Source organism: Dermacentor andersoni, chromosome 6, assembly GCF_023375885.2.
Source record: "Dermacentor andersoni chromosome 6, qqDerAnde1_hic_scaffold, whole genome shotgun sequence".
Taxonomy (NCBI): domain Eukaryota; kingdom Metazoa; phylum Arthropoda; class Arachnida; order Ixodida; family Ixodidae; genus Dermacentor; species Dermacentor andersoni.
The window spans coordinates 98718523-98790611 of NC_092819.1; the positions used below are offsets into that span (position 1 = coordinate 98718523).

The 72089-nt window shown below is 44.3% G+C and overlaps 2 protein-coding genes across 2 annotated transcripts in view; one reads left to right on the plus strand and one right to left on the minus strand.

Moving 5' to 3' along the window:
- papi (tudor and KH domain containing protein papi) overlaps positions 1–3106 on the minus strand; it is an 8505-nt gene extending 5399 nt beyond the window's left edge. Inside the window, exons 1-3 of the mRNA XM_050171393.3 lie at positions 2592–3106; positions 1562–1739; positions 441–699 (exon numbers count right to left, since the gene is read on the minus strand). Coding sequence (XP_050027350.2) covers positions 441–699; positions 1562–1739; positions 2592–2850 — 696 coding nt within the window. The 5' untranslated portion in view covers positions 2851–3106. The remainder of the gene's footprint in view (positions 1–440; positions 700–1561; positions 1740–2591) is intronic.
- Positions 3107–12234: 9128 nt separating this feature from the next.
- On the plus strand, positions 12235–25872 carry LOC126522633 (uncharacterized). The gene is made up of 5 exons (XM_050171394.3): positions 12235–12281; positions 12408–12529; positions 18543–19208; positions 20410–20479; positions 25749–25872. The coding sequence occupies exons 2-4, from the start codon at positions 12493–12495 to the stop codon at positions 20412–20414; spliced, it is 708 nt and encodes a 235-aa protein (XP_050027351.1). The 5' UTR covers positions 12235–12281; positions 12408–12492; the 3' UTR covers positions 20415–20479; positions 25749–25872.
- The last annotated feature ends 46217 nt before the right edge of the window (positions 25873–72089 follow it).

Below are 72089 nucleotides of genomic sequence, written 5' to 3' on the forward strand. Positions count from 1 at the left end.
TTGATGTTTAGAAGGGGGAATGAAAGCCAAGTTTTCATTTCTTGAATTTCGTGCCAAAACTCTAGCGCCAACACGTTAGGGTGATGCCACAGATTTCAAAGCATTTTGTTGTAATTAGCCTGTGGTGGCGCAGCAAAAGTTCTTGAAAGTTGCCAAGTTCAATGTTTGGCCTCATTGGAATGCAACAGATGCACGCATTCTGCAGATAAAAAATTAACCAGGCACGAGCAGAGGCCACCAATAGTGATGACATTGTGGCAGGCTGCACAGAAACTTCAAGGTGGCGATGCCAGTGATCTTTTGCTTTTGCGCCTTTTCTGGCTCGTCAAACCTCCTCTCGTGGCAAGAGTGACTTTTTTGGTATCACAGAAGGGTAAGTTACTAACATAGCTTAGCTCAGTTTCCCCCCACGTGTCTCTTTAGCTTAATTCTGTTGTTACCTTCGACAGCGGTGTTGCGCTAGCCTTGATGGCCATGGGACGGTTACGGTAGAGTGCCGCCCGCCCTGCTGATGCGAGTGCCATCTTCTGCTGGTAGGCCTCCTCTTCGGCCAGCTTTTCGTCGATCATGGTGATGGCCATGCGGATCTGCTCACGGGTGCCTGTGATACTGACTGTTTTGAGGTTGTTGCTGCGCTCACGGTCATCGCTGCCCGCCCGGTCCACAAGGATCTTAGCCGAGGAGACTCGGCACATGTGTCTGCGAGTGGGCAATGGACACAATCTCTAAGCAGAAGCTCTGTCATACAATGCAGTGACAAATGGTGCTAACGAAAAAAAGAGAAGAAAGAAAGAAGGGGACGTACAGCACATGCAAGATGCACTCAGGTGTGCCAAGTGCTAACAAGAATACGCTATCATAGTTTCGAAAGTCAAAATTTAAACCATGGGGCTGTCCCAAAGCAACAAATGGGCTATGAGAAATCTGATGGTGTGGGACTTCAGATTAAGTTAGACTACCTAGGGTTTCTTAACGTAAACCTAAATCTAAGTACGAGTGCTTTTGCATTCTGCACCCATTGGAATGCAGCTGCAGCAGCGGAAAGCCATTGCCACTGAGCTGCCATGGCAGATAAGACTAACTTCTTCAACTTACAGTTTGAACAGTTGTAGAAATTCAGTGCGAACCTCACAGTGATATGACATACATGGAACTTGCACAATGAGAAGAATAAATGCTGTCAGACTTAGTGTAGAGAGGGTCTTCAATAAAATAAAGTGTGGTGTGACTGGACACACCTAGTTTGCATTCAAAAGGCAAGCTACTTGATCCAGTCACCTCTAGACAAGTTCTCAAGATAGTGCACAATCTATTCACGAGAATGTTGCTAACAAGTAAAGAAATTTCAGCTGCATCAATGTTGGAGCTCCTGTGAAAGGTTATCTGTCTCTTAGTCCAGCAAGGCCCGAGTTAAGGACAGGTGGACGTTTCGGCTTAATCAAGTTGGGACCCTGGACACTTTTCCATAAAATCTGGGAGAGTTGGCAAACCTACAAAAGACGGCCACAGGCATGGCAGCAACATCATGTGCAGACAGTAGGATGCAGGCGTCTGGTCTTACCGAACAGTTTCTCCATTCCTTCCAATAATGCGGCCACAAGACTTCGCAGGCACGAACACGGTCTCGGTAATTACATTTGACTGCTCCACTATGCAAGCCTTGAGCAGCTCTTCTGCCTCTTGCACATCGCTTGGCGTGCCACGAATAACAGCAATCCTGTCGCACTCTTCACTAGTACCTAGGAGGAATAAAAAAGAAAAAATCACACTGTAAGACCTGCTTGCACCAAAGCATCAAAGGGCGGTTTTCAACTACATTACACACGAGTATCACAAATAGAGAAAATAAATTAGCTATACAACTTATCTTTTATATGCGTGTTACAAAGTCAATGAGTTCCTATGGCACTTTCGACTGGTTGTTTCTGAGCGCTCAGACAAAATTTACAAGCACGTCTCATGAAGCAACCGTCACATCAAACAAGCTCCCGTAGTGTTAACAATGCCGGAATAACGAAAAGAAAATTCTTTGTGTAATACACGTTTACGGTCGCTTGCACAATCATCAGGGTTCTTCTTTAACGACAATCTCGCATGTTTATTGTCATGCGTGTGTCAATCACCTACGGATCACGGGCGCTCAGCTCCGGGTTTGCGGTGCGCGCAGTTTTAACAACAGCTTAATTTTCCTTCCATGTAATTATCAACAAAAGTGAAGTCTTATGATTTCTCAACCATCTATCGGGGGTTAGCATGTGTACTGTTATTTCTCGTGATATAATACATGACCGTAACTTCGACGTCACTCACTTCGGCAATTGTACGATTCGATTCGTCAAATTTTCCCGGTAATAAACAGTTGACAGAAAATAATGCTGCAGCTTTTAGCAAAAATACCGATGCGGACTTTCCGGGTCTTCGGCGTCGCGGAAATACACCTGCCCCATCGTCCGGCGCTGCTGTCACAACTAAACGCTTAACGACACATGATATGAGAGACAGAAATATACGAAGAAATCACGTAAGTGACATGCAGTGATACTTGAACTAAGCAGCGTCGCCGGCACGCTGAGCGCGTTTAATCCTCTTACCTTGGTTGTCGAAGCTGATCTTCGTGTTTGTCTTTTCCTGGATTCGTTTTATGTTGGCGCCTTGTCGTCCAATCACCCCGCCGACCACCTCCTTGGGGACAGTAACCTTTACGACGCAATGTTTCGTTGTTTCCACTTTCCGACGTTTTACTTCGTACTCTTCCTCCGGTTTCAGCAGTAGGTAAAGCAGGATCGACGACATCGTGACGCCTGCCCCTAAGCCAGCCCATAGTGCTATCGTCTTTAGTTTAGAGTCCATGTTATTTAGAATGGCAAAATAATGTTAGCCGCACATCCTCGAGACACTTCGATCGCTGCTCCCAGTGATCTTCTGATCCTTTCCGCGTGTTCGGTAATCAACGCACCGACTGGACACGGCGTTTCTTAGTGCTCTTTCGGATACGGACCAGAAAAAAAGAGCGACATCGAGAGTATTTTTACTGTTGCCAGACGGCCTTTAGTGATTCAACTGTAACCAGCGAAGTTTCTTTTTCACTGCCTACATGATGCGTACGGGCGTTTCATATGTGGTGGCTGGTGGTGTCCATAACCCGACGTCTAATAAGACGTGTTTACGGCACGCACAACTGATTCTACCGCATGCAACCAGCAGCCTTCAAAATTTGCATTTGTTGTTCAGAGGGCTTCATTAAGGGCGCGTGGATCTTGAGTTGTCACACCGTGAACAAGAGCTTTACAATTACCAATCGCAATGTGTCGATATTATACGCTCGAAACAATAGTTTAAATTTAATCTCGAAGGCCATACTTTTGCTTGGTGCATGCGCCAAAAGCGATTGCGTAGCCATAATAGCGTACTGGTTACGATTGACGACGACATTTATAGAGGTAATGTGTGACTCGGTGTTGCAGACTCTAGGCGTTGCGCCGTGGCAGGCGCGACTGGCACATTTTAGTAAAAATGTAATGAGGTGATACCCAGTGATTTTTACAGCGAAGCTGTATATAGCTACCCTCCGGCGGTGGTTGATGTCCATCCATCTACGCGTCGCGTCGACACACACACAAAAAAAAAAACTTTCGTCTCCAGTTTCTCGCTAATGCTCAGTAGCTCCCAATCTTATGTAGGTACCTTGGAAAAAAAATTCATACTGAATATAGCCGCTTAGACGACTCTATCATCACGCCGAGTTTCATTTGCTTGGCATAATTAATTAGTTCACGGTGAAGTTGTAAACGTTACAAAATTCCCGTCTGCTTTCAAGGCATGGCTGTCTACGGAGGGAGTATAGTTACCGAAAACGGCTGTAACTCTTGTTTTATTGAAACTATCCCGAAACAAATTATATGAAAATTAGCCACTGAGATGACTCTAACATTACGCCGAGTTTCATCTACTTTTCTCAATTGCGTAGTTCACAGTGAAGTTGTAAATATTGTGGAATTCCCGTGTGCCATGCGGTGGTACTTACATACGGCACTACTTCATAAAAGAACAAGAATAAATCACTCCACAGTCAAAAGATGTATTCATTGTCTGTGTCCTTCAACAACAACAACAACAACAACAACAACAAGAACAACAACAACAACAATAATAATAATCTTTATTGCGAGATCTTATGTACAGGTATTTCTCTCCGGGTCTGCCGACGCCTTCGAAGCTATAGGGCTTGTATGGCAGGGACCCGACAGTCACGGTAAAATCACATTGACAGGGTCTCAAGCATAACTAATGCTCCAACATATAAATTAAAGCTCTTCATCTTCAAGAGCACATACAAAACTAGTTACCAAAAACTGCAAAAATTAGAGCGACAAAGGTGCTACATGTCAACTTCAAACACGACTGGCCACACTATTACAAGAATATGGACTGAATTGGCCAATGTTTTAACAGAAAGCCGCGAAATGGACACAGGTACAACGTACAAACCATTCGCAATGCTCACATAAAGACAAATAACAGCTTCATACAAGTGACATGTTTCTTTTTTCTTCATATTCCATCTTTTAAGGCATTCTTTAAGCCTGATAAACTTCGCTATTCGAGTATTGAGGGGGGGGGGGGGGGGAAGAGTATTAAACAAATTAGGAATATCCTTTCCTTTGGAATATCCTTAGGAATATCCCTGTCCTTTGCCATAATTAGTTCTTGTTCGAGGAACAACATATCTGGAGGGATTGCGTAGATTCAGGTGCTTTATTGCGGGTACGCGAAAATCTTTGTTCCATAAATATCGCGGCACAACAACGGAGAGAAACACTGAATCGAAGTTTGGCATTTTCAGAGACTTGAATCGGTTGTCTATATCAATGTTTGTGTTATAGGCTACACTTTTTAAAATGTTCTGTAATAAACTGTTTACTTTGGATTTCCATAAGCGACTGCAATCAAGATAACGGCAGGTAACATATCTTACATGCGAATATATGCTAACGCATGCACGATGATTTTCTTTATTTTAGTAGGAGCATAGCTCCCAATGCGGTAGAGTAAGCACGCAGCTCGTCGAAGTTTAGCACGAATGGAAGGCATATGAACGTTCCGTGATAAATCATTGTCAAAGTGCACTCCTAGATATTTAACAGTGTCTACATATTCAATCGGTGTACAGTCGCAATTCAAGCAATCAGAGCCATGCAATAGGACAAGTAGTGTGGCATCAAGAACTTTTAGAGGATTTCTAAAACAGACTAATTGCGTTTTTCGGGCATTAACTTTTACTTTATTACTTTTACGCCAGTCTAAGACTTTAACTGCATCAATTTGAAGCAGAGCAACAGCCCTATCATATTCCACGTGTATTGAAACAAGCAACGTGTCGTCCGCATTCTGAAAAACGGTGCTTGTGCCAAATACCTGTCCCGTGTCACACACGTATAATTTGAATAAAAGCGGTGACAGCATTGAGCCTTGCGGCACTCCTGCTGTGAGGTACCGTATAGTGCTGTGTACATCGTTCAGACATACAATTTGAGACAGATTCATAAAATAACTACTAAGAAAATCTAGAAAATGTCCCCGAAAGCCATAGTTGTAAAGTTTGTTGCATAGAATACGATGGTTAACCGAGTCAAATGCCTTTGATATCTCTAAAAAGAATCCACAGGCCACTTGGTTTCGTTCACATGTTTCGTGTAAAGAATCTGACAAAGTCTCAAAAAGTTTCTGCGTACCGCTGCTTTGAGCAAAGCCGTACTGGGAAGATGATAATATGTCGTGCTTAAGAACAAAACTGTCCATCACTTCGAGAACGTGCCTTTTGCAACAGTTGTGATAAGAAAGGAGCTACAGATATGGGGCGGTAGTTTTCAGGTTTTGACGCATCTCCACTCTTAAATATCACAATAACACGTGCTCTCTTCATTCCATCGGGTACAACACCCGTGGCTAGAATACAGTTCAAAATAAAAAGAGTCGGCCCTGCTAACACTCTGATATTACGTATTATATCTTCAGTTGGTATTCCGTCTAAACCTTCAGCGCGGTTCTTAAGTGACCGACACAGTAATCGAAACAAATCGTCTTGCGCCATCGAGGGCAGAAGCGCCGAATCTGATAGCGAACTACTTGCTGTGATAAGGCTCTGTAGATTAATCGGCGTTCCCACATCTGTTGCCACTGAAGGAAAGGAATCATTGAAACAATTAGCCACCGCTTGCGACGGAGCACCGAAACCTTTCAATATCGGATCTAAATAGGAGTTAGATTTGGTACCCCTAAGCTCATTCACTGTAGGGACCACACCTTTGCTGGTTTATTACGAGAAAAAGTAAATTGGCCGCCAAAGTAGTTTTTTTGGAACAGCGCATCATTGCTGTAACTTTGTTTCGTGCACTTCGGTAATGACTCTTCAAAGCTTCCATGGCAGGCTTTAGTCGGGGTCGTTCCTCAATTGATTGCGTAATTGACCTGACAACGTTTGTGCAACAGGAGAAAAGCCGTAAGCGCGAATCAGTTGCGCTCTTTCTCGACGTGAAAGGCGCATATGACAACGTTGCACCTGTCGCCGTCATCAACTCCCTGGAGACTATTGGAATTGGTGGCCGCATGCTTCGCTGGTTATCCGACTATGTAACTCGCCTGTCATTTTTGTACGAACAGAAGATGGCCACACAGCTGAATATTACACTTACTGCGACGTGCCTCAAGGAGGAGTATTGAGTCCCACGTTGTTCAATGTGACATTCATTCGACTAGCTGAAGTTTTACCTAAAACAATCTACCTCTCGATATACGCAGATGACATCTGCCTTTGGACGTCTGCGGTAACTTTTAAGTCTTTATTTAGTGCATGGAGGTTCTTGCACAACAATTAGAACAACTCTGGGCTTCTTCAGATTGCACACATTGAGAGCATTGGCTGTATTGTATAAAGGGGAGCGAAGAAGTGTTGCGGATAAAGGAGACCAAGACAGAAAAGACACTCACTTGCAATTGAGTTTATTTTGAGAAATGACAAACCAACTAGCCCAACAGCTTACTATTCTTAGCTGTATTCTTGCTCTTCGGCGCCCTTTTGTGGAGCGAAATGTCCAAACGATGGTGGTTGCATTCCAGCAAAGAGCAAAATTTTTTTCTTCAGTGAAACCCGGCGACCGCTTTTCTGGCCGACGCAACATGAAAGACATCCTATGCAACCCACAGTGCAGGTGCTCCTCCGGGCTTCTCATCCTCGTGTGTCCCGAAATAATTTGATAACAAAAAAACATATCCGTGCTTACAGAACGCAACGAGCATACGAGTGTGTGTTTGTCTTCTGCAACCGAAACGCTGAGCAGATGGTCAGGAACACTGCATCATGTGTGGTTGTGAACGTGCAAGATTATTTATTTTTTGCAAATTATAATAATTTCAATTGTGTTTTGCGAGCGTTTCAGTTTAAACATGCAGTAAGTTTTACCCAACATATCCGCGCGCTAGGCACGCCGATCGATCGCAGTGTGTCTGGTGGCATCATCACAGAAGCGTCTCCGGTTCTCTCATTGTTTTGCTGCACGGGTGACACACTACCCCATTCCAGTGCACCATATATCTCCAATCAGCTCGCCGGAGCAGACAAGCGCGCGAGCTTTGAACTTGCATTGCTATGACCCGCCGGAAGTATGTGCTAACGACGCGCGTCAAAATCAAGCCTACGAAGCTTCTGTAGCAGTTTTAGTGAAGCAGACGCGCTCCTGTGCTTTTTCGTGGCACCTTGGACAGGACGACGAAGATCCGCGCCGTTATTGCTTGAGTGCCTCTGCTCTCACCTTGTTCTCGTGTTGCTCATCGTCTGTTGCTGGATGACACACACACACGCAGAAACCCAAAACACAATTTTCAAACTTCACACACCATACTCCCAAGTCAGCTTGTCTCGCGAACAGAATGTGCTGCGAGGAATACACGGGTAGTAAATATTATCGCACGAAAAATCTTATCGCACTTTTCAGAAGCCGAGAATAGCAGCGAGAGCTTCAGGAGCGCGGTTGCTATATATGGCATCGTTGATGTTTGGAGCATCTCCAAGGGCACACCAGTCCCTGTGCTCCTTCGCGAAAAACGCCACGTGACTTCCACCACACACGCTGATGCGGGCTAGCCGGGGCGCGCCTCTTCTACGCTTTCCTTCCTCCATGAGTAGCGCGATCAATATAAACGCGGCGCTTCAGGTTAGATAAACGAAAAAAAGACAAAAGAGGACAAGAGTTTGCTCTATAGTTCTGCGAATGGTCAAGGGCAGACCTCCAGAACACACACACACACACACACACACACACACACACACACACACACACACACACACACACACACACACACACACACACACACACACACACACACACACACACACACACACACACACGCGCGCGCGCACACGCGCACGCACACGCACACACACACGCACACACACACGCGCACACACGCACACACACGCGCGCGCACACACACACACAAACACACACAAACACACACACACACACACACGCACGCGCACACGCGCACACGCACACGCGCACACACACGACGAACGTGCGGCATGCGGCCTTCTAACCGATGTTTAACGGTCTGCGCCTGCGTTCTAAGGTGTGCTGGTGCCTCTCTTGCTGCAATCACATTATGGGGGTGCATAACACATGGCAGGAGTTAGTGGAAGCTACGAGAACGGCACAACTCCAACGCCTGAGTCTAACCGAGACAGGACAGCAGATTCTAAACTGGGTAGGACTACAAGCCAACAGAGGAACCAAATACCAGACGATCCACATTGAGTCGAAAATTAGGAAAGCCCTCACGGTCGCACCGATACCTAAGAACATGCACCCACAACACGATCAGGAAAGACGCTAGCACAGAGCCAAACACTTGGCAACAAAGCTAAGCAGAATGCCACCCGAGACGGTTGCCTTCACAGACGCCGCCCTTGGTGGAGACGGAAGTTCCGTCTCAGTGGTAGTCGACGGGACCGGAGCAGAACAGGGCGCGATATATACAAGCGGAGTAGACGCCACGGCAGCGGAGGAAGCAGCCATCGCCCTAGCGTGCGTTAGTACGGACGCGAGGGTGATCGTTAGCGACAGCAAATCGGCAGTAAGGAATTTCTGCAAAGGTAAAATATCAGACTACGCGTACAGCATAATATCGAAAGGTAACATAGACAAAGGGATCTCCATAACCTGGGCCCCCGCTCACTCCAACATACCAGGAAACGAAGCCGCCAATGCCCTCGCCCGAGCGCTCATTATCCGGGGGGGACGGCAGCCTCAACCTAACTTTAAGGTCGAGACGCTCGCAACCTATCACGAGGTCACAGAGCACTACAGATTAGGACGTCGGAAATATCCACTCCCGGATAGGTCCCTCACGTCCGCAGAGGCAGTCATCTGGCGCCGCTTGCAAGCCAAGAACCACATGTCTCCCAGATGGAGATACCTCACGCAAACGGGAAATCCGGAGGACCAATTCTGCAGATTCTGCAATAAAATAGGAACTCTAAGACATATCCTATGGGAGTGCAGCTACTCCCCGGGATATAATTTATTTAAGGACGAAGAAGCATGGGAGACTGCGCTTTATAGCGAAGACCCGGCGGCACAGGCCAACATTGTCCGTCTGGCAGCCGAAGCGGCAAACCGCTTCGTCTACTAACACCTGCCCCTTAGGGTGACATCGGGCTCCCTGGACGCCTACGAGCGGTACCGGAGCTCCAGTGTCACCCATTACGGACAATAAAAGTTTTCTCACTCACTCACTCACATGGCCATAGCACGAGGAAAACGACAATACACGACATGAACCGTTGCCGGCGTCTCGAACTATGAAACAAAAAGAACCCCCCTCATAATCCAAGCAATTAAAGGGCTACTGACACAATATTCGCGAGTCAGTATTTCGTGTATATTGAAGTAATTACGAAACTATGAGGCTTGTCACTACTTTGCTAGGGTATAGAGGCGTATACCTTGATTAAACGCAAAAAAAAAAATTAACAGTCGAAAATATGATGCCAGTACCCGCTTAACGTGCGTGCTAGCGGCCCTCAACGCACTCTAGCAGTATCTTGGGCTAGCACGCGAACGCGAGATGATTCCGTGCAACAGCATCTCTTCCCGAAAAGACTGCCGAAGGGCGCTGAGTAATCGTACTGGTGTGCACATAGTGAGTTTTGAGACCGAGTCGAATACGAGTGCAATAGCACCAGGGTCGAACGGAATATACTGTACATGGAATACTTTTTGAATAGTTTAGAATAATAACCCAAGCAAAATTGACTGAGTGCCGACCACAAGGCGATGCTCGGCAGATAGCCAGGAGTTTATCACATTGGTATAAAGTGCTTGGGCCGTAGAAGAGGCCGACCTATGTTGCAGACCTTGTCGGTGCTGGCGCGGCCGCCGGTGCCGGCACGGTTGCGCATAGCAGTATGCTGAGCGCGAAAGTTTTGGGGGGCTGCAGACGTCGGCTTGCTTATTTCTGTTACGAGCGAGTACTTGTGGCGCAGCGCCTCTGGGGGTAGGGAATCGGGAAGCGAAAGAACAGAGAGCAGCAGGCCGCCTGAACCGTCTGTAGCTATCGGGTCAGGCACCACTCGATCATGCGGGAGAAACCGGCAAAAGAGGCGAGCGCGTAGATGGTGATTATCTTTTTTTATAAAAGCACAGCTTTTCTTTGAGAACCTCGCCGGGTTTCGTGACCGTGAGTGATGCGGCCTCTTGCCGAATAAGCCGACCGATCACAGCAGAGATTACCGTGCATCCGCGGCTGCACGGTAATGAGGAAGAAACGCTTCTTTCGGATACAATGGATTCGAATTGCGCTACATACGTGTGCGCATGCTGCCTCGGAAACCATGATGCGTTGAAGGCGTCCGTCGTAGTCGCTAGTAGTCAGAAGGCTTGATATAAGTTGTGTGCGCTCGCGCTTGTGTGTGTGCGTGTGTGCGTGTGCGTGTGCGTGTGTGTGTGCGTGTGTGTGTGCGTGTGTGTGTGCGTGTGTGAGGGCCCGAAATGCGAAAACACCCGTGTACTTAGATTTAGGTACAGGTTAAAGAACCCCAGGTGGCCCAAATTGCCGGCGTGCCTGATAATCATATTGTTTATTTGGGAAGTAAAACACCACAATTTACGTTTAATTTCAATGCATGCATACATTCAGACCTGGCACCTGAATTGACACAAAGAAGCAATTGCATGTAAAACGAAGTGACTATTGTAAAGGGAACCCGACACTGTTTCGCTTTTCGGAGACGGCAATCAGTGAACAATGAAATTACTGTATTTCGCAATACGATGCCGAAGTGCCAATGCAGTTTTGATTTTTATAGCGAGTTTATGGGCCGTCCTTATTTTTAGACTTCATCGGGCGATAACTTGTCAATACTAAAGTATATTTTTTTCCTTATTTCAATACATTATGAACAGAGATGATGGAATATTTTTTTAGATACATATTTTGTAACCTAGTCGACGTCCCATGGTTCTGAGATAAGCATCTAGTTTAGTTCACTTATTTGAGATGCATAAACGGCTAATCACGGTTTTACGTGTATACTTTCTTAGCAAACCATTTGCGCATATTTGCGCAGATCTGCGTGCGCCATTCTACGGCCCTGTAAGTTATAAAATAAGCGTAATCACATCACCAGGTGGTAGATATTTTTGTGTTCGGGCCGAGGAGTATTAAACAGATAGAAATAGAAAGTCGGAAAGACGTAACGAGCTCCCCTGCTTTCAATGTATTTGCGAGGAAATTCTGTAAAGGAAAGTCACATTTCATGTCTTTAACACACTAACGATTCGCGAGGAAAAGACATGCGCGCTACGTAATACTCCAGTTACAATATCATCGGCACCAACTTTCAACGTGTGCTATTCTGAAGCAGCGCTAAGCCTTTCTAAAACAATTCAATAGACTACATATTAAACCTGTTACAACGTTCATTTCTTTTTTAAAAAGCATATGGATTGGAAAGGAAATAAAACAAAGTTAAACTGAGTTTCACGTATTTGGTAGAAAGAACGCCCTCCTGTAGACGCTATAGACAGAATCCATTGTGTACAAGCGATCCGCCGTGTGTGCGCACACAACTGCACGATCATGCGTCGAAGAACGCATTCTTCGTTACCCATTGTTCCGGTTATGCTGTGGTAGCGCAGAATAAGAAAAAAAAGGCACTGCTTTTTTGCACTTGGAAGAGACCCGGAGAAGAGGCAGAACACGAAAACGGGCGACCTGGTAAGAAGGTATGCTAGACTCGTTTTCTTTTTTCTTCTCGCTCCGCTTTTGTTTCATGAAGTGCACGAACAATCGCGTGCGCAACTTGCACTGCAGCACCCGGGCGTGCTTTGTAAAAAAGCTCTCTTTCGCAGAACGTTTAGACTTCGCTTCTACCACAATACGCGCTGCGGCGGCGGCTTGTCCAAGGAGATATACGCCACGCGACAAGCGGCAGTCATGAACGTTTTCTATGCCATCGCCTTGCTGTCCGCAGGTGAGGTTGCCGACGTCTTCATTTACGCAACCTGTGTGTAAGATATAGATCGCTGCAAAGGAGAAAAAACTAAACCATAGTTGTGATTGAACGGCGTGTTGCCAAGATGCGGCAGTTCTCGATGGACGCGAATGCGCCACCTATAAATAGCGCCCCGAAACACGTCTAATATAGCTGTACCAGACGTCGTGATTTCGGAAGCGCATTGCCTCGAGTGTTTCGCTGCCTCAAAACGGTGTTGATATACCAGCCCAGCTACCGAGGCGCAAATTTGGCCATATACACGACCTTTAGGGTTATTTGGCCACCTTCGACCGTTACATATTACGCTGGAAAACACGCACCTCGTCTCCGCTGCATAGTGACGCTTGCGAGGCCTTGCACATGACACGTCATCACGCCGCGCTCATTTTTCACCTTTCCTGTCAAGCATATTGGTGGCTCGTTTTACTTTCCGCGGTTTGTGTTTGCGAAATAATCCGGGTTAAAGTGGCTACACGTACTTTCACTGCAAGGATGCACTCGCAATAGAGCAGACGGCGCTGCAGAAGAAAGGATCGCTAAAGATGGCGGAAACTTCAAATGACTGCGCGGAGGAGAAACGTTACTCTCAGGAGAGATTACATTTCTCCATTGCTGCACATGTACAGGTGCATAAATATAAAGGAACGTTATGGGCAATATTTTCATGACCGTATAACATCTATCAACTTCAGTGCTTCATTTATAATCGGCAGAAAGTATTTTATATGATTTTTAATGAATGTGCACTGATAAACTATGGTGATGCCAATGAATCACATGGCGGGGACAAGTTCATGCACCAACTGGTCACGAGGCATTTTCAATGCACAAGTTCATCAGTTCGACTCAGTCCGCGCAGTATACAGCACGTGCGTTTGGGGGCATACATTATAGTCAATGAATCAAAAGTGGTTCAATGTCCAGAAATAACAATTGCTTTCCAAGCTACCTTACCTTCAGGCATTCTTACATTGTTCTTTCATGTCTAATCCTTCTGCGCATACATATCGTTAAAGTACCGCATAGTGATGACACGTTGAACACTATGAAGTGCGAGACTCGCACGACTTAATTATTTACTTTATTTTAACTATATCTTAAACCTAATGTCACTTTCATGTCATAAATTTAGATGTTTTGCTTTAGTGTTATATTATAAAGCCACCGCACAAATTTATGTTCATTTTTGATATGGAATCTAAAGATGGCACCTCTTGAGACCAGAAACAGTGATCTAGGCTCCTGTAACGTAAAACTATTCCAATACGTTTTTATTGCAATCTCCTGACGTCAAATTTACGTAAATGCTGATGCAAGCACCAGGCGGTGACCCGAAGCGTTGCCTGAACAGCACTATCAAACGCTCTCCTCGTTTATAGGAGGCCACTTTTGTTTGCTTTCAAAACGAATAACATTGCCTACATCCTGGCTTCATACTCTCGCTGTCAAAGTGTGTCCACCTTGAAATCACTCAATCTCCCTTCTCTTGACATACGCATGCAGGAAATTCACACGGTTGTCGTTCTTTCATAGTCTTTACCATAACAGCATTACATTTACTGGAGCCCGTATTCTTCCCGCTCCCCACATCTCTACCCGCGCATGACCATGTTCATAAAGTGAAACCTATAGTTGCCAGGACTAATGCCTATCAAAGTTCGCCTCTGGCTTTATCTATTGCCGAATGGAAGTCACCACCTTAAAGCATTGTTTTGCTTACGTAATCATCATTTCACGCAGCACTGCTAAACTTCGTAGATTGTATCAACCTGTTTGAACCCGCATATGCTTGAATATTCACTTTAACAGCGTTTTCATGTGCTAAGTATGGTAGAACATCCCTTCCGTTTCATCTGATATGTATTTCTGTAGGTTGTTTACTTACCTCATTCGTCCTTTTATTGCATTTTTAAACTCATGTTCTGATGGGGGCTAGTCGTCTCCATCGCGTTTTGAGTTCGTTTGCGTCTTGCACGTTACCACATCTTGTATAACTCCGTTTCTCTTTTCAATTTTTTTTCGATGTTCAGATTAACCTTTTTTTCCTTTTTTATTTTACCCGACGTCTTCCTATATCATTTACATTGTACAGTGCTCACGGAATGAAACGCTCCAATTGAGGGCGAACTAATGCGCATACTTTCGTTTCCACCGACTGCAGTTCGTGTCGCATCGACGTAATTTTGGCGCGTGCACTTAGATCGGATTCCGCGTCACCTTTGGTGACAAGATTTCTGGCGACATGACATGGTACTGAGTTCCACTAAATGTACACAGTACGGAGTTCCACTAAATGCTGTCTGCCGCGTTTCATTCCGTGAACCCTGTACACATTGCACTTACACTAGATATTTTCCATCCCCTCCGCCTATGTAGTGCCACAACGGGCCAAGCTACTCAAATAAATAAATAAATAAATAAATAAATAAATAAATAAATAAATAAATAAATAAATAAATAAATAAATAAATAAATAAATAAATAGATAAATAAATAAATAAATAAATAAATAGATAAATAAATAAATAAATAAATAAATAGATAAATAAATAAATAAACAGAACCTCATTTGGTATAGTACCTGTGTTCTCTTGTTTTTTCCCCCTCTTTTAACATATTGAGCGCACGTGTGCGAGTCATGTGCTTGCGTTCTATTCTTGCGTGCAATTGTGAAATGACAAAACTCCAGAAAGCATTTCGTCATTTCCTTTTCTTATCAGTCTATTTCTTGGCTTTGTGTCTTTCTCTTCTTTGCTTTCTTTGATACACCATGTTTACCCAGCCTTGGAGTGGGCAAAGTTGCATAGCTCCTGAACAAGAGTGACAGCAACAACAATTTTGTGGGGAGATGTGGGCAAACGTAGTTATGTCTTAAAAATACAAACAGCGGAAGACCAGGCTTAAGAGAATGTGAAAAAAAAGGGAGAAAAAAAAAACGTTATGGCGCGAACTTAGGACAAGCTCAGAAATAGAATACAAAGTTAAAGATCACGCTGTTGACAAAATTTTGTTTAGCCGTGCCGTGGTAGCGCTACGAGGCTGGGAAAGTGTGGTGTAGCCGCGAATTCTCTCGCTGTTTCTCTCATCGAATTGTTTGTTGGCGGTGATGTAAATTCTGTTGCGGATTTGGACAGAAAATTCTTGTGCGACAGAGTTAAATAGAGCTGCTGTGTTAAAATATGTTATGGAAGTTGCTGTTGCCGCCACAGCTGGCAGATGGAAATTTGTATATTTAGCATCTTCATTCGTGTTCTGTAAGACGCCGAAGGCGTCTTTAAATAAAATAAACGAAAGAAGCACCGTGACTGGCACGGCAGACAAAATCCGGTGAAAGAACATAATTATGATTGCTGCAAAATATGGACGCCAGTAACATAAAAGGGTATATAAAAGCGTCATTCTTCAAAGGAATGCTCATAACGATGCATTCCCAATAAGGAAATGCATTATATGTAAAGTGTAGACCATACTGCGCCTATAATCTTCCACTTAAGCTGAATGCTTTGATCTGACAGTTTTCTAAGAGAGAAGACATCACTTGGGTTGGAACAATGCAGATTTTTTTTGCTATAGCGGCGGGTACCAGCGTCAATGCTGTGTAGATGTACGTAGGACGTGCGCAAACCTTTAACGCAACACGGTGCAGTAGGCTGCAGTAACTATAGTATTACAACGGCATGTTAACCCATGCGCAAGTCATGACACGCATTGTTACCGAATCGCGCACCCAAGGCGAATTCAGTGGAAATATCCGCTCGCGGTTCGAGCGCACGCTGTATTGCGTCGTCGGGTATACGTCACGACAGCAGAGCTGCGTGCAAACTCAAGTGTTACAGTTAAACTTGTCCGTACATTTTTTTTCCCCTGCTTACAGGTTAACGTTGAAACGGGCTTCCTATTTCGTTATGTATAATTTTTTTGAGTACCGCAAGCAAGTTTCGAAGGCATATCCGCAGGCAATTCTCTTGCGGCTTTAAGCATTTGCTCTTGCACCATCGCATCTGCCTGTCGAAAATTACGCGGATCCAGCTTGCAGCCTAGCTTATACCAACGTGGTAACTGAGTGGCTACGGCTTTGTGCCGCTAAGGTTGAGGTCGCGGAGCCGATACCGGCCGCCGCATATAGATTGGGCCAAATGCAAGAACGCTGGTGTGCTTTGATTTAGCAGGTGGTCAAAATTATTCCGGAGTCCCACACTGTGGCGTTCTATAATCAGATCAAGGTTCTGGCATGTAAAACCCCAGAATCTAATCGTATTATTAATATTCTTTTTGGCTTGCAGGTTTGTGCACGCTTGGCCAGCAGTTGCTGTGCCTGTACGAGAGCGTCAGTTAGTCAGATGTTCATGCCCGCCGTGGTGGCGTATTGTGGCTTTGGCGTTGCGCTGCTAAGCACCAGGGCGCCGGTTAGAATCCCGGCAGAAGCGATAGAACGAGAACGGATGCACAAATGCATTGCATTCACTTAAATGCCCAGCACTTATTAATGCGAAGGAATATGTTCTATGAGGCAGAAAATCCTGCGTGATAAAGCGATGCTACGAAAAAATCATAATCCTCAGGGACGTCATCAGCGTCTTGTATGACGTCAGTAGTAATAGAGAAATAAGTAATGGTACAAGAACGTCAGTTAGTAGTAATTATGGACAATTAATGTGAAAAAAGTGCATTAAGGTGAATTAGAGTGAAGTAAGGTGGATTAAAATTATAACAAGTTAGAGTAAGGTGACTTAAGGTGGAGAGGCGAAGTAAAGTGAATGAAGGTAAATCAGGTGGATTAAAGTGGGTTAAAGTGGATTAATTAAGGCTGGTGAAAATTAAAGCAAGATGGACTGAGGTGGAATAAGGTAGAATAAGGTTGATACAAATTAAAGCAAGGTGAATTAAGGTAGATTTATGAAGGGCACATGACAATGTATGGCGTCATGTATCATGGACGTAACCAATTAGAGAAGCCATAATGCTTCCGCATTGAAATCACGTATGAATACTTAAGTGACTGTCAATTTATTATCAGGTTATTAAAGTTCAGGGCATTGCCAATGCGTCTCCAACCGAACACCAACGTGACTCTCTCCTCAAGTATTTGTTTGTTTTTGAGTTTTAAATTTCCTACAAGGTTTGGAAAGTATTACGACTTAAAACAAGACGTGAGAGGAAAATGAACCGCGAGACATGAACTGATAACCAGTGGGTAAGCCACTTCTCTGTATAGAAGCTTGTCTTCGTCAAGGCAATATAGAAGGAAAATCCTCTTGTCGAAACGTTGGCTCATGATTTTTTTTCACTCCCTCTTGTTCAGTACTGGATCATGTTTAATGACGCTAAATATCTTTTGAGGCGAAGCTGTCTAGGCTAACCCTCCAGGACATCGCGGATCATGGCTTTTTTCTGCAGGGTGCTGCTGCTGTTTCTTGCCGAGTAGCTTACACACAGCAGGGCACTCACATAACGAACGGGTTTATGTGCAGCCTCATGTTCACTGCCCGTATACATATGTACTGGTTGCCGACTCGCTTCCCTACAGAATTACGCAGTTGAAAAACAAACGGTATTTAAACACCCTCAGTGCAGCAAATATACGTCTGTGAGCGCCTAATTTCTCTATCACCGCGAGGCTTTCTATGGCTTCATTCCCGGAGTTCGGTGCGTCTGAGTGGCCGGCATTTCGCCGAGTAAGTAAGGTGGGCCGGTCCTGGAGATGGTAGTAAACTGGGCTGATCCCGGAGATGACGTGACGAAAAGTGGGCCGATCTCGGAGTCTGTGTAATCCCCGGTTGCATGGATCACGTGACTCGCATGATGGGCGTTTCCACGTTTCGCTGATTTTCCAGTCAGGCACAATAATTGCTATGCTGCAAAACGTGTTGCAGAAAATGGACAGTTTTATGGCATTATAATTGACCGATTCAGGAACGCTTCACTTCACACAAATGTACAATATGTGCGTTGCATCTGAGTAAATATTTTTTTAACAATATCATTACAGCTTCGCTGGCGGACGCACTCGGGGCCATAACGAGCATCGACAGTTCCCTGAATGACATATCTACTTCGGGTCGTGGCACACTTCAGGGCGGCAGTTTCATCAGCGACGCTCCCGTGGACACCGTTGTGCGCAGCGAGGCGAATGGCGTCCCAATGGGCGGAGGTTTGGTGGGCGGACTTCTCTTCGGTAGTTTTGGAGCACACCCCATGCGCACGCACACGATGACCCGAGTAGGCCCTAACGTACTTGGAGGAGTCACCCGTACCACCCACACAACTTCCGTCGTTGGCGGGACTGGCGTTCCTGGTCATCCGGCCGGACTCCCCGGTGCAACACTGCGGCAAACAGAGACAACCTTCGCGTCGACCCTGGGTCCACAGCGCAGTGGAAGCTTCTTATTTACTTGGGGAGGCCCTATCGGGGCCCCCAGCTCGGGTTTCACCACTGCGACTGCTTTTCATGGCAACTGGGTACCGAACGGTGGATTTAGGGGCTATGGCTTCAACGGTGGCTACCCTACCGGCGGTTTCAACTATTTCTTTAATAGTTACTACCCCGGTGTTGGCTACGGCTACGCGGGTCAACAGAACGGCTACGGCTCTGGTTACGGACTCAGAAACGGCAACTACTACGTGTATCCAGGTTTCAGCGGCTACGCTTTCGGAGGTTAGGGAACTTTTAGCACACAACATTCTTCTGTACGGTGCAGCTGTGTCTAGTGCAAGTCAGTATCGGCCAGTTTAACTTGAACAGAAGTATACTTCCAGGATTCAGATTTTTAATATAAAGAAGAGTGGCCTACCAAGCAGTGCTAAATCAAGAATATGAAGACAATGTTATCAAAACATGACAGAGGGTCATGGGCAGATGGAGTATTGAAGCGATCAACAGGGGTCGGGCAAGAGATGTGTCAGGCTGAAGCCAGCGCTTTGACAAGCGGACTTGCCTTCGCCAAGACCCTGACGAATACAAGTCCTCTTGTCGAAATGTTGACTCCAGTATTGGACATTCCTTGCTGAACCATTGCTGATCATATCGAAATGTTATTCGAACAAGGGCGGTCGATGTTATGCTCACTTTGCCAACGTTATGCTGCAAAGAGGCATGTTTTCACATGACTCAATATTTCGGATATGTGTCAATTTAACGGTGACTTGAAACGGAGTGCTATAGCAACGATGTAAATTAGACAGACAAAACTTTGAATCTAGATTTCGGAAGCTGTAGCAAACAATGCATGGAGACTGTTATTTGTGCTGTGTTCATTATGTATAATATTATATTGAAATATGCTCAAGAATGCATGCTTTGCAGAAGATTATCCTAATGTAATTTCTATTTACGCGTTACTGCTAGCTTCACGTGTGTAGAGACTATACCATTTCTTTTTACCGATCCAAATTCGATTGCTAAACCCCTCGTACACCTATGCAGTAGTTATCTTGCAATGGTTACGTTCATCTCTGGTAATCATCGGAGTTTATTGCTTTAATTAAGCACTTTCTCAACACAAATAGTGTTATCGGTTTTTGTTTTGGTGCTTGTCCTTCTCAACCAACAAATTTTGTCCCATCGAGGAAGCACTGTTAAACTAAACGTTTTACAACCAGACGGAGCTTCATGCACAATTTTGGGATAATGGTGCGGATATTTCGCAGAAACCTTTTAGTTCCGTAAGAATTCAGGCTAAAAGAAACGGAAAACGCACGAAACTGCCTAACTGCATAAAAAAAAGAGAAAGAAAACGTTTCAGATAGGGTGTACCTATAACGCAGTGCGGTTACTTTCATTTTTTTAAATATTTTATTTCTCTGTTTTTGAGAACTTGCTCGCGTTGCTTCAAAAATTTCTCGCTGTTTTTCGACAGGTTAGCCTCCAGCCCTAGTAGTTGGCGAAGTCCGGATTTTGCCGCAGCCGTACACCAACCACAGCCGTGTGTAAGTCATCCCATACCTGGCGTCATCTTTGTAAGGCCTACCCTATCTTTCTCGCTTGTTTTAAAACGCATCTAATCTATATACGCATCTAATCGCATCTAATCTATATTAGTTGTAGTGGCAGAGAAATGAAAGTATGGGGTCTTGAATGAACATGTTTGTTGAAAAAGAAAAGGAAAGTTAACTTTAAAGAAGGGCGTGTAAGAGAATGTGCAGGATTCAGATTAGTAGCTCGGACTAACAGGCTAGTAAGTGCCCGTTAGGAAGAACTTTCGCATGTGATGCGTGTTTCGATATGCTTAAATATCTTTGTTGAAGCAAATGTATGAGATAAATAACAAGCTATTATTATCTCCCTTTTTCGTGATACCGTGCACGAGCTCAGAAACCAGCATTGACAGGGAGGCTCTTTCTATATGGGACTCACTGCTTGGTTAATGATGAGCGAGCAGAAATAAACTTCAGACTTCAAGAATGCGAAGCTAATGATCACTTGAGGCCACATAGATGAGTACTTCAGTGGTTTTTCTAGCAAATGTTTTTTTTTCATTGCACTAGAACGTACGAGGTAGAAACACTGCTGGATTGGAAGACCTAATTACGTATGCGGCTGTTGACATTAAACCAACGTATCGTTGGAGGCGTGACAGTAATGAAACAACGAAGTTTGAGCAAAACAAAACTAGAAATGGCGGATAAGTTGAGCTTTTTTTCTTTCTTGAAAAATCTTGTAGAGAGTGCGCACGCCCACTAACACACTTCCGCTATGAGCCAAATAACGCTGGGCACTTTTTATAATACGACCTCAGTGCAACTATCTTAACAAGCTTCCTTGAGTAACTAATAGAGAGTGAACTGCTTCCATATTACCCCGTCCCTCCTTTTCTTTAAAGATATTATACATGTTTGAGAAGTGTAGAGACGCTAGGCTCTATGTAAAACTGCGTACGCTTTTCGAATATTTTACTAGCGCGTTTCCTTGAGAGGTCAAAGAAAATTGAGCGTCTTTTGCAATCGCGTCTACAGTTACTGAAAATGCTACCATACATCTCTGAGGGGTCAGAAAACAGCAGGCCTCTTATTTTACAGTGCAATTATATTTTAAAGCTTTATTTTCGCTTCTTTCGAACGCCAGAAAGAAGCGAACTTTTTTGCAACTCTAAATCGGCATTGCTTGAAATGCGCACCAGGTATCAGTTTCACAGTACAGCTGTAGCGGGCTTGTCTTACTGTTCAGGAACAATAACGAACGAAAGAGATAGTCGTAACAGCGACCGATTTCATCCAGGCGACAAAGTGTGACAAGTCCACGCTCCTTTTATAACAAATTGAGAAGGAGGAATAAGCTTTATTGGTAAAAAGTGAGCTGACGTTGGAGTCGTCCATGGTTGGCAGCGTTCCTAGTCCAGAATGCCGGGGGCCTAAGCTGATAGCTTGGTCCTGCTCACCAGACAATGCTGGTCTTCAGGGTTTGGGCTTGTCACCTGGGCCTCCCACTGCTCGACGGTTGGTCCGGTTATGTATGGTGTCCATGGGCTGTGCCCACACTCCCATACCACGTGGTAGAGGGCATTGGGCGCAGAGTAGAAGGCGCACTAGTAAGTGTAGTTCGCAGCATGCATGGCGTGCAGCAGGGTGCCGTGCCGGAATGTGCAGGTCTGTAGTTTGCGAAAGATCACCGCCTCTTCTCTAATCAGGTTGGGAGGTGGCGGTTGGTAGGTCCTCTTGGCCGGTCTGAAGGGGCTCAGGATGTCGCTGTATGTTTTCGGGACGCCGTCGTGAAGGTCTACCGGGGCTCGTGAACCCGGTGGGATAGCCCGGAGAATGTGATCTTGTGCAGTGGCGTGAACCACTAGATTATCCGCCAGGGACTCGTGACCTGAGGCCCAGAGAAATTGAAACAAAATTCAAGGCAACAGAAACTATGCACCTATGGGCAAAGAGAACAGTCATCGTACGGCTCCTTTAGCAACAAACAATATCTGCGATCATTTCACGAATACAACTTTGACACGACATTTGTTGCTATAACTGGGTGTCGCTGTTATTGTATGACATATGAATGTTGTTTTCTGACATGAGCTAACATGCGTAAAGGTTCACGCCTTCTCACGCTTGCGAGCTTTATTGCTAAACTGTGTGCAGTTTTCACCAGAACTTTTGAAGCCATAAGGTGTGTGGCAGGACTTCGGAACCTACTGATACCCCTGTGGAATCGTTGCTAGAAATTTCTAAAGAAGATTTTCCCCTGTACTTTGAGGCGCCATGCATTTGTATAGGGCATCCAAGAACAAATTCAGGGGGCAGATATCCTCTTCTCCGAGTGACTTCAAAGCGTTTGATAAAGGGTCCACGTTGATCCAACATGCATGATGGTTGCACGAAAGCAGTCATGAACTTCTACTGCCCACATGATCTTCACTGAATGGATGTGAGCTTGCGTAAGTAAACGCGGTTTGCATTAAAGGGGGAAGTTAGGCAATTACCTTAGAAAAAGCGTTTTTTTTTTTCAGTTTTACTACGTCAAAACACGTCATTTAATAAGACTATAAGGTCGAAATTTCATGAGGAAACGAGCACTACAACTGCTGCAAACGTGTCGTCAAAGTTACCGCTTCCCCATTGTGATTGGCTTGGCTTCATAGCGACGTGCACAGTTCCTTTTTCAAAAGAGCTATAAACGTGCCAAAAGTAGTTTTTTTTTTCGTCTTTTACAAGAGATGTTTCTGGCTTTATGAAATATTTTAGCTCTTCAGAATTTTGAACATTAACCGAAAATGTCCTTACTGAAGCAGCGCGCTTGTTTGTGCATCAGTAATTTTGTTCATCGTACTACAATTTCTCCAAGTTTTTTAATGAAGAACTGAGTTGTTGTATTCACATGCAACACTCAGGATACAAGTATGCCTAAGTTTTTATGACACCCCCCCCCCCCCCCCCAAAAAAAAAAAAAAAAAACTGAGACCATGCAGAAACCGGTGTGCCATCCAGCGTCAATAACGTGATCAAGCCGCGCTGCCGAAGACGGGCCGCGTGACAGTCAAAGCGGCGAAATGCGAAAACACCCGTGTATTTGGATTTAGGTGCACGTTAAAGAGCCCCAGATGAACCAAATTTCCGGAGACCCCTACTACGGCGTGCCTCATAATCAAAATGTGTAAGAAAATGAAAGGAAATCACGTCACTGGGTCATAAATCCACAGCACACAGTGTATAGGACTGTGTGCTGTGGATTTCTGACCCTATGACGTGATTTCCTTTCATTTTCTTAGATATTTTTTATATTGCTGTTTCCGCTATGAGAAAAGGAGTAGCCGTCATCATTATAAGGTGACTACGTCTCTTTCTTTTATTTTCATTTCAATAAAAAAAAAGAAGCCAAGAAACAAAGACACCAAGCACAACGTAGGGCAAATTGCTTGTATTTACTAACTGAATTAAAGAAACGATAAATTAATGGCAATGAAAGTGGATGAAAAACAACTTGTCGCAGGTGGGGAACGATCCAACGTCTTCGCATCACGCACGCTGTGCTCGAGGTGTCTTTGTTTGTTGCCTTCTCATGATATGATTAACAAAAATCGGGCACCTCAGTTAACCACCTTTCTTCTCGTTCGTAATCAGAAAGTGGTTTTGCTTCGAAAAACCCGATAATTTAATTTTAGTTTTAACAGTCAAAGGAGTGAGGCGGGCTAGTTGGCTGTTGGATCTCGCATTCATGTTTGCAGCGTGGATTTAAAAAGAAAAGCCTTACACGGAGGCAAACAAGCAGAGTGGACAGGCGCTAGACTTCAACTGAGTTTATTTCGTAGATAAATAGAAATATAGTATACAGACGCTCACGCGCAAACACTACCCCAGCGAGGGTGCAAGCGCACACACCACCAAGAAATCATCCCGTTCCACGAACACTACAGCTACACCGAGAAGCAAATCAGCAAGTAAGACTATCACCACTGCACTACACGTGTACTAGGTTTTCGTTCAAGTACTGGAGCTCTTTTCTGTGTTAGAACTGCAGACGGAACGCTGACACGTACATTTGTCTCGAATATTGCTAATAGCTATGGCTCCTAAAATTTCTCTAGTGACCTGATCTTCGCCCTTGCGTAGTACACGTGTAGCATCGAATGCCGGACTATATACAGACACACCTGTGACAAGGATTCGCCAAATGTCCCCCCGCTACCTGCGCGTCCAATGCCACACGGCACTCTTGTAATCTGTCATTAAGAGAGCGCCCATAGAATGGCCGATATAGCTTCTCCTGCATGAGCGCGGCATCTTGTACACGATGCCAATCGTGCAAGGAACAAACCGAGTCACTTGTTTCTTTTTTGCATGCGCTGTTGCATGTTGCGGCGGAAAAAGCTGTTTAGATATGTCGATGATTATCTGGTGGTGTTTAGGAGGGATGAGCCTTAGACGCGAGACAGTTTTGTACTGGATGCGTTGAATGTTTTGGTGCGTGCTAAAAAGGACTCAGGTTCACGCATGAATTGAGTGAGAGCGCGCGTGCTGGTTCTGGATATTTTCGGTTTTGCGTTGCCCGGGGATTCTGCAGTTCCGGTCCACTCTGCCGATTCCAGAAAAACAGTTCACTCCTGCATAAAGTGATCTCCGTTCAGAATGTGCTCTTGGTCTGCCACTGGAACTACTGTGCCTGCTGGAACACGTGGTTGGAGCTCTCTGTCTGCAATTAGAATTTCGAACACACAGAAAAGAGCAGAAAATGTTGCTTCTGAACTTTTGAAGAGCTCCCAGTCTGCCAATGAAAACACGCCATAAGTACACGAGATCGTTTTTCTAATGAATTATTCATTTGAATGTGTTTGGGGGAAAATGTTGACAAACATATCGTCGTCTATCGCTTTCCGTTTCCATGTAATTGCGGTCTAAATAGAACCCAAGACCTTGTGGGGAGCGTCAGAATGTCATAGCCTTTGAGATAGCGTGACCGCTAGGTTACAAATTGCCATAGCAGTGTGAACATGTACGCAATAATTATGTAAATTGGCTGTAAACAAGAATTTAACATGATGAATTCTCTCACAGACTGCGCTCAGGGGATATTTCGCATTAGCTCTTGTAGCTTCGCAAGAAACTACTTTGGCGCATTTCGCAAATGCACATAAAGAATCACCGGTAACGGTCCTCGCCTCAATTCATATACTCTGCCTGGCCATATAACTCGTCTCCAAGTGAAAATGTAACCACCGTGTTAATGACGTCTATACTAAAATGTTTATTTTTTTCCGTCCATTTGCAGGTAAAGAGACAAAGAATTTTATAGAAGAGTGCAAGGAGTGCTCAATGGACTCAAAAAGTCAGCGAGCATATTCCTTAATTTTATATAAATAAAAATAATATTGAATTTAAGGTTTCCAACGCAAGCTGCTTGATAATTCACTCTTTCTTGCGAAGCCACGCACACGGTCTTATCACGTTTTGGAAGTTCCCATCGCAATGAGGAGTATAACATAAGTAATAAGACTCAGCGTGCGTGCATAATAAAGCCACACCAAGAAGCCTGACGCACAAACCGAGAAATTCCGCCAGGACAAGACGGCAATTAAAGATGAAACGTATGGATTGAAAGCGTGTCCAGAAGGAACGCAGCAAAACAATGTAAATATGAAAACGCTTATTGATGTACCATAATTCGTACTACACTAATGACTAAGGTCGAGTTCGGGCAGTCCTAACCATAATCACCTTCACCACAGAGACCTATACGCTGCAGCCATGACATCTCCGCCGTGCTCATCTAGGCCTCGCTCTGCTAACCGGCTAAGTAAACCCAGATTATTAGCCTTTCTTTATTATTATAGTCCTTAAGTGCGACTGAGATAGTTTCCGGCTGGTGAGAGGCATCTCCTGCCAAGCAATCATTCATATACGCGCTCGTACTTTAACTTCTTCAGCCAGTACAATACAATTCACCTTTTCCGAATTGTTAATGCATAACTTGCTTTCAAGTTGCAACAGAATTGCTATGCTGCTGGACGAACCTTTATTATATTTCTGGACTGAGTGGATCTTCGATCGCCGTAAAGTATGAAGGCGTGCGGCCGAAGTCTCATTGTATATCTACTGCACGCTCTGGCAAACTGTCTTATACGGACTTAAAAGACTGCCGGATTACTATTACTACAGTGTGTGAAAACAACTAAATATCGCTCGTTCGTTAGCCCCTGATTGGAAGCAATTCGGACTGCCACTCGAGGGCTACGATAATATTCAATTCAGCTTTATTCAACATGGCCGTGGTTCCTCAGTGGCTATGGTGTTGGGCTGCTGAGCATGAAGTCGTGGGATCGAATCCCGGCCGCGGCGGCCGCATTTCGATGTGGGCGAAATACGAAAACACCCGTGTACTTAAATTTAGGCGCACGTTAAAGAACCCCAGAGGGTCAAACTTTCCGGAGTCCTCCGCTACGGCGTACCTCATAATCAGAAAGTGGTGTTGGCACGTTAAACCACAATTTTCTAAAAACATCTGCCAGATGTTTTCAGCACAGACCAAAAGCCTGAAATGACTTGACTGGGTCCGTGCACCATAGCATGGCATAGATATTGAGCTAATCGTACAATACTGACAACTTTGGTAATTTAGAAAGTTTTTTTCGGTAGCAAATGGTTGTTATTATCATCCTTTTTCCCATGAGGGGTAAGAGATAATTTGCAAAATGACTTGACATGATGCATTCCTATTACATACATACATACATACATACATACATACATACATACACACATACATACACACATACACACACATACATACATACATACATACACACATACATACATACATACATAAATACATACATACATACATACATACATACATACATACATACATACATACATACATACATACATACATACATACATACATACATACACAAATACATACGAAACGTTCATTCGTGGCATATAGATAAGTCTCCATCCTACCATAAGTGTTTCCAGCGATTCAAGCGATGAATAAATGGATTGCGAAAATTGTCATACCCGAAAAATGGTAGACCTAAAGCTCAGTAAAATGTCGAAACAGCCATGTCCACTCACTTCTCTGGAAAACGTTGATTCATGGCATTTACACCAAGCTCCATCCTACTAGAAGTGCTTCCGCCGATTCAAACGATGAATAATTTGATTGCGAAAATTGACATCCCCGAAATAAAGGTAAGCCTACGGCCCAGTAAAATGACGAAACAGCCATGCGCACTAACTTCTCTGGAAAGCGTTGATTCGTGGCAAATCCATCAAACTCCGTCTTATTAGAAGTGTTTCCGCCGATTCAAATGATGAATAAATGGATTGGGAAAATTGACATCCCCGAAAAAAAGGTAAGCTTATAGCCCAGTAAAATGACAAAACAGCCATGTCCACTCACTTCTCTGGAAAGTGATGATTCGAGGCATATGCATCAATCTCCGTCCTATTGGAAGTGTTTCCGCCGATTCAAACGACGAATAAACGGATTGCGAAAATTGACATCCCCGAAAAAAACGTAAGCCTATAGCCAAGTAAAATGACGAAACAACCATGTCCACTCACTTCTCTGGAAAACGTTGATTCGTGGCATTTACACAAATCTCCATCCTACTGTAAGTGTTTCCGCCTATTGACACGATAAATAATAGGATTGCGAAAATTGGCATTACTGAATAAAGGCAAGCCTATAGCCCAGTAAAATGACGAAAAACCATGCCCACTCACTTTTCTGGAAAACGTGGATTCATGGCATTTACACCAATCTCCTTTCTAATAGAAGTGATTCCACCCATTGAAACGATGAATAAATGGATTGCGAAAATTGACATCACCGAAAAAGGGTAAACCTATAGCCCAGTAAAATGACGAAACAACCATGTCCACTCACTTCCCTGGAAAACTTTCATTCGTGGCATTTACACCAATCTCCATCCTACTGGAAGTGTTTCCAGCGATTTAAGCGATGAATAAATGGATTGCGAAAATTGTCATCCCCGAAAAAAAGGCAAGGCTATAGCCCAGTAAAATGTCGAAAATGCCATGTCGACTAGCTTCCCTGAAAAACGTTGATTCGTGGCATTGACACCACTCTCCATTCTACAAGAAGTGTTTCCGCCCATTGAAACGATGAATAAATGGATTGCAAAAATTTACATCCCCGAAAAAAAGGTAAGCCTATAGCTCAGTAAAATGACGAAACAACCATGTCCACTCACTTCCCTGGAAAACGTTGATTCATGGCATTCACACGAATCCTCATTCTACTAGAAGTGCTTCCGCCTATTGACACGATATATAAATGGATTGCGAAAATTGAGATCCCCGAAAAAAACGTAAGCCTATAGCCCAGTAAAATGTCGAAACTGCCATGTCCACTCACTTTTCTGGAAAACGTTGATTCGTGGCATATTCATCAATCTCCGTCTTATTAGAAGTATTTCCGCCTCTTGCAACGATGAATAAATGGATTTCGAAAATTGACATCTCCGAAAAAAACGTAAGCCTATAGCCCAGTAAAATGTCGAAACTGCCATGTCTACTCACTTTCCTGGAAAACGTTGATTCGTGGCATATTCATCAATCTCCGCCTTATTAGGAGTATTTCAGCCGTTTCAAACGATGAATAAATGGATTGCGAAAATTGTCATCCCCGAAAAAAAGGTAAGCCTATAGCCCAGTAAAATGTGGAAACTGCCATGTCGACTCACTTCCCTGGAAAACGTTGATTTGTGGCATTTACACCAATCTCCATTCTACTAGAAGTGTTCCCGCCCATTGAAACGATGAATAAATGGATTGCGAAAATTGACATCCCCCCCAAAAAGGTAAGCCTATAGCCCAGTAAAATGACGAAACTGCCATGTCGACTCACTTCCCTGGAAAACGTTGATTCATGGCATTTACACCAATCTCCATTCTACTAGAAGTGTTTCCGCCCACTGAAACGATGAATAAATGGATTGCGAAAATTGACATCCCCGAAAAAAAGGGAAGCCTATAGCCCAGTAAAATGACGAAACTGCCATGTCGACTCACTTCCCTGGAAAACGTTGATTCGTGGCATTTACACCAATCTCCATTCTACTAGAAGTGTTCCCGCCCATTGAAACGATGAATAAATGGATTGCGAAAATTGACATCCCCCCAAAAAAGGTAAGCCTATAGCCCAGTAAAATGACGAAACTGCCATGTCGACTCACTTCTCTGGAAAACGTTGATTCATGGCATTTACACCAATCTCCATTCTACTAGAAGTGTTTCCGCCCACTGAAACGATGAATAAATGGATTGCGAAAATTGACATCCCCGAAAAAAAGGGAAGCCTATAGCCCAGTAAAATGACGAAACTGCCATGTCGACTCACTTCCCTGGAAAACGTTGATTCGTGGCATTTACACCAATCTCCATCCTACTGGAAGTGTTTCCGCCTATTGACACGATAAATAAATGGATTGCGAAAATTGGCATTACCGAAAAAAGACAAGCCTATAGCCCAGTAAAATGACTAAACAACCATGTCCGCATTCTTCTCTGGAAAACTTTCATTCGTGGCATTTACACCAATCTCCATCCTACTGGAAGGGTTTCCAGCGATTCAAGCGATGAATAAATGCATTGCGAAAATTGTCATCCCCGAAAAATGGTAAACCTAAAGCCCAGTAAAATGTCGAAACTGCCATGTCCACTCACTTTTCTGGAAAACGTCGATTCATGGCATATTCATCAATCTCCGTCTTATTAGAAGTGTTTCAGCCGTTTCAAACGATGAATAAATGGATTGTGAAAATTGTCATCCACGAAAAAAACGTAAGCCTATAGCCCAGTAAAATGTCGAAACTGCCATGTCAACTCACTTCCCTGGAAAACGTTGATTCGTGGCAATTACACCAATCTCCATTCTACTAGAAGTGTTCCCGCCCATTGAAACGATGAATAAATGGATTGCGAAAATTGTCATCCCCGAAAGAAAGGTAAGTCTATAGCCCAGTAATATGTCGAAACTGCCACGTCCACTCACTTCTCTGGAAAACGTTGATTCATGGCATTTACACCAATCTCCATTCTACTAGAAGTGTTTCCGCCCACTGAAACGATGAATAAATGGATTGCGAAAATTGTCATCCCCGAAAAAAAGGTAAGCCTATAGCCCAGTAAAATGACTAGACAACCATGTCCACTCTCTTCTCTGGAAAACTTTCATTCGTGCCATTTACACCAATCTCCATCCTACTGGAAGTGTTTCCAGCGATTCAAGCGATGAATAAATGAATTGCGAAAATTGTCATCCCCGAAGAATGGTAAACCTATAGCCCAGTAAAATGACGAAACAACCATGTCCACTCACTTCTCTGGAAAACGTTCATTCGTGGCATTCACACGAATCTCCATTCTACTAGAAGTGTTCCCGCCTATTGACACGATAAATAAATGGATTGCATAAATTGACATCCCCGAAAAAAACGTAAGCCTATAGCCCCGTAAAATGACAAAACAACCATGTCCATTTACTTCTATGGATAACGTTGATTCGTGGGATTTACACCAATCTCCATTATACTAAAAGTGTTTCCGCCTATTGACACGATGAATAAAGGGATTTCGAAAATTGACATCCCCGAAAAAAAGGCAAGCCTACAGCCCAGTAAAATTACGAAACAACCATGTCCACTCACGTCTTTGGAAAACGTTGATTCATGACATTTAAACCAATCTCCATTCTACTAGAAGTGTTTCGGCCCATTGAAACGATGAATAAATGGATTGCGAAAATTGACATCCCCGAAAAAAACGTAAGCCTATAGCCCAGTAAAATCACGCAACAAGCATGTCCACTCACTTCTCTGGAAAACGTTGATTCGTGGAATTTACACCAATCTCCATCCTACTGGAAGTGTTTCCGCCTATTGACGCAATAAATAAATGGATTGCGAAAATTGGGATTACCGAAAAAAGGCATGCCTATAGCCCAGTAAAATGACGAAACAGACATGTCCACTCTCTTCTCTGGAAAACTTTCATTCGGGGCATTTGTACCAATCTCCATCCTACTGGAAGTGTTTCCGGTGATTCAAACGATTAATAAATGGATTGCGAAAATTGTCATCCCCGAAAAAAAGGTAAGCCTAACGCCCAGTAAAATGTCGAAAATGTCATGTCGACTCACTTCCCTTGAAAACGTTGATTCGTGGCATATTCATCAATCTCCGTCTTATTAGAAGTATCTCCGCCGATTCAAACGATGAATAAATGGATTTCGAAAATTAACATCCCCGAAAAAAGGCAAACCTATAGCCCAGTAAAATGATGAAACAACCATGTCCACTAACTTCTCTGGAAAACATTGATTCATGGCATTTACATCAATCTCCTTTCTACTAGAAGTGTTTCCGCCTATTGACACGATAAATAAATGGATTGCGAAAATTGGCATTACCGAAAAAAGGCAAGCCTATGGCCCAGTAAAATGACGAAACAACCATGTCCAGTCTCTTCTCTGGAAAACTTTCATTCGTGGCATTTACACCAATCTCCATCCTACTGGAAGTGTTTCCGGCGATTCAAACGATGAATAAATAGATTGCGAAAATTGTCATCCCCGAAAGAAAGGTAAGTCTATAGCCCAGTAATATGTCGAAACTGCCACGTCCACTCACTTCTCTGGATAACGTTGATTCGTGGCATTTACACCAATCTCCATTCGACTAGAAGTGTTTCCGCCCTTTGAAACGATGAATAAATGGATTGGAAAATTGTCATCCCCGAAAAAAACGTAAGCCTATAGCCCAGTAAAATGTCGAAACTGCCATGTCCACTCACTTCTCTGGATAACGTTGATTCGTGGCATTTACACGAATCTTCATTCTACTAGAAGTGTTTTCGCCTATTGACACGATAAATAAATGGATTGCGAAAATTGACATGCCCGAAAAAGACGTAAGCCTATAGCCCAGTAAAATGTCGAAACTGCCATGTCCACTCAAAAATTCTGGAAAACGTTGATTCGTGGCATATTCATCAATCTCCATCCTACTAGAAGTGTTTCCGCCTATTGACACGATAAATAAATGGATTGCGAAAATTGGGATTACCGAAAAAAGGCAAGCCTATAACCCAGTAAAATTACGAAACAGACATGTCCACTCTCTTCTCTGGAAAACTTTCATTCGGGGCATTTACACCAATCTCCATCCTACTGGAAGTGTTTCCGGTGATTCAAACGATGAATAAATGGATTGCGAAAATTGTCTTCCCCGAAAAAAAGGTAAGCCTATAGCCCAGTAAAATGTCGAAAATGTTATGTCGACTCACTTCCCTGGAAAACGTTGATTCGTGGCATATTCATCAATCTCCGTCTTATTAGAAGTATTTCCGCCGATTCAAACGATGAATAAATGGATTACGAAAATTAACATCCCCGAAAAAAGGCAAACCTATAGCCCAGTAAAATGACGAAACAACCATGTCCACTCACTTCTCTGGAAAACGTTCATTCATGGCATTCACACGAATCTCCATTCTACTAGAAGTGTTCCCGCCAATTGAAACGATAAATAAATGGATTGCGAAAATTGACATCCCCGAAAAAAACGTAAGCCTATAGCCCAGTAAAATGACGAAACAACCATGTCCATTTACTTCTCTGGATAACGTTGATTCGTGGGATTTACACCAATCTCCATTAAACTAGAAGTGTTTCCGCCTATTGACACGATGAATAAATGGATTTCGAAAATTGACATCCTCGAAAAAAAGGCAAGCCTATAGCCCAGTAAAATGACGAAACAACCATGTCCAGTCTCTTCTCTGGAAAACTCTCATTCGTGGCATTTACACCAATCTCTATCCTACTGGAAGTGTTTCCGGCGATTCAAACGATGAATAAATGGACTGCAAAAATTGTCATCCCCGAAAGAAAGGTAAGTCTATAGCCCAGTAATATGTCGAAACTGCCACGTCCACTCACTTCTCTGGATAACGTTGATTCGTGGCATTTACACCAATCTCCATTCTACTAGAAGTGTTTCCGCCCTTTGAAATGATGAATAAATGGATTGGAAAATTGTCATCCCCGAAAAAAACGTAAGCCTATAGCCCAGTAAAATGTCGAAACTACGATGTCCACTAACTTCTCTGGATAACGTTGATTCGTGGCATTTACACGAATCTTCATTCTGCTAGAAGTGTTTTCGCCTATTGACACGATAAATAAATGGATTGCGAAAATTGACATGCCCGAAAAAGACGTAAGCCTATAGCCCAGTAAAATGTCGAAACTGCCATGTCCACTCATAGTTCTGGAAAACGTTGATTCGTGGCATATTCATCAATCTCCATCCTACTAGAAGTGTTTCCGCCTATTGACACGATAAATAAATGGATTGCGAAAATTGGGATTACCGAAAAAAGGCAAGCCTATAGCCCAGTAAAATTACGAAACAGACATGTCCACTCTCTTCTCTGGAAAACTTTCATTCGGGGCATTTACACCAATCTGCATCCTACTGGAAGCGTTTCCGGTGATTCAAACGATGAATAAATGGATTGCCAAAATTGTCATCCCCGAAAAAAAGGTAAGCCTATAGCCCAGTAAAATGTCGAAAATGTTATGTTGACTCACTTCCCTGGAAAACGTTGATTCGTGGCATATTCATCAATCTCCGTCTTATTAGAAGTATTTCCTCCGATTCAAACGATGAATAAATGGATTTCGAAAATTAACATCCCCGAAAAAAGGCAAACCTATAGCCCAGTAAAATGACGAAACAACCATGTCCACTCACTTCTCTGGAAAACGTTCATTCATGGCATTCACACGAATCTCCATTCTACTAGAAGTGTTCCCGCCAATTGACACGATAAATAAATGGATTGCGAAAATTGACATCCCCGAAAAAAACGTAAGCCTATAGCCCAGTAAAATGACGAAACAACCATGTCCATTTACTTCTCTGGATAACGTTGATTCGTGGGATTTACACCAATCTCCATTAAACTAGAAGTGTTTCCGCCTATTGACACGATGAATAAATGGATTTCGAAAATTGACATCCCCGAAAAAAAGGCAAGCCTATTGCCCAGTAAAATGACGAAACAACCATGTCCAGTCTCTTCTCTGGAAAACTCTCATTCGTGGCATTTACACCAATCTCTATCCTACTGGAAGTGTTTCCGGCGATTCAAACGATGAATAAATGGACTGCAAAAATTGTCATCCCTGAAAGAAAGGTAAGTCTATAGCCCAGTAATATGTCGAAACTGCCACGTCCACTCACTTCTCTGGATAACGTTGATTCGTGGCATTTACACCAATCTCCATTCTACTAGAAGTGTTTCCGCCCTTTGAAATGATGAATAAATGGATTGGAAAATTGTCATCCCCAAAAAAAACGTAAGCCTATAGCCCAGTAAAATGTCGAAACTACCATGTCCACTCACTTCTCTGGATAACGTTGATTCGTGGCATTTACAGGAATCTTCATTCTACTAGAAGTGTTTTCGCCTATTGACACGATAAATAAATGGATTGCGAAAATTGACATGCCCGAAAAAGACGTAAGCCTATAGCCCAGTAAAATGTCGAAACTGCCATGTCCACTCAAAGTTCTGGAAAACGTTGATTCGTGGCATATTCATCAATCTCCATCCTACTAGAAGTGTTTCCGCCTATTGACACGATAAATAAATGGATTGCGAAAATTGGGATTACCGAAAAAAGGCCAGCCTATAGCCCAGTAAAATGACGAAACAGACATGTCCACTCTCTTCTCTGGAAAACTTTCATTCGGGGCATTTACACCAATCTCCATCCTACTGGAAGTGTTTCCGGTGATTCAAACGATGAATAAATGGATTGCGAAAATTGTCATCCCCGAAAAAAAGGTAAGCCTATAGCCCAGTAAAATGTCGAAAATGTCATGTCGACTCACTTCCCTGGAAAACGGTGATTCGTGGCATATTCATCAATCTCCGTCTTATTAGAAGTATTTCCGCCGATTCAAACGATGAATAAATGGATTTCGAAAATTAACATCCCCGAAAAAAGGCAAACCTATAGCCCAGTAAAATGATGAAACAACCATGTCCACTAACTTCTCTGGAAAACGTTGATTCATGTCATTTACATCAATCTCCTTTCTACTAGAAGTGTTTGCGCCCATTGAAAAGATGAATAAATGGATTTAGCAAATTGACATCCCCGAAGAAGGGTAAGCCTATAGCCCAGTAAAATGACGAAACAACCATGTCCACTCACTTCTCTGGGAATCGTTGATTCGTGGCATTAACACCAATCTCCATCCTACTAGAAGTGTTTCCGGCGATTCAAACGAAGAATAAATGGTTTGCGAATATTGTTATCCCCGAAGGAAAGGTAAGCCTATACCCCAGCAAAATGTCGAAACTGCCATGTCCACTCACTTCTCTGGATAACGTTGATTCGTGGCATTTACACGAATCTTCATTCTACTAGAAGTGTTTTCGCCTATTGACACGATAAATATATGGATTGCGAAAATTGACATGCCCGAAAATGACATAAGCCTATAGCCCAGTAAAATGTCGGAACTGCCATGTCCACTCAATGTTCTGGAAAACGTTGATTCGTGGCATATTCATCAATCTCCGTCTTATTAGAAGTATTTCCGCCGATTCAAACGATGAATAAATGGATTTCGAAAATTGACATCCCCGAAAAAAAGGTAAGCCTATAGCCCAGTAAAATGACGAAACTGCCATGTCGACTCACTTCCCTGGAAGACGTTGATTCGTGGCATTTACACCAATCTCCATCATACTGGAAGTGTTTCCGCCTATTGACACGATAAATAAATGGATTGCGAAAATTGGCATTACCGAAAAAAGACAAGCCTATAGCCCAGTAAAATGACTAAACAACCATGTCCACTCTCTTCTCTGGAAAACTTTTATTCGTGGCATTTACACCAATCTCCATCCTACTGGAAGTGTTTCCAGCGATTCAAGCGATGAATAAATGGATTGCGAAAATTGTCATCCCCGAAGAATGGTAAACCTATAGCCCAGTAAAATGACGAAACAACCATGTCCACTCCCTTCTCTGGAAAACGTTCATTCATGGCATTCACACGAATCTCCATTCTACTAGAAGTGTTCCCGCCTATTGACACGATAAATAAATGGATTGCGAAAATTGACATCCCCGAAAGAAACGTAAGCTTATAGCCCAGTAAAATGACGAAACAACCATGTCCATTTACTTCTCTGGATAACGTTGATTCGTGGGATTTACACCAATCTCCATTATACTAGAAGTGTTTCCGCCTATTGACACGATGAATAAATGGATTTCGAAATTTGACATCCCCGAAAAAAAGGCAGGCCTACAGCCCAGTAAAATTACGAAACAACCATGTCCACCCACGTCTCTGGAAAACGTTGATTCATGACATTTACACCAATCTCCATTCTACTAGAAGTGCTTCGGCCCATTGAAACGATGAATAAATGGATTGCGAAAATTGGCATCCCCGAAAAAAAGATAAGCCTATAGCCCAGTAAAATCACGCAACAACCATGTCCACTCACTTCTCTGGAAAACGTTGATTCGTGGAATTTACACCAATCTCCATCCTACTGGAAGTGTTTCCGCCTATTGATGCGATAAATAAATGGATTGCGGAAATTGGGATTACCGAAAAAAGGCAAGGCTATAGCCCAGTAATATGACGAAGCAGACATGTCCACTAACTTCTCTGGAAAACGTTGATTCGTGGCATATTCATCGATCTCCGTCTTATTAGAAGTATTTCCGCCGATTCAAACGATGAATAAATTGATTTCGAAAATTGTTATCTCCGAAGGAAAGGTAAGCCTATACCCCATTAAAATGTCGAAACTGCCACGTCCACTCACTTCTCTGGATAACGTTGATTCGTGGCATTTACACCAATCTCCATTCTACTAGAAGTGTTTCCGCCCTTTGAAACGATGAATAAATGGATTGGAAAATTGTCATCCCCGAAAAAAACGTAAGCCTATAGCCCAGTAAAATGTCGAAACTGCCATGTCTACTCACTTCTCTGGATGACGTTGATTCGTGGCATTTACACAAATCTTCATTCTACTAGAAGTGTTTTCGCCTATTGACACGATAAATAAATGGATTGCGAAAATTGACATGCCCGAAAAAGACGTAAGCCTATAGCCCAGTAAAATGTCGAAACTGCCATGTCCACTCAAAGTTCTGGAAAACGTTGATTCGTGGCATATTCATCAATCTCCATCCTACTAGAAGTGTTTCCGCCTATTGACACGATAAATAAATGGATTGCGAAAATTGGGATTACCGAAAAAAGGCAAGCCTATAGCCCAGTAAAATTACGAAACAGACATGTCCACTCTCTTCTCTGGAAAACGTTGATTCATGGCATTTACATCAATCTCCTTTCTACTAGAAGTGTTTGCGCCCATTGAAACGATGAATAAATGGATTTAGCAAATTGACATCCCCGAAGAAGGGTAACCCTATAGCCCAGTAAAATGACGAAACAACCATGTCCACTCACTTCTCTGGGAAACGTTGATTCGTGGCATTAACACCAATCTCCATCCTACTAGAAGTGTTTCCGCCTATTGACACGATAAATAAATGGATTGCGAAAATTGGCATTACCGAAAAAAGGCAAGCCTATAGCCCAGTAAGATGACGAAACAACCATGTCCACTCTCTTCTCTGAAAAACTTTCATTCGTGGCATTTAGACCAATCTCCATCCTACTGGAAGTGTTTCCGGCGATTCAAACGATGAATAAATGGATTGCGAAAATTGACGTCCCCGAAAAAAAGGTAAGCCTATAGCCCAGCAAAATGTCGAAACTGCCATGTCCGCTCACTTCTCTGGATAACGTTGATTCGTGGCATTTACACCAATCTCCATTCTACTAGATGTGTTTCCACCCATTGAAGCGATGAATAAATGGAATGTGAAAATTGTCATCCCCGAAAAAAAGGTAAGCCCATAGCCCAGTAAAATGACGAAACAACCATGTCCACTCACTTCTCTGGATAACGTTGATTCGTGGCATTTACAGCAATCTCCATCCTACTGGAAGTGTTTCCGGCGATTCAAACAATGAATAAATGGATTGGGAAAATTGTCATCCCCGAAAAAAAGGTATGCCTATAGCCCAGTAAAATGTCGAAACTGCCATGTCGACTCACTTCCCTGGAAAACGTTGATTCGTGGCATTTACACCAATCTCCATTCTACTAGAAATGTTTCCGCCCATTGAAACGATGAATAAATGGATTGCGAAATGAATGAATGTATAGTTTTTATTGGCGCAAGGGCCAGATATGGCCAAAGAGTGCCAGGTCTGCGGTGATGATTTTGCAATGTTGGTATGAGATCTATGAATTTGGTGTGGCGTGGCTGTAAAGAAGCCTGAAAAATAGTCGCTGTATAGTGCGTAAAATCTTTCTGTAATAAGATTATGTCGATGACAAATTACGAATACTATGAACAATAAAATCCATCGTAAAAGAATGACGCAGAATAGAAAATATATGAGATGGTAAATATATCTGGAGCACTGTTGCCTCGCCGGAGCCCTTGAAACACAAGGGCCTAGAGGCAAGTGCTATACGAAAGAGCTATCACAGCGCCATCCTCTGAAGAGAGGAGACGCTACGAACAAATGGGGCTAACAACATGCAACACAATATCTTTCAGATAACTTAGGACTGCATTGGTGTCAAAAAGCGGTTCTGGGCCGAGTAACATTACTGGATGAAGGGGAATGTGCTGCCGGTATGGTAAGGGAAAATGTTTCTTTCTTTCAAATTCGGCTTTCCGGCACTCCAGGAGGACGTAGAGGACGGTAAGCCTCTCCTCGCATCTACCGCAGGTTGGAGGGTCATTTCCGGTGAGTAGAAAATTATGGGTGCCGAATGTGTGTCCTATTCTGAGACGACAGAATAGGACATCTGTTCGGCGTGATTTTGTTACAGAGGGCCAGAATCCTAACTGTGGCTTTATCACATGGAGCTTATTATTTGTTTCCGCGTCCCATAGGCGTTGCCAGTGGTTCCGTAGTTTCCTCCGTAAGAAAGGCTTCAGATCTGTAACAGGAACTGCAGCGGTGGGATTAGCAGAATGCGATGCAACTGACGTGGCCATCTGGTCCGCCAGAACATTACCTTCGATGCCCCTATGACCTGGCACCCAGGATATGATGACATGCTGGTTAGACATATACGCTCTACAGAGAATGGAATAGAGCTCAGTAAGTACGGGGTTTCTGTGTTTACAGAGTGACTTCAAGGCTTTTACGACGCTTAAGGAGTTTGTAAATATAATTGTTTTTTGAAGATTTGATTTTCTGATATGTTTCACAGCCGACAATAGTGCATGGGCCTCAGCTGTAAATATACTCGTTTCAGGGTGCAGTACACCGGATTCCGAGAAGGATGGACCAATGGCTGCATAGGACACCCCGGCATGCGACTTAGAAGCGTCTGTGTAATACTCTGTGTATGAGTACTTGTACTGGAATTCCTAGAAATGCATTTTGATATGGTTCTCTGGCGCATGTTTAGTGACCTGTACAAAGGATGTGTCACACTCTCTCAGCTGCCACTCCCAGGGCGGTACTAGATTAGCTGGAGGCATTAGGCGTTGTTCGAGAACTGGGACATCCATTTCCGTGCTAAGTTCTCTTGCACGCAGTGAGAAAGGAAGTCTCATAGAGGGTCTGTTATGAAAAAGTGTTTCACACGTCAAGTCGTTAGCGGTTGTGAAACACGGATGTTCCTTATTAGAGCGAACCTTGAGAAAATACGTTATGCTGATGTTTGTTCTCTGAAGATGGAGTGGCCACTCTTCTGACTCTACATATAGGCTTTCAACAGGGCTTGTCCTAAATGCGCCAGTGGCCAGACGGATACCCAGATGGTGAACGGGGTCTAACATCTTAAGCGCGCTCGGTGCGGCCGAGTGATATACTACGGCACCATATTCTAACCGTGATCGAACAAGGCTCTTGTAAATATTCAATAAACACTGTCTGTCGCTACCCCACGTTGTGTTGGATAGGATTTTAAGTAAGTTCATTGTTCTAAGACATTTTTCTTTAAGATGTTTCATATGAGGAATGAAAGTGAGCCTAAGACATTTTTCTTTAAGATGTTTTATATGAGGAATGAAAGTCAGCCTGGAGTCAAGAATAACACCAAGGAATTTGTGTTCTTTGTTTACAGGAATTTGTTGTCCGCCCAGTTGTACACAAGGATCTGAGACCAGGCCTCTCTTTCTTGGGAAGAGAACACAAGAACTTTTGTGGGGGTTGACCTTAAATCCGTTTTCGTCTGCCCACTTGGAAACTTTGTTCAAGCCCTGCTGTACCTGTCTTTCGCATACTGTGAGGTTGCAGGATTTGAAGCCCATTTGTATATCGTCTACGTATACGGAATAAAAAATGGCAGGTGGTAGTGAAGCACGTAGTGTGTTCATCTTAACGATAAAGAGAGTGCAGCTGAGCACGCCTCCCTGGGGTACACCAAATTCCTGCGTAAAGAGACGTGACAGTTCATTGCCGACTTTTACACGGAAGGTAAGATTGGACAAATAGCTTTCAATTATTTTCAACATATTTCCGCACATGCCCATTCCCGACAAGTCTCGCAGGATCCCGTAACTCCATGTTGTATCATATGCCTTCTCCATATCGAGGAATATCGAGAGAAAATACTGTTTGTGTACAAAGGCATCGCGAATATATCCTTCAATGCGCACAAGAGGATCTGTTGTTTACCGCCCTTGTCTGAAGCCACACTGATAGGGATCGAGTATATTGTTGAATTCAAGGAAGTGTGTGAGTCTGTGATTAATCATTTTTTCAAAGAGCTTACACAGACAATTCGTAAGAGCTATCGGACGATAACTTGCTGCCAAGGAGGGGTCTTTTCCCTGCTTCAGGACAGGAACCACAATCGCCTCTTTCCATGTAGATGGGAGGTATCCCGCAGCCCAAATAGTGTTGTAAAGTGTGAGTAGTGTAACCTTGGTGTCAGTATGTAAGTTTCTGATCATATCATACATGACTCTGTCAGGTCCCGGTGCAGTGCTTTTGCCTTTGTTCAAGGCAGCTCTCAACTCGGCAATACTGAAAGGCTGGTTATACGGTTCATTCTGCCTGGATTTTCGTAAGATTGGCTTACGTTCTTCTATTTCTTTAAGTTTAAAAAAAGATTGGGAATAGTTGATTGAGCTCGACACGCGCTCAAAGTGCTCCCCAATTGAGTCTGCCTGAGCTTGCAGGGTATCGCCTTCTGTGTTTACCAAAGGCAGTGAATATGTTTGCCGCCCTCTTATTCTATTAACTCTGTCCCAGGCTTTGGCCTCATCAGTAAACGAGTTGATACGCGATAGAAACTTCTGCCAACTTTCTCGTCTGGCCTGTCGGCGGGTTCGCCTGGCTTGGGATTTTACTTTTTTAAAATTGATAAGATTCTCCGCAGTGGGGGAGTCGCGTAGCAACCCCCACGCTTTGTTTTGTTTCTTACGAGCGATCCTACAATCGTCGTTCCACCACGGGACACGCCGTTTACATGCCAAGCCATTTACTTGTGATATGCATTTATATGCGGCATCTGTTATGAAGGCTGTGAAAAACTCCACTGCAGCGTGAATTCCTAAAGAAGACATGTCAGCCAATGAGATACCAGTAAGAGATCGAAATTTCTCCCAATCCGCTGTCTCAATCTTCCACCTAGGAACGTGTGGTGGATATTCGTTTTCTTTTGGTGATCTTAGCAGTATAGGGAAGTGGTCGCTGCCGTAAGGGTTGTCGGTAACTTCCCATTCAAGTTCGGGCAGTACAGACGGGGAGGCTATGCTAAGGTCTATGGAAGAATAGGTTCTGTTTGCAAGAGAGTAATATGTGTGTTCCTTCTTATTCAACAGACACGCGCCAGAAGAGAAAAGGAACTGTTCGACAAGACGACCTCGCGCATCTATACGAGAGTCGCCCCACAGGCAGTTGTGCGCATTGAAATCCCCAAGTACAACATAAGGTTCTGGCAATTCATCTATGAAAGACTGAAATTCATGTTTGCTTAGTTTGTAGTGTGGGGGTATATAAAGCGAGCAAACAGTGATAAGTTTGCTTAGCAGAACAGCTCGAACCGCCACTGCTTCAAGGGGCGTTTGTAGCTGTAAACGCTGACAGGAAATACTTTTAGGAATAAAAATGGCAACACCGCCTGATGATACGACAGCATCATCGCGATCTTTGCGAAACTTGACATACGGTCGGAGAAAGTTTGTGTGTTGTGGTCCCAAGTGTGTTTCCTGTAGACACAGCACTTTTGGATTGTGTTTTTGGATGAGTTCTTGCACGTCATCAAGGTTCCTAAGAAGACCTCTGACGTTCCAGTGAATTATTGGTGTATCCATGTTGGAAGTAAATAGGTGCTGTGTATATGGAAACAGTAGTAATAATTACAGAGATTTCAGAGATTAGGTTCCAGAGCACTTTCGAGGCCCTGTAACCGGGGTTTTGCTCTTTTTGAAGCGTTCGAGGGAACCTCGCCGCTCCTTAGGCGCTTGGTGCGCCTTGAGGATAGGTGTAGTGTCCATTGCCTCTTGTGAGGCGCCGGACACGTGCTCTTGCGAGCGAGAAGTTTCCCGAGAGAGTCCCGCCATGGAGGGCAAGACCCCTGCGCCCACCAGCCCGGAGGTCGATGGGGCTCCCTGATGGATTTGGCTGCGCGGGCTATTGCCAACGCTGGAAGGGGCCGGTGAGGTTGGGGCAGCCTCGGCTGCGCCTACCTTCGTGGTCGATGGCCCCGTCTGCTGGGTTGACGGAGCAGCGCTAGCTGCAACCACCGCGGGGGCAGATGGCGTAACTGCCGACTCACGGCTTGTGGGTCGGACAGCCGCCGGAGGCCATTGTGACGCTGCCCCCTGACGCGCCACTTCGGCAAAGCTGGCCTTTGGAAAGTATACAACCCGCCTGCATGCCTCTTTGAATGATATGTTTTCTTTTACTTTGATTGTGACTATTTCTTTTTCTTTCTTCCAAGACGGGCATGACCGCGAGTATGCGGCATGCTCGCCATCACAGTTCACGCAGTGTGGAGCGTTTTCGCACGTTTCAGAGGCATGGTCACGGGAACTACATTTTGCACATGTCTGCCGGCCTCGGCAGTTCTGGGAACTGTGGCCGAAAAGCTGGCACTTGAAGCAGCGGAGAGGATTTGGAACATACGGCCTGACCCGTAGCATTACATAGCTGGCCTCTAGTGTCTCAGGCAGAATGCTTGAGGAGAAAGTCAGTACAAGATGCTTGGTTTTTATCTCCTTGCCGTCGCGCCTTAGCATGATTCTTTTAACATTGATCACGATTTGCTCACTCCAGCCTTCCAACAGTTCGGCTTCTGTGAGCTCCATCAAATCGTCGTCAGAAACAACACCACGGCTGGTGTTCATAGTTCGGTGTGGGGTTACTGTTACTAGGATTTCCCCAAACGACTCAACTTTAGGAAGGTTTTCAAACTGTTTCGGATCGCGGAATTCCAAAAGGAGATCGCCGCTAGCCAGTTTCGATGCGTTATAGCCTGTACCAAGAGTTTCAGTGAGATAATTAGACAGGAGGAAAGGAGAAATCATTCTCATGGCCTTTTCAGGTTTGTTTGAATGAATTACATGGTATCGGGGAAAGTTTGGCGGTTTGTTTCCAAGAAATTGGAAAATATCTTCGGTGCGCCCTCGTTTCTGAGGGCGATCAGGTAGTCGGGGAAAAGAAGTGGCCATTAGAAGTATGGTATTTTCGGCAGGGATGGCCGCCGCTCACCATGGAGCCCAACCAGGGGACGACACAGGACGGAAATATTCAGTTCTGCGCACGCCAGCGGTACAACCCCGCTATAACCAAATACATATACCCAAGACTGGATATAGTGCACAAGGTTAACCCTCGCTGCCTACGAAACCGGAAGTAATACGAAAATAAAGAGAGGACAGGAAAGAAAGGAAAAGGCAACTACCGATTTCCCCCGGGTGGGTCAGTCCGGGGGGCCGTCTATGTGAAGCAGAGGCCGAAGAGGTGTGTTGCCTCCGCCGGGGAGCGTTAAAGGTCCAAACACCCAAGATCCCCCTTTCCCCAGACACGGCTAAGCCGCGCACGGTTACACGGGGGAGGGTCCAACCCTCATGTGCTCGGGTACGTGGTGTCGCAACACACCAAACGCCTGCTGACGCAGACGCCCCTGCGGGGAAATGGATTGCGAAAATTGACATCCCCGAAAAAAAGGTAAGCCTATAGCCCAGTAAAATTACGAAACAACCATGTCCACTCACTTCTCTGGAAAACGTTGATTCCTGCCATTTGCACCGATCTCCATCCTACTAGAAGTGTTTCCGCGTATTGACACGATAAATAAATGGATTGCGAAAATTGGCATTACCGAAAAAATGCAAGCCTATAGCGCAGTAAAATGACGATACAGCCATGTCCACTCACTTCTCTTGAAAACGTTGAATCATGGCATTTACACCAATCTCCGTCCTACTAGAAGTGTTTCCGCCAATTCAAACGATGAATAAATGGATTGCGAAAATTGACATCCCCGAAAAAAAGGTAAGCCTATAGCCCAGTAAAATGACGAAACAATCATGTCCACTCACTTCTCTGGAAAACGTTGATTCGGGGAATATACATCAATCTGCATCCTCTTAGAAATGTTTCCGCCGATTCACACGATGAATAAATGGATTGCGAAAATTGACATCCCCGAAAAAAAGGTAAGCCTATAGCCCAGTGAAATGTCCAAACAGTCTTGTCCACTCCTCCAGAAAACGTTGATTCGTGGCACATACATCATTCCTCATTCTCTTAGAAGTGTTCCAGCCTGTTCAAACGATAAATAAATACATACATAATTTACATACATACAAATACATACACGATACATAATTTCCCATGCTAATGCTCGTGCTCAAGGAAATTTATGCGATAAATATACGGATATTTGCTGATTGGTCATTGTAGGAACAAAGCTAAGCGTATATTCCGTTAGAACACCGGGAAAGCCACATTCGCTCACTTCTCTGGAAAGCACTGGTTCATCGCATACATTACTCCGCATGTTAATGCACGTTCTCACAGAAATTTACTAGTTGAATAAACGGATATTTGAAGATTGACTTTTCTGGAAAGAAGGTAAACCGTTAAAGTACCCGTAAGCCCATTATAATGTCGACGAAATCACATTCGGTCACTTTTCTGGAAAGCGCTGGTTAGTCGCATACGTCATTCCCTGTGCTAATGAATGTGCTCACAGCAATTTACGTGACATGGAAATGAATATTTGCCGATTGAACTTGGCTTAAAGAAAGTAAGCCTATAGGTCATTGTTATGTTGGCGAAGCCACAGTCACTCACCTCTCTGGAGTGCACTGGTTCTGCGCATGCTTCATTCCTCATGCTTATCCACATACTCACAGTAAGTTACGGCACCAAGAAACAGATATTTACCGGTTGACCTGCGTGGGAAAAAAGGTAAACCTATAGCCCGTTATAATGTTGCGGCAGCCCCATTCCTTCGTTTTCTTGAAAGCGCTGGTTCCCCGCTTACCTCATTCCCTACGCTCTTGCACGTGCTCACAGCTACTTACGTGATTAATAAAGGGATATTTCAGCCTACGTGGTAGCTATCCAGCAACAGAAACACTCATTTCTTCATTCAGACTTACCCCGCATGCTCAGCAGTAACACAAAAAAATTTTGGCAGGTTATCAATCCCCAGTTATCACCTGGGGTCATAATTTCGGAAGATGGTGAAAGTTTACCTGATATTAACTATGCCAAACAGTTTAATAATGCATTTTCATCTGTTTTCACTAGCGAACCACACGTGCCTCTTCCTGTTTTCCCTGTAGCTGTCATGCCGGATATCATTTTTTCACCAGATGGAATATCTGCACTCATTGATAATCATAAATTATCCTCATCAGCCGATGTAGACGATATCACCTCAAAGCTTTCAAAAAGCAGGAAGCGCATCTCTGCCATGTATCTAACCCTGCTGTATTCCCAATCACTATCATCAGACATGCTTCCTAACGAGTGGAAAAAGAGCAAGGTCGTTCCAATCTACAAATCAGGTAACCATAATTCACCCTTAAATTATCGTCCAATATCCATAACTAGTATCCCTTGCAAAATAACGGAACACGTCATATACTCACACGTAATAAATTTCCTAGACAGTAATAACTTTTTCCATCCGTGCAGCATGGCTTTCGTAAAGGCCTGTCATGTGACACTCAATTAACTACATTTATTCATGACCTACACTCATATCTCGATACTAACACTGTGACTAATATCATTTTTCTTGACTTTGCAAAGGCGTTTGATAAAGTAGCTCGTCAACGCTTATTATTAAAGCTTTCTCGCATGAATTTCCACTCCAATGCCCTAACATGGATAAAAGAATTTCTTAGTAACCGATCACAATCCGTAAGTGTTAACAGTACTACCTCAGAATTTCTTCCCGTAACGTCAGGCGTAGCCCAGGGTTGAGCTTTAGGTCCCCTCCTGTTCCTAATATACAATAACGATCTTCCATTGCATGTTTCCTCTCAGATTCGTATGTTTGCTGACGATTGCGTTGTCTATCAAACTATCACTAACAGTAATGGCTGCATCTATCTCCAAAATGACCTGAACAACATTACAGCCTGGTGTGATCACTGGTTAATGGTCCTAAACACTAATAAATGTAAACCTATGTCAACTTCCCGCAGTCGTAATCGGCATGATTTTCTCTACACAATTAATGACATCCCAATCGACACTGTAAACTCAATTAAGTACCTAGGTATTACAATCACGCATGATTTAAACTGGTGCTCGCATATAACTAACATCATATCATCTGCTAACAAAACCTTGGAATTTCTGAAACGCAACCTCCGCAATGCTCTTCAACAGGTACAATTACCAGCATATAAAACACTGGTTAGGCCAAAACTCGAATACGCATCGCCCATATGGCATCATCACCAGATTTACCTCAGCAACGCCATTAGAATTCATACAGAACCGCGCCGTAAGATACATTCATTCGTCATACTCATATGATATCAGCGTATCACCATTAAAAGCAGAGTCTGGTTTGGACACACTAGCGCATCGTCGCCGTATCGCGAGCTTATCATTATTCCATAAATTCTACACCAGTTCGCTTCGCCACGCACGTTACATTTTACCACCTTCACGCATATCACTGCGCACAGGCCACCCACTAAATGTTGCTCGCCCTAGCGCACGCACAGTCACCTGCTCGTCATCATTTTTTCATCGCACAGCTAAACAGTGGAACGGCCTTCCCCAGCACGTCGCTGCCATCGCAAACTCATGTGTTCAAGTTCAAACAAGTGTTCTCTCTGTAAAATAACATAGTGGGCAACTTCTGTATTTTTGTACACCCCCCTCTTATGTAATACCCCGCAAGGGGTCTTTAAGGTAATAAAGTGAAAATGAAAATGAAATGAAATATTGGCGGATTAGCCTTATTCGAAACAAAGGTAAGCATATATATATATATATATATATATATATATATATATATATATATATATATATATATATATATAGACTGAAACACCTTTCAGGATCCGTTTCAACAACCACAGGTCGCATGCCAAATCCCAACCAAATCTACCACTCTCGAAACATGTAAACATGCCGGGCCACTCATTTATTAATCTCAAAGTAACAATACTCGAATCTGGATTCCGCACCAACCATGACCGCGAGCTTCGCGAATCTTACCTGATTCACAAATTTAACACTGTCTCGTCCGGAATAAATGAAAACAAAGGAAAACTAACCTGTCTAACTTTAGACTGAGCACAAATATACACCTCCCACACAGTGTACACACATGATTTCAGCGCTTTTTTTCTGTCTTTCCTTACATGTGGCTTTTTTGACATATTTCGCTGTTGTTCAAAGTTGTACGCTTAACATCTCAGTTTTTAGATAATTCGAGGTTGCATTTACGATGCCATGTGCTAAACATCACGCCTTTGTATCTGCATGTATAAGTCATTTTGCTTTCACTACACATAATCATGGTAACCGCTGGCACTTACTTGAGAGTCATGTTTGTATGTATTGTATCGTGAACACATCTGCATTTCATTTTTTGTATATTCCAAAATGCGTGTCATTGATAATCATTTATAATGCGCAATGATAATGATTTATGATGCGCACTGTATGGTCTAGTCAGTGCAGATAGCGCGCCCTCTGCCTGTGATACGGTGCCTTTAAAGCTGTGTATGTGTTGTACATGCGTTACTCTACTCTGACGAAGGCTGGTCCACCAGCCGAAAACGTTAAGTAAAGGAAGTCTTCCAAAAAGTTAATAATAATATTTGGGGTTTTACGTGCCAAAACCACTTTCTGATTATGAGGCACGCCGTAGTGGAGGACTCCGGAAATTTTGACCACCTGGGGTTCTTTAACGTGCACCTAAATCTAAGCACACGGGTGTTTTCGCATTTCGCCCCCATCGAAATGCGGCCGCCGTGGCCGGGATTCGATCCCGCGACCTCGTGCTCAGCAGCCCAACACCATAGCCACTGAGCAACCACGGCGGGTTTCCAAAAAAAAAAAAAAACAAAAAAAAAAAAAAAAAAGTTCGTCGTCTCTTTCCTGCGTATATATATATATATATATATATATATATGTAGTCCGTTTAAGTTTCTGCGTAGCCACATTCAGCCACTTTTATGGAAAGCGCCGGTTCGGCGCATATGCCATTACCAAAACTAAAGCACGTGCTCAAAGCAATTTGCGCGATGACTAAACAAATGCTTGCCGATTGTCTTTGGCCGAAAAAAAAGGTAAACCTATAGCCCGTTATAATACTGGCGCAGCCAGTGTTTCATGTACTTCTCTGGAATGCGTTGTTTCGGCGCATACGTCATTACCTATACCAAAGCTCGAGCTCACAGCAATTTACGTGTTCAATAAACGGATATTTACCGATTGGCCGTCGTGTAAGGAAAGGTAAGCCTATTACCCGTCATAATGTCGACCCAGCCACATTCAGTCACTTCTGCGGAAAGTGCCGGTTTGACGATACATCATTCCTCATGCTAATGTGCGTGCTAGCAGCAATTTACACGAATAATATACAGATATTTGCCGATTGTGCTTAGCAGATAAAAGGTAAACCTATAGCGGATTATGAAGTCGGCACAGCCACTTTCACGCACTTCTCTGGAATACGTCGTTTCGGCGCATACATAATTACCTGTACCAAAGCTCGTGCTCACAGCACTTTACGTGTTGAATAAACGGATATGTACCGATTGACCATCGTGTAAAGAAAGGTAAGCCTATTGCCCGTCATAATGTCGACCCAAGCCAATGTATGAACATGATCATGCAGTCGGCGTGTGGGTATTGTATCTGTCCCGCGTAAGGATAACGGCGCCTGAACGTTGGTAAAAGTGAAGACTGAGCCCTCTCGTTTTCTAGGACCAGGTGTGCTCCACCTCCTAACGCTGCGCCACTTCCGAAGCCCCGGACGTTTCGGGAAGAGAATTTTTCTTCATTTGGGTCCACCCGCCGCGGGAGCGCAGTGACCACAGCGTTGGGCTGCCGAGTTTGTTGTTGCAGGTTTGATCCCGGCCTCCGTGGCAGCATTTTGATGAGATTGAAATGCAAGAACAATCATGTACATAGAGTTAAGTGCCCGTTAAAGAGCCCCAAGTGGTCGAAAATAATCCGGAGTGCCCTACTAAGGAGTGCCTCATAATGAAATCCTGGTTTCTCCCCGGGGAGTCTCATAATTTAAATAATTTAATTCGTCAGGGAGACGACAGCTCCCTTTGCCTGAACATAGCCTTCATTCTGAGGCTTTTCGTGTTTCCCTGTACTATTGATCATGGCTGCATGTTTTTAGGGTAAGATACTTCATACATGACAGTATTACTGTGATAGCAATCATATGGACACTACAGGCGCTTTCCACCGTCACCGTCGCCGTCATGCTCAGTACAAAGTTCAAGTGCGATGACGTCATGGCCGCGCGCTTTATGTTGTAGGTGCGAGTGAAAGCGGGCAAAGGTGCGCCGAGTAAGCGCACCGTCTTCCGCCGCACCCCAAGGCAACGAGGAGAGGAGGGAGTCCGCGTATGGCGAGGCTGAGTGCGGCTGCGCGGGCCTTGTAAGCGATCTGCGATGAGTACACAGTCTAGGTGCGCCGAGGCGTCATAGCTTCGTCATGTGGCTTCATGGGCGCTGTGTTCTCGCCCCTTAGTTCGCGTTGAAGCGAGAGGCAGAATGAAAGTTAATTCGCTCGCTGCTGCTGCCGCTCTTGCTTACGTCGGCGTTTTGATAGCGAGTGTCCGCGCTCATTGAGAAACATGTGTTCATGTTTGCCTGTGTACGCTTGACACCATGCTTGTTAATTTGGTTAGTTAGCGAACGTTGAGGAGCTTATACAACTATAGTAGTAGAATAGAATATTAGTAGAATAGTAGTTTATAAAACTTCTATTCTTTCTTACTTCGTATAGCTTTCAACTCATTTGCTATCGAAGTCGATGCTTCGCATTTCGTGCGAAACTGCGACATTTTAGCGGGGCCTACCTTCCCGAGGCCGACAACCTACTCTGGTCAAAGTTATGCGAAGTGACGCGATCTAGTCATCTTTTCTTCTCATTTGTTCAATTTCATCACATTTTTTATTGCTATTCAAGGCAGTTTTTGTATGACTCTTAGGAGACATGGTAAAACGCTTGAAGGCTGCCTGACTTTGCCATGTCACCCTGACCGCAACAGTAGTTTCTTAACACAAGGAGGTTGCAAAACACACAAAATAGAGACTATGGAATCGAGTAAGGAAGTGTTACTATGTTAATGGCAGTTATACATTTGTGTCATTGCAAGCGTTGGGATCTGGAAACTTGGTAGAAGAAACAAAGTGTATAGAACACTGAATATAGTTCATCTTCAATAACAATCTCCTAATCTCGTATAATAGAAGAACACAAAGATGCACTAACATTATTTTAAACAATTCGCTTTGATATGCCACAAGAAAATCATTACATTTTTTATATCCGGTACTCTTTGCTTCCAAAATTTTCGTTTATTTACAACTAATATGAATATGGTACGCTAATTTAACCCGCCTTACTAAATCGACATACTTAAACGTAACAAGTTAACTGCACCTATCATTTCGTAACTATATGTTGTATGCTGGAATCTAGTAGTTTTTGTTGCACTTAAGATAGGCCTCGCCACTTACTCAGGGTGTCTACCAAGTTGACATTTCCAGATTCCCTGAGTTTTCCAGGTTTTCCCTGAGTTCCTTTGCAAAATTCTCTGAGTGATGCAGAACTATGTTTTATGTCAAGACGGGCTGAAACCATATCGCTTGATGCTGTCACTCTCTAGTAAGCATATGAAAAAAATTTAATAAAGACAACTTAATGAGATTTGAATGCTAAAAAGTAGTGTTTGTGCTATTCAAAAAAATAATAGAAAGGAGGCGTTGGTAAAATGCACAGCAAATAAAAAGCCTTCGAAAAAAAATGCGAATCGAGTCGGACATTCTCAAATACAAATAAAAAGGAAATGCATACAGAAGCAAATATTGTCGAATATGAGCTATTTCTGTCATTTGATAGTAAGCTCAGTGGTATGAAGCCCGAATTTTGCCACAATTGAGATTCTCTCTCAACAGCTCGTAAGTCGACCTCAACTGTCCTGACATACTCTTAGCCCCCGAACGACGCCTCAGTGTTGTATTTCACTGCTTTAAAGAAACTATCTTGGTTTGGGTGAGGGGCACCTGCATCTCAGCATCAGCCAACACTGTTTTTTGAGCTCAAAACGGTGGCAGCCCGCTTCCTTTCCCGTTCATTCCCCAATGCGTAGGTCCTTTCTGTTCTTGTCCGCCTTCCGCCACTCATTCGCCACCCGGACCATTTGAAGCATCTTTTTGGTCAGTGTGAAAGTCCATGTCCGATTTTTCGAACTCCCCAGGGGCCGCGAAAACGTCCGAAAATCAGCCGGTTGGAAAAATAAATGCATGTCATTTACTGCCCTTAAGGGTTTAATCCGCCACAGGCACATTGGAAACGCTCTGCAGGCCTGTCAGTACGCGTATTAGGCATATTGGTGCTTGTACTGTGACAGGAAAAGCCGGGTGCACACGTGTATAATTAAGGAATACATACTGTGTCCCGTGGCAACCGCCCCTTCCCATGCTTGTTTTGCTTCACTGCAATACTTTTGCATATGCTTCACCAAGTAACATTTCTGTACAGAGGCGAAGCTGACTTTCAGTAACCGGCATTATGCAACGCACCGTGCTTTCCAAGCTTCTAAGCCAATTGCGAGGACCACAAAGGCGGAGTCCGTACCATTGCTGACAGCAGCAAATTTTTTCAATAAAGAACGCCGCACTCAACGGCAAGAAGCTTCATAGCGAACGTCGAAGCAGCTAGACCTAGCGTTGCCGCAGTGGTGGCTACGGCTGCCAGCGGATCATCGTGTGAGAGCGGCGGTTCGAGGCCGCGACGTAATCAAAATGGAAGCGGTGGTGGCTTTGAATAATGCCGTTTTGGAATTGCGGTCACGGCGAAACGTCTGGAAAATCGGACGGCGAAGAGTTCTTGCGTCCAAAATTTCAGACGTTCTGATAAATTGACTCTATGGGGTACGTGGTGGTGCCGCGAAGCCGTCCAAATTATCGCGAATCCGGAAAGTCTGCCGTTGACTGTACACTGGCAACTCCTCCAGCCGACAACAGGGCGTCAAAGACTATTCATTACGATTCCTGTCTGTTACTCGAGCCAGCGTTACCACGATTTTCAGCCCTTTCAACAAACTTACAGCTAATTTTTCCTGATAGAGGCACAAATTCCCTGAGTTTTCCCTGAGTTTTTCCAGACTACACAAAATCCCTGAGAATTCCCGGTTTTCCCGGTTTTCCCGGTTGGTAGACACCCTGAACTTACTGGTTCTTGAGACTTTCTTTGCGAATTTAAAATTACAATTCCTACTGAAATCACGAACAGCGTGCTGGATTCTATCCCTACAAATCATGGTCCTTTCATTTTCATGTAACGTATCAACACATTCTGGTCAGCTTTAACTCCCTTTAAGATAGAGTTAATTAAGGCACTCGAGCCAACGACCTTTGGTGGGAGTCGAGCCCAGTGCCATTGGTAGGAGTCGAACCCACGATCTTTGGTATTAATTAAGGCGGATTTAATTAAGGCACAGTGAGTTAAGGTAGAGGTAACGAAGGCACTCGAACTCGCACACGGTGGAGTCGAACCCACGACATTGCGTTGTAGCATAATGTATAAGCATCGCGCAGTGGTCGCAATGCTTTGGTATTCATCCACGCAGGAATAACTAAGGGCTTCTTTAATTTTTTTGCCATTGAAAAGCAGCACATACTAAGTGGCGCATAGTTGCCCAAGTTTGCGTGAAACAGAGTGGCTCGCCGACAGTGGTACATACGCAGTAACCTAAGTTGGCATCAGAGCGGTTAATTTAATAGCGATGCATACTCAGTGGCACATAACCAACCAGTGGCCAAAGTATGCGGTTAAGAGGTTCACTGAAGAGCGGCGCACACCTACTGACACATACGCAGTGAGACGGGTTGGCATCAAAGAGGTTCATTGAAAAGCGGCGCATGCACAATGGCACATATTGTGCACTGATAGTCAGAGATTCATTGAAGAGCTGTACGTACCCTGTGCCACGTACCGAGATCCGCGTCCGCAGTGACCTCAGCCGGAGTGAAAGAGTTTCGTTGAAAAGTGGCACACAGGTACACATGCCATAATACCCGATGACCCAAGTTGGCATACCGCGTGGTCTCGAAGCTTCTTCCCTCAGCACGTCAGTCCGATGCTTTAACCATTCGAACAAAGAATACTCAGTGACGAAGGTGGGCGGAAAAACTGTTACACATTGTTACTGTGAGAAGAGAGGCTTAACTATATTTACAGGTATTTACAACTCATTCACTGGCGTACAAGATGGGAGACAGTCCGCGCGATGGTATGGTATGGTATTCCTTATGCGATGGCGCACACCCACTGTGGGGGATTGGCCAAGATTTGGGTGAAATTAGGCTATCTTTATTAAAAGACTAAAATTGGTAAAGCTAACTCGCGCTGATGTCCGCGCGACATCAGCGAGCTTCGTCGTCTTCTGTGCTGTCCTCAGCTTCGTCTCTGGCTGCTCTTGGTAACGTGAGCCCAGGCGGCGAAGGCGCCGTCCCAGTGCTTGCTAGACCGTCCGAATGGTATTGCCTAAGAGAACGTTAGCTCCGGTGCTCCCATCTAAATACATGTAAAGGGAGAATTTCTTTTTCTCGGCAACCACTGCAATAATTTTGACGAAGCTTGCTGCATTTCAAAGAAAACCTTACAATCTACTGGTTGTTGGTCGCGAATTTTTCATTCATATCGTCAATTATTTTTAAAAAATTAGGAAAATCGCAAATTGTCAACAAACGATACCATCAAGTTTACAACTCTGTAACTCAGTATTCAAAAAGGATATCACAATGCTGTGAATTGCATGTAATAGTCCATCTAAAGTTGACAAAAATAATGTGTTATACATGAATCTAAATAAATTTAGTAATATGTAAATACAGCTTTTGCAGAACCCTTGTACCGAACGCAACGAATTAGCATAAGATATAAATTAAGGTACAAAATTTGTCAGCTTTGATTGATCTAATGGATGCCGTTTATAGAACCGAGATATCTGTTCTGGATGCAGAGCTGTTGATATTAAACTTCGTTGTTCTATTTTTTTTTTCAAGCTTTCAATTTTTTTAAAATTCTTTTAACGAAATTCGGACTTTACATCGAAATTCTGCTTTCAACAGCCACTTGAATTTAACTTTCTCTCTCAATTGCAACAAACTTCATGAAAATCTGTCCAGGGATTATTTCATAAAGGCGTTTATGCGTTTTACATGCATTTGAATAGGCCGCGTCAAAGTTGGGTCCGAGCTAAAGATTCCTCGTAAGGCGCGTGACGTGGACGACGTCGGTGGAAGGTCGAGACATGGTGGAATCGAAAGCCGTGATTTCATATGTGACGTCGGTCACTTGGCGCAAGACACGGTACGGTGCCGAGAAAGGCGAAACCAACTTTTGGCAAAGACCCACTCGCCGTGACAGTGTGCAAAGAAGGACCATATCACCAGCGTTGAAGTGGGCATCGCGGTAGCGGGCATCATAGAAGCGTCGTCGGTCTTCCTGCGAAGCGGTAACGCGCAGGCAGGCAATCAGGCGTGCCTCTACGGCTCTGAAGATGGCATCACGAGCATAATCTGACGACCTGTCTTGAACGGCGGGAAGGAGCGTGTCAAATGGCAGCGTGCTCGTGATGTTTCTTCCGTGCAAGAGATAAAACGGAGAAAAACAGTCATGTCAGGAAGTATTATAAGCAAATGTTACGAAGGTCAGAGCAGCGCCCCTGTCACGACGGTCGGCAGAAACATACAAAGCAAGCATGTCTTCGATAGTTTTATTAAGACGCTCTCTGAGGCCATTGGTCTAAGGGTGGTACGCCGTTGTCAACTTGTGCTTTGTATCGCAGGAGTGCAATATGTCCTGGACAACCTTTCATATGGAATAGCGGCCCCGGTCTATGAGTACTGTCGAGGAGCGCCGTGGTGAAGTATATTGTCTTCGAGGAAGAAGTCGGCGACGTCGGTTGCACAGGTGGTTGAGAGAGCCCGAGTGATCGCGTACCGGGTCGTGTAGTCGGTAGCGACTGCTATCCATTTATTTCTAAAGGCAGTTATCGGGAAAGAACCAAGAAGGTCAAGGCCAACCCCAAAGAATGGCTCCGGTGGTACGGCAAGTGGTTGAAAGTGGCCAGCTGGGAGCTGGCTTTCTGCGGCACTGGCATTGTTCACAAGCGACGTAACGGCAGACAGAGCGGTAAATACTAGGCCAAAAGAAGTGGTGCCGAACACGGTCGTACGCCCGAAAGACTCCGAGGTGACCTGAGGTAGGAACATTGTGTAGCTGTGGGAAGACAGCTTGATGGCATATGTGTGGGAACAACCAAGAGCAATTCAGGATCGTCAGGGAGCATGTTGTAACGGCACAAGACGCCATTCTGCACCACAAACATCCGCAGAGAAAGGGAAGGCGTCTCAGACGTCAACTGAATAATGACGTCTCGCAAGTAGAGGTCACGGCGTTGCTCATCTCCGATGTTCTGCAACGCAGTAAGCAAAAGCACGCAGGTATACTCGCTGCTGCCGGGAAGCTCCGGTGGGTATACTGGATGGCCCGACAAGCAATCAGCGTCTTCATGTAATAGGCCGCTCTACGCACAAGTGTGCGTGAGTACTCCTGTAGTCATAGAGCAAACCGACCGAGACGTCCATTAGGATCTTTAAGGGATGAAAGCCAGCGTAAGGCATGATGGTTTGTGATAACTGTGAATGAGCGACCGCACAAGTAAGGGCGAAATTTACCCACTGCCCAAACAAGGGCAAGGCATCCGCGTTCAGTAAAGGAATGATTGCGCTCCGCTTGGAACAGAAGACGTCTAGAGTGCGCAATAACATGGTCGTAACCTTGCTCGCGCTGAGCCAAAACAGGGCCGATTCCATAACCACTGGCATCGGTGCGAACTTCCGTTTGAGCTGTCACGTCAAAATGAGCGAGACAGTCCGCGTGACGTCAGCGAGCGTCATCGTATTTTATTTATTTATTTGTGAAATACCTTACAAGGCCGCGACATGGGGCATTGAGTAAGGGGGGCATAGAATCTAGTAAGCACATACAATCTTGGAAAAGCACCAGCCAAGTGCACAGCCTAAACATTAGCGACGTACCGCTGCGTATCAGTACAATAAAAATAACTCTACAAGATTAGAATAAACGTATTACAGCGCAAGAAAAAAGGAAACATAAAGCCACACAGTGAGTATGATAGCAATGGTTAACACGGATTAAGAGAGTTGAGTGAGTGCCTGAATTTATCACGGCTAGTTACCGCAACTATGTCATCGGGGAGTCTGTTCCAGAGGCGAATGGCACGTGGAATCGCAGACAAGCTAAATGCTTCTCTTTTACCATAGATGCGCGTGAAGCTATTATGATTATGTAATCTGCGCGACGTGTGCGATGACGCTTCTAGGCGTACGGAGCGTTTTTTAGTGTAGTGGGCGTACTTATGAAATAATGACAAGAGGGCTGTGTCGCAGCTATTACTTAACAGCTGAAGGGAAAGGTGAAAGTTTATTTGAGCTACGCTAGAACGGTAGTCCTAATTCCGGGAAATGAAACGTGCGGCTCTATTTCGGGTTGATTCCAGCATGCTAATTGAGTAATTTTGGTAGGGAGACCATACCGGAGCGGCGAACTCAAGTCCTGGGCGAACGAACGTTTGAAATGGCAGTTTGAGGATAAGTGTAGGTGAGTTTCCAAGGTTTCGTCGCAGGTAACCCAGTGATCGAGAAGCACTGGCACAGACGGTGGTGATACGAGAAGTCCAGGAGAGGTTTGTTGAAAGATTTACGCCTAGATATTTTCATGATGAGGTCCCACATAAAGGAAAATTTGTGATACAATAGGAATATGAACAGTCCAAGTCAGTGCGTTTGCGGATGAAGGACATCTCTTTACATTTTGATGAATTTAGAGTCATTAGCCAGGTATCACAATAATGAGTAATTTGGTAATGTCTGTACACTGTCCTCAGCTTCATTTCTGGTTGTACTGGGCAACAATATATACACACACATATATATATATATATATATATATATATATATATATATATATATATATATATATATAGAGAGAGAGAGAGAGAGAGATAGAGAGAGAGAGAGAGAGAGAGAGCCCAGAACCACGTGAAAACGTTGAAATCGACAAGGTTGCTTTGTTTCGTGTATTTTAGTTTCGTGGTCATAGTTCAAAATTCGCGCTTACTCAAACGTACGCAATATTGACAATAGATGGCGGGAGCATCCTTGTGCAACTTGTGCGCGAGTAAAACGTTGTATCGAAAAAAATCTGGGACATTCGAAGGAGCCCGTCGCGTGAGAATGGGCATCATCATAGGAAGGCTTTACACAATATTCAAATGATTTTTATTGCTAGCCTAATAGACGCCTTTGAGTTTACATGATGGCGAAAAATCGTTTATCAGAAAAGTTGGCGCTTTGACTTGTTACTTAGAGAGAATGGCGGAATGGGGTATATCATTAGAGAGAGAGAGATAGATAGGTAGAGATTGCTACCAGGAGTGGTTTGTACAACCTGTGCAGCAGCCCCGACTCCAGGGCGAATACCAAGAGTTATAGACTGATAGGCCACGTGACGCTCTTCTGGACCACCCGCCGATTGAATACGCTGCTCGCAGCTGGTGGTCTGTTCTTTCCGAAGGTGTATTTACATAAAGGAACAAATAAACCGCACTGTAATGGTTGCTCTTGCCAGGTATGAGTGCGGGCGATGTTAGAGAAGTTTTGCAGTTTATACTGAATGCTCGCAATTTGACGAAACAACGGTTCTGTGTTCTTAAATTCGTAAATTGGAGCGTCAGGCTTGGGTGAAAGAAAACGAGATCCTTATAGCTGCCCAACGATTACATGTCGGCGTGTCCCTATCTTACTCGAAAATCGTCTGGCCCTCGTAATTTCTGACGAGGCTGACCATTGCGGGAAACTCGGGCAGTTGCTATTCATGATAATGATGGTGACAATAATAATGATAATATTAATAATGATGCTGAAATAAACTTTATTTAAAAAGATAGAGTCGGCGGTCTTGTGTATGACACTCTCAGGTGGGTGGCTTCATAGTCTGGGATGCCTTGGCTCTCGGCTGTCTGCTTTGCTCGTTCGGGTCAGTGGCTGTCCGCCTTAGTCCGCGCGGAGTCAGCGCATACAACGACAAAACAGATGAATGGAATCCAGTTCAGTCTCCCAAAGAAATAGCACAAGAAACCAACAAGCACACTTAAAGACCCTCTGTTGTCTGCTTCCTTTATTTTTTTCATCTCATAGCCCCCTTTCTCCTGCGCATAGAGTAGTAAATGCAATCGAGGCATCTGCAGAATTCGCATTCGCCATCTCTATAATACCAATTGTGTAATAGCCTGCGATAATAGGAGGAACGGTTCGTCTTGCAAGTCAGTTAGGGCAGTGCAGTGAGAAAAGGTGCGGATGTAAAAGCATTCTTTCGCGCGGGCCGTCCTTTTGACTTATTCGTAAAAGGCCCACATATTTACCACGAGGAAGTAATAGGCAAGGAAACACTTTTGGATGCTATAACCTGGCATAAAACTAAGTCTAACTGCAATTAAACTGTTCTATATGTTACTTAGGTACCTTCACGTCACTGAGACAACGTGTTTCGAAATTTCGATCGAAGTTGAAAAACAAAAGAAATGAAGAAACTGCTGGGCCGTCCAGCAGGCCCACGAGGCGGCGCTGAGTTGTACAAGATCTCGACGTCCCGTCGTGGGAGACCTGAGCCCGGGTGACCAAAAACATGCCGGGCAATTCAATACAGTTGTTACCAAGCAAGAAGCTGCGCATTTCGTAATGCTTCTTGGGGTGCATGGAAAATATTTGTCTATTTCTCATTTTGTGAAAGATGTTCAATATTCAAGTGCATGTAGGGTGGTGGCGAGTGCAACCGCAATGAAGGCCGATATGCACGCATTGTTGCTCTTCATTCTGGGTGTAAAGAATACGGGATGAGAGCGAGTTTTGAGCTGGGAAAAATGACGAACTGCTAGTTGCCACAATTGGTACGAAATGCTTGCTAGAACGTAGTGAAATAGCAATCTAGAAACACATCATATCTGCATAGAATGCGCTGGTGTAAGGGTACAGGCGCACTAAATAGGGCCCGATTTTGTTCCATCGTTTCTCTTGTCTGCCTCATGATCTTCGAAGAATAATGAATGCCAGCTAAGCATCAATGTTTCAAGCAATGGTATATGCTAAATTGAGAAAACACTTAGAAGGCTTACGTTAGCGCATGTGTTGGCAAAACAGTGCGGGTGGTAGCCATAACATAGAACATAAAATACACAAGAAAGGTTTAATCAAGAAATATGATTTAAAAATATACACTGAACCGAAAATGTAAGCAATGTTTTCTCGTCTCTGATAACAAGAGAAATACAGAGAGAAGGAGAAACACATATCTGCTATCGCTATCGCTATCCCCCATTTTTACATACCTAAGCTTCTTTGTTTGCTCTTTTTTCTTAACGAAAGCTTCCTGTCCAAATCCCCGGAAAGCGCGCGCTATGTTGAAGGCTTACTGAGAAAGAAAAGCAGAACACGCTTAGTTCTGCGAAATTCGGATTCACGGCGTTTTCAAAGCGACTCGCTTCATGCTTCAGAAAAATAAAGCGGCCTGCACTACGACCGACACGCGAGAAACGCAGGGAGCAAGGCTTCGCAACAGTATTGAGGGAAAATCGCAAAATACTTCTTAGAGGTGGTATGTCGGAGTGGCGCAGCCCCGGAGGAACGCGTGGTGCGCGTCTGCTGCGCGCAAACAATGCTTCACTGAAGCTTCCTGGTGTTATATGGGAGCTTAACGTACTCGGCAATATGCAATACATTAGGATATTCCAGCAGAACTTTTTGTTGGGCTAGTTGGTGCATATTACTGAAGTACTATAGCTCCAAACAGACGGCATTCGCGCTCGTCCGTTTCTCTTCTTCTTGTGTCGTCTGTTTGGCGCTATAGTACTTCAGTAATACATTAGGAAGTGTATGGCGTTTTAAATCAATGCCCAGTCTGGTGCCAACGTTGGTGACAGGTTTTACTTGGCATTGGTTTCTCCACTTTGCCACTTTTTCGTTTATTTCCGTAAGATTTCAGACTGTTGTTCTCGGTGTTTCGCTGGCTTCAGCTCATTCGATTCCGGGGATATTTTTGGCAAACACTCGATCGCACGTTACACTCAGAAACATAACACAGCAGCTCCAGACTCCGCAATATTTCGGCGCAAAGCTAAACTAAGCGACACCTTCAGCCGCAAGTAATGCTTCTCGCATTTACACATAAGAATTGCTTAGGCGCCCCCACAGTCATTGTTTTCCGCTTCGATGCAGGTAGAAAAGTTTCTTTAATTCTAAGAGATCACTTACGAAGTTTTGGCGGTTCCTACGAGAAGGATTCTCTTTCTGCGAATAGACAATTATTATTTTCCGAAATAGTGGATTTGTGGTCTGCGAAGGCTGCCATAGAAGTTTCTGTCGGTATTTTTCCCCTCTCTTGCCAATTCTCTTCTACTTCATCTTTTGCGATTGCTGTGGTAGCTCTTAGAGCCAGAGTGCAGTTACAAAGTAAGCCAACGTGTATTACACAAGCCATGACACGAGATTAGCTCGTATAGCCTGCGTTATCTAGCCGTCTCTAATGCAGCTTGCTTACGCAAGGCTGTCGCATTGCTTTCTGGTGAATTTCCCATAATTGGTCTCATGCAGTGAAACGGCAAGACGAACTATTTCATATTGCTATCAGCTGTAATTTGGTCTACTATAAGCGTATACAGGATGTCCCACATAACTTGAGCAAAACACTGAAAATATGCAAATGCCACATAGCTGGACCGAACCAAGGAAATGTTCTTTGCAGTCGATTGGAAATGCTGAGATAACTTTTTTCCATTCCGCCTAATTATATAATTAGCACTAATTTATTAGTCAATTTCACGATTATTAAAATTAAATTAAAAGTCTTAATGAGAAAATTGTACAGCAACATGAAAAACTCCGGATACAGCTTTCTGTTGCTCGATACGTACTACATAAAGGTGTTCTTTTCCCAGCATAGAAGAAGACCGCGAATAGCCTCGAGCGGCCAGTAGCGCGGCAATTTTGCGTGTATTCGCGGGCCTATTCGCGGGTATTCGTGGGTATTCGCGGACGTATTGAGCAACCGTAAGCTGTATCGTATGTATATATATATTATGTATATAACTGACGAATGGGGTCATCTTTCTCCACGAAAATGCCCGTGTCCACGTCGCTGATGTGGTTAATACAAAACTGGCAAAGTTCAACTGGGAAACGCTGCAGCATCAGCCTTACAACCCAGATCTGTCGCCTTGTGACTTCCTAGTTATGGGGCAATTGAAGAAACAGCTCAAGGGAACCATATTCGTGTCGGACGATGACGTGAAAGAGTCAGTTCCAGACTTTTTGAAGCAGCTACCCAAGGAGTTTTATGAGACGGGAGTCGCGCGACTCGTTAGTCAGCGGAACAAGTGTCTAAATGCTCATGGAGACTACTTTTAAATAAAGTACTCCGAGGTTGTGATATATTCGCACTCTCTCACTTTCATTTGGCCTCACCCTCGTATATTTTGCAGAACTGCTGCTTTTTATATGTGTTCTCTGTTGAGACTATAATTTCGGTGCAATTACTCACAATACAGGACCGGTGACAGCTACTCCTGAGCAATACATTGGAACAAATGACAGCGTCATAGACATTTTTCCCTGGCCGTTGTATATGTACAAAAATTTAATTAAGGTTCTCGACTGACGCAGTTTCATTAAATCATTTGTCCTCAACTTGTTCATTTCATGGCCTTTACATTTTTCATATCAGCGGCATGCACTGCTTTGCTGGTTTCGAACTCATATAGTCCTAAAGTTCGTGTGATATTTTCTTTACTTATTAAACAGACAAAAAACATGGAAGCATTGATATCAGTTATTTAGGACACAAGGTTTGGGATATACGTGTGGATTCTTTTATGAAAAAAAATACATATTTTACTTGTTTTGACAGTGCGTCGCGTTCAAGAATTCGTTTGTAGCATCTTTCGCAATGACAAAGCAGTTATTATTCATGTATCTGATCCCTCCACAAACTTTATAACGAGGCGCCCGAGGTGCAACGGGAACCCCCCCCCCCCCCCCTCCCACCCCCCGAAACAAAATTTCGGGCTCGTACCATTGTCATACCTGCTGTTCAGTGGCTACACTGAACAGCAGGTATGGCAATGGTACGACTACAGCGGGCGCGGTGTCTCAGCGGCTATGGAACGTGTTGCGCTGCTAAGCACGAGGTCGCGGGATCAAATCCCTGTATATATAGCAACGGCTGTATTTTGATGGGGGCGAAGTGCAGAAACGCCTATGGCCCCTGCATTGGGGGCAAGTTAAAGATCCCCCTGCTGGTCAAAATTAATCCGGAGTCCCCGCTACGGCGTGTCTCATAATCAAGTCCTGGTTTTTGGCCCGTAAAACCACAGGATTCAATTCAATGGTACAATGACGACGTGATAATGACGATGGAAAGACCACGACGCCATGACGTCGATTCTGTGGCGACAATGGCGCGACCACGATGGCACGACGATGATGACATGACAACGAAGGTATGCTCTGTAATTGTAGATCATATTTTCGCGTACATGCGCGAGGATATGGCGCCGCAGGCTTCCTTGATTCGCACTATAGCCGTTGTTTGTTGCAGACTCGTCAAAGGCGCTACCTATGAGCAAGTAGGGCTGACAGTGGTGCGACCTTAGTTTCAGCAGGACCCACGTATTCGGGTAAGAAAATGTGCGACTATTTGGCTAGACAGCAGCAGCAGCGGGAAAGTTGAAGAAAGAGACAAAGGAAGTCTGGCTTTAAAATTCATGTTTTTTTTTCAACATTGCTGCAATATTCGAAAGTATGGCATATGAAGTTAGTCAACATTATACGAAAGAATAAAGTGCTACTAGTAAACCCTTAAATTAGAACAACCTCGTTGGTGTCGTATGACGTTTCAATTAGACGCGCCGGGAGACGGGTTAAAAGTCATAGCGTGCACGATGTCAGCGAGCCTACCTCCTCATTAGCTGAATGCAAATGCACAGAGCAATGCCACCTTTCTTACTGACTTCGTCGAGAACGTTTTAAAAAGAGAAATCTTTCGGAGCGCCTAATGAAAAAACAGCACCCGGAATAAGATCCCTGCATGGTGCTTTCGGCTCCTACTGTAATCCGAGGTCGGCGTTCACCTGCCTAAGTCCTAATGACCTGCGAGCTAGTTAGGCTGTCAAGGACGACATGAGTATTAAGAGAAAGCATTAGCTCGAGGGCAACTCCAGTTCATCTAACCAAACACACGTGCAACGCTGAAACGGTGCAAATAGGTAAGATGTCTTTCAACAGAATCAGCTTCTTTAAAGAGGGAGCTAACATTTAGCAGTCATCGTAGATTGGTAGTTTGACACTCAAGCAATTTATAAAAATTGCCATGGGTATCAACATTAAAGAAAGCAAGCGTATGAACTGCGAATTTTGCCGTTATTTTTGTCGTGTTCGAAAAAGAGTAAGTGGAAGCGTGTAAGTCGTACTTCAATGATTTTCTGACGCGTTTTGCTTTTAGAAAATAAATTCGTTAAATAACGCACTTGCACTAGATGGAGGGCCTACAAGAATGAGAATGTACGCTGTGTTAACGGTACCGCCGCCTAGCGGCCGCAGCCACACAGACAGACCTCAAATGGCAGCTGGAATAGGGCTCTGTTTTTCAGTTCCTGCGTAACGGAATTAAGCTTGCTCGTATGTTCGAATAACAATCCGAAGCTATCATGTCTGCAGCGAATGTGTAAGTTGTACTTTACGCATTTTCTGACTTAATTTACTTTTAAACATTATTTAGATCTATAAGGCACTTGTGCTTGGAGGACGACCTCGAAGAATGAGGATGCACTTCCGCACACGTGTGTTCGTGCGTGACATATGTCGTCTTTGGTGGTGGTGCTTGTGTAACGCCGCCTAACGGTAGTCGGGGTGGTGTATACGTATTTAACGTCAGCACCAGCGTCGATGCACATCCACATTCACATCGTGGAATAAAAATTTACATTATGGGGTTTTGCTTGCCGGAACCACGATCTGATTATGAGGCACGCCGTAGTGCGGAACTCCGGAAATTTGGACCACCTGGGATTCTATAACGTGCACCTAAATCTAAGTCCGCGGGTGTTTTCACATTTCGCTTCCATCGAAATGCGGCCGCCATGGCCGGGATTTGATTCCGCTACTTCGAGCCTATGGCTACCCAGCACCATAGCCGCGAAGCAACCACGGCGGGTAGGGTGGGAGGAGGCGGATTTTTAAAGCGACTTTACTGGCCGCGAACTTGCAATTTTGCCGTGGCGGCGCTCCGAGGAGGCACATGACGTTACAACGCGCGTCTCACCGCGGATAATAAATTAGCAGTGGCTTAGCTCGGCTATGCCAGTATATACGTAGCGAAAGCTAAGGCATAGCATGGTTAGCCTTGGTTAATCTTGATGGGAAGTCCAGTATAGTCTGGTTGTCTAGCTATGTTGCGGCGTTTAGCCATTCGTTCGGCGCGCTGTTCGTTTGTTTCCTGGGCGTTTCCTCTTCACCTCGTTCCGATGTCGATTCCAGACCTCCTCCTGCTTATCAGAATTGTCGCCGTCCATACTGCCGCGCACGCGAGCTCTCCTGTTCCATCCTCCGACATGTTATCAGGCATGCGGCGCAGCTGGCGAAGCGAGCGAAGGCGAACGCGACGACGAGGAATGCGGTGCTCCAAGGAGGCACATGACGTCACAACGCGCGCCTCGCCGCGGATATTTCTCTCGCTCTTGCTCCCTAGTCACTACTGCACATGCGCCACTAGTAGCACCGAGCCACAGGTGTTCCGCCGCTGCGCAGCGCCACGCCTTACCGCCGCCGCCGTTTGTTATGATGTCACACCGCGTTCTCGTCGATGTGCTCGCCTCCGCTCGTTTCGCCGGCTGCGTCGCATGCCTGATAACATGTCGGAGGATTGAAAAGGAGAGCTCGCGTGCGCCGCAACCACAGTTGAGGCGGCAGTATGGACGGCGACAATTCTCATAAGCAGGAGGAGGCCTGGAATCGACATCGGCACGAGATGAAGAGGGAACGAATCGCCCAGGAAACAGACGAACAGTGCGCCGAGCGACTGGCTAAACGCCGCAACATAGCTGGACAACCAGACTAACCTGGACTTGGAATCAAGATTAACCAAGGCTAACCATGCTATGTTTTAGCTTTCGCTACGTATATGCTCGCATAGCCGAGCTAAGCCACTGCCAACTTTTTAAAACAATATGTTCTTTAATGAATTGAAGCCCAAAGGTAAGTGGGACACCTATGTATTTCGTCTCTCATTTAGGAAAATAATTCACCCACCACCTACAATTCGCAAACTCTAACATAGGCTGCTAAGTAATTAATCAAGAGGTTAACTAGTGAATGTTCGTTGACTATATGAATACGCGTTTCGATTTCTCGTGCTAATATTGTCCGCCCTTTTGAATATTACAGCTCAAGGACAAGAATTATGCCGTCTGCCACAGACGATTTTTTTGAAAAGTTACAGTTACGGATACAACCGGAGTACATTCTGTCAGAATCGCTTAACTGCTTATTTTCACATCCAAACCAAATATAAATTTGCTGCGGTCAACAGTCTGTCATGTGTATGCATTCGCGTCTACATGTCCGTGTTTGCGTTCATCGTATTTACCTGAGCTTGGACGTTTCGTGTGCCCTGGAAATACTGTGGTATAGTATTCGACTTGTCGCATGCTGATTTCTGGCATTAATTTTTGTTTTCTCTTGATGAAATAGTCGAACCGGATGCCTTTTGCTGTTAATATAAAAAATTTCTTTCGGGTGCGCGTCGATGACTGAGTAGTGGACTATATACAGATGAAGATCATGCGTATGCAATATTTACATAAAATCAAGCACTTCTTGTGCACGGCACTACACAGACACACTGCACTTAATGTTTAGTTGATCAGTATCTTCGCTGCGGCGATTGTTGCCTTGTGGCAACAATGAAAAACGTTCTTATGTTTGTCGAGAACACGAGAACCTCATTATGATAAGGCTAAAACTTACGAAGCTGCAATAATAAGAAATAAAAGAAAGTAATGACTTGACATCGACATTAGTAAAAAAATAAAATGACATTTGAAGGTTTGTTTTTTGCCCAAGCACCCGGAAGTTAAAGATAGTTTAACCATTTGCTGCTTTTGATGCGAAAGCGTCATATGCCGGTTGGGCAAAAAAGCCGGCGTGTCTGTAGCAGCGAAATTTCCCATTGGCTGCGACGCCACGAGCACACCTCGCGTGCTCGTGACGCTGGCTTGTGCTTGCTGGCACGGGCCTCCATGGAGCAGAGAGAGTGTGATTGTGGAGAGGAAGAGGCCCTATTTTCTGCAGCCCTTTAGAGAGCACGCGCCTTGGGGAAGGGGGACATAAAGAAGGAAGAAAAAAGAGATGGAGCAGAGCCGGCGAGAGGATCACCGGCTGCTACGGTGTTGCGTGAGGGGAGAGGCCATCGCTGCGACGCCACGTCACCCTCTCACTCGCAAACCTGCGTTACCCGCGCGTTCCTTGTCAGCGCAAGCTCTCCCCTGCGTTTTGACTGCGCCTCGGTGAGGTCAAATCAAAGCGCGCAACGCGTCCCAACGTGCTCTCCTGCCAGCGAAGAGCGAACTTGAAGGACCGCTCAATTGGACATTAATGCTTTCGCATTCGCAACCCATGAGAAGTGCTTAGGTATCTTCGGATTTTATATTAGTACGGTAAAAAAAAAGGGGGTAGAGACGGGAAAATATAGCGCACCTCAATCTTGTCGGTGCATCGCCACTGAACGGCAGCAAGTACAAACGCCGGGGCAAAGCGTAGCGAGGGGCTAACCCACTGAGGGTGCCGCGAACGTCGTAAAATATCGGCAAGTGCAGCAATTATCTTAATAGCTGCACATAACAATCAAGGCACCGTAACCACCGGCAACGGCCCCTCGGTGCCGGAATTGGCACGGCGGTGTCGAACCGCCGCGCTAATGAGGCTGCCCACACGTTAAGCCGCTCTGGGAGATAGCAGCTGCGCGGTAAGGCCGCGATCGAAGAAAGGACGAACTTTTCTCGGTCCTACGACGAAAAGCAAGAAACGTGGAGAGCAAAATAAATACTTTCTCTTTACCTCCGGCCGGCAGGCCCAATCTTTCAGCTTGCTACTGGACGGCCTTTTATACTTTTCTGATACACTGATCTATAAACATTTTTTTTTCTGACGCAGGCGCGTATGGTGCGTGTCTCTCGCCATTCTCGATGTGAGGCTTTGGCGAGTTCGTTGCAGTAGGATTCTATTGTCGAGCCTGGCACTGTAGTGTCCTTTATTCATGCTTGAGGCTGGGACCGAAAAGATTACACGCGCGCTCCCAATCATGGGCGAACCACGGTCAATCCGTGAGGGAAAGCACCGCACACGCTTTGTTCCCCTGATGCAATCGAGATGGACAAAAGCCCACCTGGCCTAATTAGGACATCAATAGAGACAGATGCGTTTGCCACTGGCCCTGTCCGGTGTTATTTTTGATATTGTGTATGAAGGCACAGTCATTCGTTTCAACGACATTGTGTTTTATTTGTTCGAGCTTAATTCGTCCAGCGCAATTCTTCCAAACTCAGCGACTCGGCCAGTGGTCGATGCTGTATGTCGGTTTGTAGCCTTTTCTTCTAACGTGTGAGCTCCCCGCAAACCTCCCAGTAAGTGTCGCCCTCGTGAGGGAAACGCGAAAGCGTCGCAGTAATATGAATTGGGCAATTGTAATTAGGAGGCAGAGGCAGATTCACTGGGCCACTTACTTTAATCGCTGACGCATACTAAAAGTGTTGACGCATAAGCAGACATATAAAGTTTTTACTGTTCCTAAACGAACGTTATCCTATAACAATCAGACATTTAGTCACTATTTGATATTGTAGATAAACTCGAAACTATGTGAAGAGATATCGTCCCTCTATCATTGAAGCAAAATGACTCAAGGCGCCGTTGATGAAAGGAAAACTGTTGGTGAAGAAAAATGCTGGCCCGGAGTTTGCTTGCACGCTTTTGCGTTTTCGAGCCAAATTTTAAAATGAAATTGGTTTCTTTCCTGAGATAATTTTTTTTGAAATGCTATACAGTGTCTTCGGTTTGTCATGTTTATTTGAATCTGACGGGATTAAACGTATGCAGCGTTTATTCATTTACTCCGAGATCGACAAAGAGCGAATTGGGCAGTTTATATTGTGCGAATGCCTGAATATTAAGAGAAGTTAGTACATTTTCAGGCCTTGCGTGCTACTACATATTTAAAATAGGCGAAAGATGACAATACTCACACTGAATCAAGAGATATTCATAACGGAAAGTATTGCACACGTTTAACGTTTAACTGATATATCAAGGAACACACGTAAACTTGTACATGAAATCACATCATAGCGCATCAGTGCATTCCAGGCAGGCGCGTACCCAAGGGGGTTACAGCCCCCTCCCCCCAAATTAAGTGGCATACCCCTCCATCCCCCGCCCCCTCGCTAATGCGACCCCTCCTCGCACACATTCCTAAAGCGCCTCCAAATCAACCTTGAGACTTGACAACTATTCAGTGGTCAACATTTTAGTGCCTGTTTCACTCCTACTGGATGGCGGTAGTGATCGAAATCTTCTGGGGAGTGAAGGCCAGTTTTCTCATCGATTCGGTGCCCGCGCATTTAACTCGAGGTGCGTTCAGTTTCCACCATTTATTGCAACGGTCACGCGCATCGCTCTTGCTTCGTTAGTTCAACCTTCTTTGCATAGACTGATCCAGGGAGCAAGAAAGGCATTTAGTTCGTAGTCAGCTGGTCTGTACGCTGGTGGAACGAGTTGCGGCTGGACAAACGCCAGTTGCGTTTAACTTTTCTTTTCGCGTCATTATTTCCTCGAGTGGTGGCCTGCCACGACGCTGGCGTGACTCGGAACCATATACCCACGATATCGGTTAGGTAAGGCGCAAAATAGGATCATGCGAAAAAGCATCATTCATATCAAACTCCGCAATAACCATTAAACCCACAAGAAATATGAATGACAAACGTTACCGCGTCTGGTTTTTCCTGAATTGTACGGCAATTTTCGTGCGAAATTGTCAACCGGGAACAAGAGGCGCAAGGAGTTGAGAAATTAAGCAATCTACTAAGGGAGAGAGCCGAGGCAACCGCCAAACATGCAGGAAGGAGAAGCGAAAACTAAAAAAAGAAATTGACCGTTGTTTGTGAAAATAATTATGGATCATCTTTTTATTGAAAAAGGAAGTAGAGAAAACGCCGCCGGAAGTGGAGAATGATTTCGTGTGTTTTGAATGACGCTTCTACAGTTATCAGTCGACCCGTCCGACGTAGACATTTAGGTGCTGTGCTTATGTGCGTATTTTTCAAACCTCCTGCGGTGGGCGCAGCACGTCTAGATCCACAGCGTCCTGCGCTCTACGTGGTTGTACGGGACTGGCAGCTACGCATCGTTACGCAACTTCCCGAATAACAATACGAGTCGGTTTTGGCATTTAACTTGGTAAAGCAGTAAACGATGGATCCAAACGAACTGTGGTTGTTCCGCAAATATGTATTTACCTACAATTATTTCATAGATAATTCAGAAAAACGCACACAGAAATTTTTATTTTACACTTTCGCTTGTTTATTTTTTCTTGGCAGTGTTCTTCCTGCGCTTCTTTCCAGCGCGAGTCCATGTGATGTGGTTCCTTGTTTGCCAAGTAAAGGAGAGGTGTATCTAGCAGGCGTACCTGTGAGATACACCTTATTTCATTTCTCTTTTGCGGATTTGCGCGTCTTTATAGCTAACGGTGGGCATTATTAACATTTGTACTAGTGAAGATACACCCCCGCCCCCTCATTTGCATAGAAAAGTTACCTTGTGTTGCCCCCCACCCTCCCTCTGAGAAATAATGTGTACGTGCCTGATTCCAGGACACTGCAATATTCCTGAAAACTCTGAGCCCCTCCCCCCCCCCCCCCCCCCCCCTTCCAGCACACGCACGCGAACATAAATGCAATCGATCTTCCTCATAGTGAAGTCCACCTGTTGCTGAGATAGATGTCCTGTAGACTTAGCACAAACACGTGGTTTGAACAGAAATCAAAGTGTTCAAAGTTATTCTTTACAGATTTTAACAATACATTGTTCATTCCTCCGAAATTCAGCCGCAGTAGAAACTTTGTAACTTTAGCGTACCGTCTGCTTGGTACAGCATTCACGCGTCACTTTTCACACAAGATTCAGCGCGTTGCTCGTATGCTCTACTATCTACTATTGTGGCCACAATGACGAAGACGTACACCTTCTTCTCGAGTGTCTGCGGCACGATACCACAATGCGAAGACTACGGGCTGATTCATTGTTGCTAGAGCGCAGGCCTCTCACTATAAAAAAATGCTTGGGCCATGGTCAACAATATAGCTACAGAAAAAAAAACAATTGTGTCTTTTAAAATGGTTTTGGAAAAGCACATATATTAGGTTCTTACTAAATGCATCGTGGTTGACTCCCCTATTACATTTTTTTTTTGTCATACCGTAGGATTGTACAGTATGTTGTATGTGTGTTGCTCCCGTCGAGCGTTGTTACATATCATGTGTTTTCTTGTGTAGATATAAAATGACCTGACTCTTTTGTACGCTTTACCTCGTTTACGGAACTTGATATGTCTCT

Bases quoted from the DNA above. Each gene is read 5' to 3' on its own strand.
- LOC126522633 (XM_050171394.3), top strand. From the start codon at position 12,493: ATGAACGTTTTCTATGCCATCGCCTTGCTGTCCGCAG. The intron at 12,530-18,542 runs GTGAGGTTGCCG...ATATCATTACAG, and splicing joins CATCGCCTTGCTGTCCGCAG to CTTCGCTGGCGGACGCACTC.